Source organism: Miscanthus floridulus, chromosome 5 (assembly GCF_019320115.1).
Source record: "Miscanthus floridulus cultivar M001 chromosome 5, ASM1932011v1, whole genome shotgun sequence".
NCBI classification, from domain to species: Eukaryota; Viridiplantae; Streptophyta; class Magnoliopsida; order Poales; family Poaceae; genus Miscanthus; species Miscanthus floridulus.
In genome coordinates, this window is record NC_089584.1 from 66,715,240 (window position 1) to 66,787,328 (window position 72,089).

At 41.1% G+C, this 72,089-nt stretch overlaps 1 non-coding gene across 1 annotated transcript; it reads left to right on the plus strand.

Moving 5' to 3' along the window:
• The first annotated feature begins 35,638 nt into the window (after positions 1 to 35,638).
• LOC136455650 (small nucleolar RNA R71) lies at positions 35,639 to 35,747 on the plus strand. The gene has a single exon (XR_010759134.1). It is a non-coding gene; the product is annotated as a small nucleolar RNA R71 (small nucleolar RNA).
• Positions 35,748 to 72,089: the final 36,342 nt, after the last annotated feature.

Below are 72,089 nucleotides of genomic sequence, written 5' to 3' on the forward strand. Positions count from 1 at the left end.
GCATGAGCTCGATGAAGAGTGTTGAGCTCCATGGTAAGGTTCTTGATGTTGGTGGGATTGCTTGAAGATCCTTCATCTCCTAAGGTCCTAGAACTTCCTTCACCAAGCTCATGGTTTCACGGTGCCAACTGGTGATGAGGGACTCCGTGAGGTCCGGTGGACTTGCATGTGGTTATCTTGGTCTTTGCCATAGCCTGTAGAAGTGAGGGTAGGACTATAAGAATAGCTTGAGGATAATGGAGGTTAGCAAGAATGGGATTGACATTACTTACCCAACCATTTTTAAGGGGAATTATTATGCAAAGTGTTCAAACATGATGCATGAATCGATCTTACGAATCCAAGTACAAAAGATTTATACAATCAAAAGTACTAGATTTTTAATACATAGGACAAACCTAATCATATTATCCACCATAAACTTTCAAATAATATAGGATTAAGGCTAGATCAGAGGTAAGAAGAAAGCAATTTGAACTTTAAAATATCAAGTTTAATTTCTTTGATCCAAATCAGTTTGAAGGTTTTCCAAAGTAACCAACAATGATCTTAGATAGGACCTTCTCTGATACCAGCTGTGGCAGAACCTCTTAAGAAATCGGGCCCATGTGCATCTATCGTTGTCTCAACAGACCTTTGATAGCGTACACGAGTTCCCAACAACTTAACAGGTCTGTCGGGTGTCCTCGGGAAACCTGAATCATCCACGAATCTTTTTCGAACAGGATCCCAATCATAGACATTGCAGATTATAATAGTTTATTCAAATATATACATCAGAGTAAAAGGTAGCGGAAGTCTTACGATAACATAGTTTACAAACCAGTTGTTTCAAACTTACAATACCATAAGTGTCATACAATCATAGTAGCAGGATAATATTACATTAACATTATTTATCATACAAACTAGTGCCTTGTCCAAAGGCCATTCATCATTCCTCATCGTCATTGACTTCAAACACTGACATGCAGCAGGGACCAAAACAAGCCTACGCATGTGACTCACCTGCAAGAAGGGTTAACAAACCCTGAGTACGAAAGTACTCAACAAGACTGACCCGGCATAATAGGGGGTGAAAGACTTTAAAGATGCAGGTGTTCGAACAAGGTAAGGATGTAGCAAGATTCAAAAGTTCTTTACCAAAAGCTTACTATTCTTCACCCTATTTTCAAGTTTTACCCCTAAGTCCTTTTAGTTCATTTTCTCAAACTAAGTGTACCTTTCACATATTCCAATCCTTCTCATTCCATTCTTTTCTCATGTTTTAGTAATTCACCAGTCCTACATTGCTTCTGTAATGAAACAAGTCTCCATATCCGCGGAGCACCAGCAATTCGAATTGATTCAAGTCCCAGCTAGGGATTCCTTATCACACGACATATGTAGAACTTAATCTTGCATATATCAACCTCGCTACCGGATCCTCCTATACTAAGCCGTCTCCACACCACCGGAGAGCATAGCACACCTCAAATCCGGCCACATTCTAGCCATGAGGGTACACGCTACTCCTACCATCTCTCCACTCCCAGTGCATGGGCATTCGTCTTAGTATCGGATTAGCCAAAGTAGGCTTGCTGGAGTATGTGACCAGTACTACAAAGTGTCTCGTTCAGAAGATCCACAATGAGTGGCCTTTAAGCGACATAGTCGGCAACATTACCCAACATTCAAGATAAGTCACCCGACTAGTCTCTAGTTCATTCTATCTTCTTTCTTTCTTTGGCCAGTATGCCATCTTTGATTATATCGAAACTTTTACTTTGAAAGCCAATCATAAGCATACTAAGCATTCTACGCCTTTGTAAATGAAATCATCTTCAAGGATGGTAAACAATTAGCAAGGTAGGCAATGCATCAAGTAGGTAACATTTGAATAAATCAACTTAATGCAATAAGTAACATAGGTGATAAACTTTTCAAAGTAAACAAGGTAATGGTTTAATGCATAAACCGGGGCTTGCCTTCGTTCATGATCTCGGGTTCTGGATCAGTACCACAGATATCAAATCCTAAGGCAACCGAGGATTCTTCCACAACTTGCTCAACTAGAATCGGTTCACTCTCGGATTATACACGAAACAATAGCATATGTTTCAACATGATGATAATGTAAACATGACGCTTTCATGGTGCATGAAATGTAATAACACCTTGAATACAACTTTCCTTCACGGTACAGTTGCAAGCCAACAAAACCAACTTGCAATTCTACCATCAAGGACCACACAAGTGACTTGACCAAAAAGATCTTGAAACCCTACTGGTCACAAAACATGACCAAAACAAGATCAAACTCTAATCTAACACTTAGGGTTTGCTTTTATTCATTTTTGAATTAATTTGGAAATAAGCCCAAAAATGAACTTGTTCCAAATGATGTCAAAATTTTATGTAAGCTTCCCCATGACAAATTAGTGTACCAAAATAAATTGCATAATTTTTGGAGTTATACAGTGGCCTACAAAAATTATGGAAATTGCATTTATCAATTAATTGACTGAATTTTTAAACACTAAACATTTATTCAAATTTCAAGCTTCATATTTTTAAACCATAATAGAACATGTACAGAAGCTACACATAAATTTTTAGAATTTTTAGAGCTCAAATTATTTTCCTATAAATTTCCAAAGTTATAGCACTATTCAAAATCTAGAAAATATCAAAACTCACTATTCTCTCCCTTCTCTCACTGACAGCCTGGGCCCGTTCGTCAGTGACACAAATAGAGGATACGGTGGCGCTGCCATCACTTGTTGGCCAAAACGTGCCGACGGCGAGTCTCCGGCGAGACGGATAGCACCAACATGATCTATAACGTCCCGCAAACCTAACCCGATCCTCAGAACAGTTTCAGATACATTGGAGGAAGCTCTATGTCAGTGATGGCGGCCACGGTGGCGTGGGCACAGCGGTGCACGGTTCAACGTTGGCTATAGCGTGGTAGAGAGTAAGACGGAGAGAGCATCACGCTCAGGAGCTCACCGCAAACACGATGGTGTGCTTGGTGAAGGCAGAGACGGGCTGGAGCGTCCTGGCCATGGCGAGGTCGGTGGTGGTGGTGCTTCGGCCGGCTCTGAGGAAGAAGGCGTCGTGCGGTGGCATTGGCCTGCTAGAGGCGAGGTGAGCAGGCCTAGAAGGAGCGGCAGGGCGAGGCGGAGAGGTTGGCAAATGCAATCGGCATGAGGTGCTACGACGAGGATGAATTTTGTGAGCGCAGCAAGGACACCGGCGGCGAACCGATGGGAGGAAAAGAAGGACGATGGCAGCGGTGCTCCTATTTATAGAAGGAGAAGGGCGCGTCCAGCTTCGCCAGCTCCCGAACGAAGTCGCCACGGAGACAAGGACGTGTCCTCGCACAAAGAAGCGGTGAAAAACGATCGGCGACAAGCAGCTGCGTGGCGCCGACGGCAAGCAAGAGGTGGCGTTTGGCTTCATTTGGATTTTTGAATTATTTATAGAATTGCCACTGAGTCCATTTTGCAAATTACTCACAAATTTTCTTAAGAAGTTGAAAATCTCCAAAAATGAAAGTTGTTCAAAATCAAAAGTTCTACAACTTTGCTTAAATGAACATTTTCAAATTCTGCCTCCATTTTGAAATTTGAATTTGGGGTGCATTTGAGCATTTGAATCATTTCAAAATTACTCCAAATTTTATATGTAAACTTTAAAAACTTTGAATACCAAAGTTGATCCTTATAAAATAAGCTTCAACTTTGCTTTTTGTCACACCCCCAAATTCCAAATGGATTTTGAATTAGACAAAAGGGGCAAAAAGGACTTTTATGGTTTGAATTTGAATTCAAAGTTGATTTGTATACCTTTTTACTTAACTTTGATTTTTGACCAGTAACATGGCCCATTAGGGTTATTTGAGTCAATTAACACATGGTCTCACATGATCACATGAAATTTGGCCCTTGTGGTCATGATCTTTATTTAGAGTTTTGAATCACATCACATAAAATAACAACTTATGAAATAAAGCTTATTTAGTAAATGCATTCAAAATTTTCTACTTTATGAATGCTTTGCAATGCATATGATGACATGTCAAGTTTTAGTGCTAGTCAAAACACTAAAGGTGTTACAGACTTGTACCACTGCTGCCTCAACATCACAGGTGTCATGGCAGCACCTTATCTTTAAGAAACCTATTAGGCATTGCAAGTAGAAATGCTAGTGCTTTACTTTACTCATTTGCTAGTATATGTGATGCATGCTATTGCCTGAGCCTTGATTAAAAACCCCTTCACCCTGATTACCCAGCTTCGCACTCACACTTATATATTGCCTACCTGCTTGCTTGCATTTACTTTACATCATAATTACATATATGCCTTGTTATGTGATGTGATGGTTGGTTGGTGATGTGATTGGGGGATTGGGGTCTACAGTGAGGCTTCCCTGTGAGGTAGATGGTAGGTTGGTGTGATGGGAGCATTGAATCCCATGTGGGTGGTGGTGATTGAGGAGTTCTAGAGATATTTCTTGCCTTGACCTATTTCTTTAGTGATATCGGCTGGAGTGAGAGGATTTACGCTAGAGGGGTGCACTTGGTGCATGGAGTGCCCCGGATGTGGCTCTGGTGGATATGATGTGATAGGCGTGTGGTGGTGGCTACCCATGAGAGGTGGGCCACATGGTATTGGTGGAAGGTGCTTGCTCTAGCCAATTAAGGACCATCGTGGGTTGAGGCCTAGGACATGGGACTATGTTAAACATGCACGCCACATGCGTTGAATGGGTGGAGCCTATTCTATTAAGTTAGTGCGGACTAAGCTAGTTCTGTGGGAGGTGAGGTGCACGAGGGTATCCCCAAGGAGCATGGTGAAAAGGATGCTAATGGGTTTTCTAGCTACCCTAATCATGATCCCAAGTGTATACGTCGTGTCGTATGCTACTCCACTTGGGGGTAGACTGGTGAGGAATGTGCTAGTTCTTGAGCAGTGTTTGCCTAGACCATGGCCATGCTCGATGATGGTGATCCTATTGGGTACAGGTGTACACACTCTGCAGAGTTAAAACTATATGTATAGCCACGATCTCGGTCATGATCATTCCTGTGAACTATTTCACCCTACTAGTCTTCTCTTGTGCTCTACTTTTCTCCCCCTAAAGCTAAGGTATAGCTTGAGGACGGTTAGACAAGGGGGGCGCGGAGGCTGCCTCGTCGACTAGACTGAGAGTATGATGGTGATGTGAGGGATGATGAGTGGTGAGATGTGTGATGAGTGGATGGTGAGAATGAGTATATGGGTTGGGGTTTTGAGGAGATACACTATATATTTTTTTGATGCTTCTGCATGCGCTAAGGATACAAACTATAGCCAAACTATTTGGATCGCCAAATCCCTTTATTTTCTATTTTCCACTAAAGCTCATTGGTGCCAACCATGGCCTACACACATCTAGTGGTGTGTAGTTTTCTTGACTTGTAGTGGTATTGAGATTAGTAGTTGGTTTGCGGTCTACTTTCAAGGATGCCTGTGGATTGGAGATTTGCCAAGCTTCGCTACTATGAGTAGAGCCTCAGTGTTTTGTTTGATCATAGCCTAGAGAGCTTGTAATTAGTTAGTTTTATTCCTATTTTTGTACTCTATTGTTGTATGACTTTGTAATCAGCTGAAAAGTGGACGCCCGTAATAGCTGAGGTATCCTAGGACTATCACAAAGGGGCAAGAGAGCCGGTATTTCAAGTTTTGAAATCCTGGTTTGTTTCAGTCTCTCTCTCAAAAAATTTCATATGCCAAAAAATAGTGTGGGCTATGCTAAAAAAAGGAAAGAAAAGAAAAATGTCCATGCCAAAAGGCATGAGAGAAAAAATGCATGCCAAAGAGCATGAAGAAAAGAAAAAGAAAAAGAAAAAGAAAGAAATAAATAAAGATAGCCCATACTTTCAAATAAAAAGGCATTCATTCAAAAAGATAGAGATTCATGATTCAAAGAGTACCAAAAATATTTAGAATTAGGACTTTATGAAAAATTCCACACACTTGCATGTCTTGATCAAAGTGTATGACTTGCATCTCCTTGAGTCTCGTTTTTGACTTAGCAAAATATGTGATGCAAGTATGCCCCCCTTTTCATACCTACCCAAAAATCCACTCAAAAGTCTTTAGTGGTAGGATATGAAAAAGAAGGTAAAATACCAAATGCCTTTGGTGAGGTTTCATACACATTGAGCAGTCAAGAGAATCATTTGAGGAACTTACATTTATTTTACAAAACTCATAAAACCTTCGGATAGATGGTTAATCAAGGAATGAATGATTGGTGATTCTGTTATAACCATTCTATCTTGCAACCTCCCAAGAACTTGGAAAAACTATACGCCCCACAGGGATCAAGGCAAAGGGTGGATAAAAATTCCAACTTATTTGAATTGCGGAAGAATATTTTGTTATAGACATGGTACTTGTGAATTGTATCGGCATAGAAGCCACTCCTGATCAACAACCAAGTACTAAGCTATTTGCTCGGGATGAGCAAAGGTTAAGCTTGGGGGATTTGTTGGCGGTCACTAACGACAATATTCAACCGCCAATTATTATCTAAAAGAGGAGAAATAAACAAACTTTTGACACATATGCCTTTACCATTGATCTAGTTCCACTTGTATTGGAGAAAACATGTTTTGTATGACACACATTCAAATACAAGTGGAAAATAAACAAAACAAAGCAAAAGGCGCAAAGCAGAAAGCGTAATGAAGAAATGTGGAAAGGAAATACATGGAGAAGCCCAGCCACACAATGAATCTGGACAGAGCACTGATGTGGGAAGGGCCTAGGCCCACCAAGGAACTGACCACACAAAGGTAGTCATGAGCCGGCCCCACCTAGGTGCGGGCGCACTAGGGGTGCGGCCACACCCCTGCTGCTTCCACCTAGGCCCGGCTTCTACCGATGCATGCACGATGACATGGTGGTGGTTCATGGATGTTTCCTATTTTATTGATGCCAAACCGACCACACTCCACTATAAATTGAGGGCTAGCACTCATTCTCAGCACACCAACATTTGGAGCCTCTACCTCGCTACTCATCTCTTGTACTCTTTTAGTTTTAGTAGTAGTATTGTGAGCAAGGCAAGAGCTACTTGGAGAGCTTGTCTCCTTGAAAGGAAAGCAATACTTGGCATGAGTATAAAGAGTTCTTCCATAGTCATGCTCTCATACTTACAATATAGCAATGCATATGAACTAGACTATAGTTCTTGTGTTATAATCGTGATATATGAACTAGTACATAGTTTGTATGCTATGATCTTGACACATACAACTTTATGCTTAATCATTCATATGGTTTATATGAGTAGAATTAGAGCTAAGTTGAGGTGGCGGCTCATCATGCCTTCGGGTGTGCCCAAGTTCTTTACCTGTCGATCTATAGGGTCAGGGACTCGAGGGAACTTGGGTAGTTTCTGTGTATGCAAGCATGGTGCTTGGGTATGGAGAAATAGGTGAATACATTTTCTACTCCACGGTTGAGGGGTAGGCAGTAGGTGGTGATAGCCCTATCCATCCCTTATAATCCTCCACGTTTGGGTAGGGTGTAGGAGTCTAAATTGTCACACAAGGTTGCTGGCAGACCAGTACTCGGTGGCCTCTCGCCCTATCTTACACTTAGTCCTAGCTCTAATCATATAACTTCTATGATCATTAACTATTCTTTGCAAGGCTATATTAGAACAGTCATCTCCATGTAAGAATATTCTTTTACTCTTTGTTTTCCTTTTATCCATGAGGTTGGCCCAGATGTGTGTCCACTATCCTTGATATACCGTTTTTACCCCTGTCATGTACTATGGTTCACTATGCAAGTATGTAATCATGTTTATATATATGCTAGACTCTTATGCCTTGCCCTCCTTAAGGAAAATATAAATAATGATACCCTGAATACTTCAGGGTGAAATGCTACAAAGATAGATCCGTATGCTTACAGATATTCTTTGTAATCATTAAGAACTATCATAGTTGGTGTTTCTTGGTGGTGTTGCTATGATTAACTCAATCTTAGTAATGGTGTTACAAAATACCAACAAACATTTTTGGCACCATTACCGGTGATGGACTTAAAACCTCCTCATTTGGTGATTGCGCTAAGAAATGCCAACAGCTCACGACCCTTCGGTCGGGAGAACCTCTTGCTTTGTATGTGCCCTGGCCTCGAACTCTATATAAGGACAACCAGGGCACCCTTTCTAGATATTCTGAATCCTCTACCATTTCATTCATTCACCATAGTAGTAGGGCTCCTAGAGCTTTCCTTTGGGTAGCCCATTGCCTAGCTTAGGTTCTTCTACCTCTTTGACCATTCTTGCACCCCCATTGTAAGAACTTCAGAGCATTCAAGCAAGGAACACACACTCGATCATCTCTAAGACTGGACGTAGGGCTCCAGCCTAAACCAGTATAACTTCTTATGTCTTTTGGATGCTACCATCGTCTTCCTAGAGCAATGTGGCAATCGTATAGGTTTACTAGTCTGGTTTATAAAACACTGACAAATAGTGATGATGAGCTGCCTTCTTATAATAAAATCGTGCAAGAAAATTTTAACTTTGCTAAAGTTTGCACTAGTCAACAAAAGAAGCTTAAAATGTTGAAAGAAAAATTAGATAGCTCACAACAAGCTTATAAAACCTTGCTTGAATAATATGAAACCTTTGCTAATCTTAATGTGGAGCTATCTAATGAAATTGAGCTACTTGAGGCTAGTGCAAACAAAAATGAATGCACAATCAATGATGAGCAACTTGTAATGAAAATGAAAAATTAAAGGAAAAGTTAGCTAGCTCACAAGATGCTTGTAAAAGTTTTCTTGTTAAAATGGAAACCATGTGCAAACATTATTATGAGCTAACTAATAAAGTTGCTAATCTTCATGCCATCGGTACAGCCCTACCGAGGAACCTAAAAAGAAAAGTTCAATCATTGATATGCCTAAAAAGGATGTCACTATTTCTTTCAATGATCTATGTTTAGACTCACCCTCTTGCGACCAAGTTTGTTTTGAGAGAGTTGTTGTAGAAACATGTACACAAAAGGTTGCATTGGAGAACGAGCAACTCAAGCAAGAAGTGGCTCGCCTCACCAAGGACTTGACTTAAGTGAAAGGCAAGATGGAGCAAGTCCAACTTCATCAAGATAACACCATCAAGGGAGTGAAGAAGCTTGATGAAGGACAAACCATGGTTTTCTATGTGTGCCAGAAGGAAGGCCACAAGTCCTATGAGTGCAAGGTAAAGAATGGGGGAGGGGTTGAGAAGAAAGAGAAAAACAAAAAACAAAAAACAAACAAGCAAGCTCTCCAACACCTACACCAATAAGGTGGACAGAAGGCCTCCACATCCTACCTTTTGAAGAAGAACAAGAATGACAAGGTGGTGGCCATCAAGGTGAACAAGCAAGCCAACAAAGGGACCAAACACATTTGGGTGCCAAAGGAGATCATTTCGAACATGAAGAGCACCAAGAAGGTTTGGGTCCCAAAGGGAAGTGAGAAGTCCGATGGACTTCGGGGAATTTAGAGACTTGGCAAAGTTTGGGTGCATTTCATGGGGTGCATCATGATGGACAAAGTAATTGCCAAGTGGTTTAGTGTAAATCATGGACCCAAATTCCCCTTCCCATGTTAGGTAACTAGATTTAATTTCTTGCAATTTCATTTAGCATCTAGTTCCTTTTCATGCATAGGTTTGCATTTGCATGTTTAATCTTTTGTCATGCATTCACTAGGTAAATCATATGGTAGGGTTGCTCGATATCACTCTTACCCTTGGAGCAAACTTACATGGTTTGAATTGTTTAGGAGCACGGCACATAGCTTTCTCTACTAGTGTGTATCTAATATGTGCCAAAGTCCAAATTGTAGATAACCTTCCCCGAATGCCATCTTTCAAAGTGACATTATGATTTTACAATCAATGTGCATGCCTCCTACAAGTATTCCATGCTTGCACGCACAAATTTAGAGGGAGGTTACTCTACAAGTTGGATGCTTTGAGACTAACACTATTTCAAGCTTATCATGTGTGTAGTAGTCTCATTGCAAGGAAAATGGAGTCCCCAGAGATAAGCATCGTGCTTCAAACATCCACCACTCATTTTAAGTGGTGTCAATCAAATTGGGTTCTACATGTGGTATTCCTAAACTGATATCATTATGTTTATTTCAATTTGGTATTTATATGTTTTATCCATGCATTATATAGATTAAACTCCCTTGTGCATTAGTTTGCCAATTATGCATATGCTTCACCCTCCACCATATGTATGCATACATTTAGGGGGAGCTTAGTCTATGTAATGTGAGAGTCAAGTCTTGTGATCCATTTCACTCCACATACAAAGGATCACAAAATTTGACCCTCCCCTGTGCTACTAATGCCTTCCTTTCTGGGTGTTTGATTCCAAAGGGGAAGAGTTTGTAGGACCAAAAGCATGCCAAATTCATTAATCAAAGGGGAGATCCCTATTTGAAATTGGTCCAAGAAAACGAGTATAGTAGATTATGGAGTTAGGGGGAGGCTTAAGTCCATAATGCTACTTGGGGGACTTTTGCAAGGGCAACATAAGCATTCCTTGTATTTACATGTGGTATCTTTTAGCATCATTGTTGACGGTATCCATCATAAACCATCAACATAACTTGTATAAATGCATGAAAATGATCACCAACATAGGTTTAGGGATTTAAACTGACAAATTCCACGAGTTTTGGTGAATCTATGTTTTCAGCAGGGTATATTCAGTAATCTATCAAGGTGGAACCAATTGGCAAAATTAAACGCAATTATCCACGACGAAAATAGCACTAGAAGGTTCTAGAGAACACAAGAAGGCATCCCCCCAAAGTAGACCTCGGGAGGATGATAGGTGGAGCCGGCCAGCCCCACCTACAATCCGACTGGCCCCCTGGCCCCACAAGATAGCCCCAGCTTCAAACGACGATTCTCCACTACCTCCTAAATTGCATCTACGCCGTTCTTTCAAGTCAGTATGATCCGAGGGTCCAGAATTAGTGCCCTAGTCTATATATATCAGCCCCTACACCCTCGCTAAGGCATCTGTCTTCAATTCAATCATCAGATTCGAAATTAGGGTTCCAAAAAGAAAAGAATAGAGCTCCAATTCATCAAGTTCTAATATAGGTTAGCTAGCAAGATTCAAGTAGAGTTGGGCTATTGCTCAGGATTTTGGATTCGTCGTCTAGAGGCTGGTAAAGCCATTGTATCTCTCTATTTTGACTTTGTGCTATTTCAATACTATGTTTCTATTTATTATGATCCTAGTTTGCTTTAGTAGTATGCTTGATATAGTCATGATTGGTCATGATTGATAATGAATTTATGCATATGTTCGCAAAGCTCTTAGCTCAGTACTCAAGTGAGTTAAGTGGTCAACATTATGTAAGCGTGGTGCATAAATATTGCTTACCTACGGATGCACTCTACACTCCAAGCCATGTGGTAGATCATGAGTGTGACATTCTTGTTGAGTCCTTTGTAGTCCACTCCCTGTTTGTAGAACAAGTACAACCCGATTGCGAAGGGAATCAAGCTCTGTTCTTGATCTTCCTTAGTAATGTTCCTTATGCATTGATACAGAGTTAGTTATGCCATAGATAAAAGTATATATATTAAAGTGTACAAAAGACTTAGTAAATAAGAAATGACTTAGGAATCTTTACTCTTAATTAATCTCCTGCCTAGCCATAATACATTTATGAGTATCTATTTCTATCTCTAGATTATTATCAATTCCTTGCACTTATCATTTATTTATTATCTGGCTTACCCCTGTTAAAGTATATGTGCAGTTAATGATCTTATCATAAGTATACATATTTGTCAATATTTCTAGCCACCCCATCGCTCCACCCTGTGGAAAAATATAAATAACAATACCTGGTATACTCCCGGGTGAAATGCTACAATGCTATATTATCTGTGCACTTGTGGATTACTTCAATCCATATTCTTTCCTAAATATATAAGTGTCATTAATAATTACCAACAATGCATTTCTAGCATCATTGCTAGGGATGATAACTTAGTAAAGAGTGATGCTAAGAAATGCCAACAAGCATTTCTAGCGCCGTTGTCAGGGAGGGGCACCGGCTAAAAGAGAATTGATCCCACGGCGCGCATCAACGCTAGGATCCACGAGCTTTGTCTCACCTGATCCCTAAAAACAACTAAACTGCCTTGGCAATGCAATGACGCCTTGGTTAAACAAAACTCCATCTCGACTAAAGAACATGCACACATGCCCGCTAACAAACACCCCCAGACAGTTCTGCCTAAACCGCCAGGGGGCTCGAGGGCTACACCCGCGAGTGCGCTCGTGTGCACCCGTCGACAAAATGAAAACCTCCCCCGCTGACAACACGGAAACCCCCCTAGACGGTTCTGCCTAAACCACCCGGGGGCTCGGGGATACACCCATGGGTGTGCTCGCGCGCACCCGCCGTCAACACAAAAATCCCCCGGATGATTCTGCCTGAATCGCCCGGGGGCTTAGGGGCTCCTGTCGGGTTCAAAAACCTAGGGTCCCTCGGAGACCGGCTTGCACACCAAGGCTTGGCCCAAGCAGACAGCACGCAACTCATGGGTCGGCCCAAGAATCTAAAACAATAGGCCAGAAGGGCGGTCCAAGTCACCGACCGGAAGGTCTAGCCGAGGAAGAGCAGCGCCCGCTTGTCGACTTCGGCCCACCTCTCCAATTGGAGCACTCACTTCAGACTCCAGCCACCTCCAGATAGCCTCTCCGATCAGAAGGCCTGGCCCAAGCACTACTTCCGACTCTGACCCCACATCTTCGACCGGGTTCATAGAAGCCCTGCTCACTGTTCTTCTCCGACTGGCACAATCAGAGCCGACTGGAACCAACCGACCGAGGACGCCCGCTTGGAAAGGACTAGGGAACGAATGAAGAAAGCAAGGCAGGGCGCACAAGTCAAACAACGATACCAAGACCATACCCTATCTGCAGAAACCATACACTGCAGCTTCCCTGACACAAATAGTGTTGTAGGCGCCGACATTTTCCTCTATAGTATTGTCGGCGCCGATTAAACTCCCATACGGTAAGGCCCCCCACATGCCCCTAGGCATCAATAGTGTTGTGGGCCCGGGATTTATCGTACCAAGCGAACATGGTAAAACTCCTCGCATGCCTCTAGGCATCAACAGTATTTGCAGTGTTGTGGGCACCTACCATTATCTTGTACCCACCGGCATGGGCAACAAAGTTTAGTAGCATACGTACCGTCACCCTCTCACTTGAAAAGCCATCCCCTTTATATATAAAAGGGGATGCACTCCCTCCAACATAGCTTAGTCCTTTTAGATTCATTAGATTGACCAAGTTCACTAGTCCACAACCATAGAACCACCAGGTTCGAACCTCAAGTGCACGCTTGAACACTTAGCTCGTAGCGAAGCTCCTGTTGCCCTCGGCCCTTCTGGCTAGAGTCCGACTCCTTCTCGTTTGTTACCCCACTATAGACTTCGAGCACCTTGGCTCAGGAATAAAGTCACCGACCGACTCGAACTAGACGTCGAGCACATTGAATGAACTAGTATAAACCCTGTGTCATTGAGTGTTAGGCCACCTCCGATCACAACGTACGGCAAAACTACAAATATTTGCGTGTTGGTCACTTTCTGCACCGACAATTTCTAAAAAGTTTGCTTTTAATGATAAGGTCCTAGAAAATATAAATACTAAAATGGATAGTTTTTCTTCTGCCATAAAAGACCAACTTAGCTATAACAAAAAGATAGAATCACAATTAGCCCAGTTGGCCGCTGCTCTGCCTTTTGCCACTAACCTTGAAAAGGTCAATGCCATAACTACAAGAGGTGTCAAGTCTGCTCATGATCTGCCAAATCCGACAAGGATGAGTAATACACTAGCAGCAATACGAGAGGAAGAAAAAGAAGAAGCCAAAGAATCTGGACCACAAGAATAGGAGATGATGCAAGATTTCCATGACACCAACCTCCTATCGTTTCCATGCAAAAATTGAAAGGCTAAAATGGATGAGCAGTTTGGTAAGTTTGTAGAGGTAATTCAAAAGTTATATATCAATATCCCTCTGCTAGATGCCATATAGGTACATACATATGCAAAGTACCTTAGAGACATTTTAAACAACAAAAGACCACTGCCCACCACTGAAGTAATCAAGTTAATGGAGCAGTGCAGTGCAGCCATCCTGAACACAGCACTAGTAAGAAAGAAGGATCCAGGATGTCCCACAATTGATTGTTCAATCAGAAACCAGAATTTTGAAAATGCACTATGCAACCTTGGCGCTAGCGTAAGTGTCATGCCCAAGAAGGTTTTTGACAAGCTCAACTATTCAACACTCAGGCCAACATCAATATGCCTGCAACTTGCCGACCAATCTATCTGTTAACCTACAAGAATCACCGAGAATATTTCGGTAAAAATAAGAATCTTCTTTGTTCTAGTAGATTTTGTAGTGCTTGACATGTAGGAAGACAAGAAGACAGCCCTGATTCTTGGGAGACCCTTCTTGAGCACTATAAATGCAAACATTGATGTTGGAGCTAGAGAAATCAAATTCCATATTAATGGGAAGGAAGAGCAATGCGCCTTCAAGCCAAGAACAGAACAATGCTCTAAATTGGAATGGCAAGAAAAGCAAGAACAACCGTCAAAGGTCTCTATCTCTGAGACTGACTGATGCATCCGAAGAATGATAAAGACTAGAGAAGTCTGGTTCGATGGACTTAAACTTCTGAACCCTCGCTAGGAGGTAAAATAGATAGTTATCCATATCTACTTTTACTTTGCATAAATTTACTTTAACCTTAGCATATTTATTTTTTGGCATTTGTATTGCATTAGAAAATAAAATAATTTTTTCATCATGGCATTATAAAATTCAAAGCCTCATGTAAATAATTTTTATAGAGTGTAAAAACCCATAAGAAAGGCTTATTGTGGAGCCATAAAATTTTGAAAATACCATCCTTTCATCTACTTATAATTCATAGTATCATAAAATGTATTTGTGCATTGCATATATATACATGTGTATACGGTAGAAATACAGGCAACCAGGACCCACAGGAAACATGAAGGGCCCTCTCAACCACCACCCATCACCTCCATCACCATCTCCACTCTCCATCGGCCATTTCTGAGTACATCTGCACCAAAGGAGCACCGAGCTTGCTTAATGTAACATCCTAGATGTTTAGAAGCAACTAAAACTTGATCATGAGCATCATCATGCATAAGCACCAAGCATTATGTCATTAATGCATCCCATGATTCATCTATAGCATGTTCATTTTGCATTTGAGGTATTTTGTATGATACATGAAATGACATCAATAATAGTATTTAATGTCCTTTGTGAATTTTTGTAGGAGAATTTGCTTAAACAAACAAAATTTTATTAAAATAAAACTTGTAGTACAAAGTGGGTGCTTTCATGTAGAATCAAAATATAATGGTGTTTCTAAGTCAAACAAGTTGAAATTGGACTCCTAAGATTGAATTTGATGTTTTCCCTTCCTTAGCATTCTGTGGCTAAGTCATGGAAATCATTGTAAAGTTCAATTTTGGTAGATTTATTAGATGAATTTTCATAAATAAAGTTTGGCTAACCTTTTCTCCTTTGATTGGTGTAATGCTTGAGCTATGTTAATGTGTAATTAGATGTGATGTTAGGTTAGTGTTTAACCCAAAAATATTTTCAAACCCTAACTCAAAGATCAGAGTTCTAGTTTCAAAGTACCCTTGTTCTTGAGCCTAGATTTCTCTAACCAATTAGAATCAGGGCTTGATCCTTAAAGCAAAGATGAAGACCTCACTTGGATGAGCAACTTTTATTAATGAAGTTTTTTCAAGTTACTATTTGGAATAAGAAGCAAATGGATGACGAAGATGCTTTGTTAGTCGGGAACAGCAGCACCAAGCAGCTGCTACATAGCAGCTTCACCATCGGTGGCCACCCGCCATCCTCCAAGCTATTCGTGTGCATTTGGGCATGCAGCTACTTTAGTGGCGCTCGCAAGCAAGAGCTGGCAATGCCTGGAGACGCCCCTCATCATTAAAACATGAAGCCTTTGGTCGCTCACCCCTTTTCCCTCCTTTGCTCTACCACCGAGTAGCTCCAGTCTGTCGGTGAAATTCATCACCGCCACTCTACCCATCCAATAGTCCATGCCCATAGACTCGCCTCGTAGTTGTACACCCACGGAGACAACCCACGCCATCCATCTTCGTCAGAGTTGGTTAGAGCACCACTGTCTTCCTTAGAATCATCTGAGGCACCGACATGATTGCGTCACCATGGCCAGGCCGCTCCAAAGCACCTCCCTCCTATCTGTTTTGTGTTTTAGCTCTGTCATGTTGTCAACGCGAAAAATCGACGTCAGGGACACAATGATCAATGCCGAGGAGAGACCACATGGAGCGGATCCTGAGCTCTCTCCGAGCTTCAGAAGGGCACCACCGGACTGGATGGTCGTGACCTCGGGGGCGTGCCATTCAATTTGACGTGCAATTAACAAGGGAGCAAGATTGATCAGTAATTTAAGGTGGAACATGCCGGTCATTTATCTAGACAGTTCCAAGTGTGTGGCCAAGTGGCCAATAAGACAAGGCTATCGACTAGAGAGTCGATATCCAACATGTTCATGATGTATGATAAGTAAAACATGCATATCGCCAATCATCAGTTACTCAATTACATAGATCTAATCTATCGATTATCATGAAAGCAAGCAAAAGGTGTAAAAGATAGGCATGATAGCATATGATTTGATTCAGAAATATACTAGCTTTTAACCAGGACAAAAATAAGTAAAAAGCATGTAAATAGCCAATATATATTCTCAAAAAGACAGGCTATTGGCTAAATAGCCGATTCCAGCGAAAGAAGGGTCATAGCATGCAACCACTCAACCATTAGACGTGTATAAACCTGTAAGTTTATCATATCCTATCAACTATCTTTAATAGTGGGGGTCAGACCAAACCAATGCAGCCATAATAAAGACAACAAATTAAACCTTCAAAGCATATAGATCTGTAAATGCTTAATGAGATCGCGGGGACATGCTATGATCGTGAAAGCACACACAATCGGCTAAATGGCCGATGCAGACATAGCATGCAACCAAAGACTATGCTTGGCCATAAGAAAGGCTTACTACTTGATGATTTCCAATCTAAGACGCTAATAGTGGGGGTTAGACCTAACTGATGTAGCCATAATAGCACTTCTAGACCAGATCTCATCAACTAGCAAGCCTTACCTAGGGCTAAACATGCCTTGACCACATGCTATCTTTGATCAAGATTGAAATAGAATGGCTAGAATAACATGAACTATCGTCAAAGCAAGATGTAAACAATGTAGTGCGATACGATGATGATTCACAAAGATACAAAGCCGATCTATCTCAATCTTAACAAGGCAGGAGATTCATATCAAAATTCATACGACATCAGACTTTACCGAGGGCAGCCATGTGGATTTTGATAAGAACCAAGGATAACTATCAGTAATTGCAAGAGATCAGACTTAACCGACGGCAACCTTACAATTAACTGATGATAACTAACTTTTACCAAGCTTGTAAGAGATCAGACTGAACCGAGGGCAGCCTTACAAACACAATATAAGTCATGATGGATACTCATAGAAAAACCAAAGATTGGACCTAACCGAGGGCAGCCCTGTCCTAAAGGGTGGCATAAGCCAAAAAGTAAAGGTACTGGTTGGTGTTGATCATTGGAGATGTCTATTACAATAGCTGTTGTTCAATATTTATACCTAAGGCTAAACTATGAGTCTTGGCTCAATAAGACCGGTTATGAAAACTTGGAAAAAAAACAAAACTTCCTAATTTAAGACAACTTGGACTCCAACCTTTCCTTTCTATGGAGCCCAACGTGCCTTCTTGTGTCATGTCTCGCTGCCTCTACCAGTAGGGCTCATTCCCTTGATGTCATCATTTTGCTAGTTGATCTAGCAATCTATTTGGCTGATTCACCTAGAGGACTCGGCCTTCCTTGATAATTTCTTTTCTTTAGGGTCTTCCTATCTTGAACTAAATTTTTGTGTCAACACATGCCCCCCAATTTTGGGATAAAAGTGATTTTATTCCAAAATTATCATCTGTGCTATCTTGAGGCCATCGATGTGTCTTCAATAGGGACCGAGAACTTTATCCAAGGGCTCACTGGCTCTATTTCTCTTTATGGTCTTGGTCGTTTGCATGTTTCACAGGTATGCCACTTGTTTGTTGGCATCCTACGTCCCAAAGTTCCTCGGGAGTACTATTGCTTGATGGGCGTTTGGATTCAGCTTCTCTAGTCGACTATAAATATTCATCTTATCTTGACGAGAATGACCCAACAATCCAGCCATGTTCCTCTCGCTTCCACTCCTTCGAGCACTCTTGGCTTTGTTAGATTCTCCTTGGACCAACGCTTCATCATGAAAACCCCTGGTGGCAAGAAGAATTCTTGTGTTTAGGGTGATTGTATCACCCATTTTAGTGCCTTGTCAAGCAAGGGAATCAGCCACCATGGTTAGAGGAATTCTTGTGATATCACCTGAGTCTTCTCACCATTGGTATGAGGTTGTTCCAACATTTGCAAGGGCTCGAATGTGTGGACAACTTCCCCTTGTTTGTTTTACCTATTCAAGAAGCCTGCGAAGTTGACCAGTGCATTCTTGATGAATAGGTCTATTTCCTTCTCCCCCTGATGCTACTTCCATCCTTTAGCCGATGCGACCCACTTTTTTGGCTTTGTGGGGTTTAGACTCCCTTCAATCCAATGAAGTCTTCTTAGGATAGCTAATCCATTTCGGGTGTAATCATTTTTGTAACAACCCTCCAGGATCCGAGGTATCATAATCATGGAAAGCAATAAATTTGAATCTATTATGTCTCCTAAATTTTCACAAATTGTCCCCTGGATCTCTAGAGTGACGATTCCTTTCCATAACCGATTTCGATTACGCAGCCTCAAGGAGGTTTATCGTCACGTCTTCTGGGTTATAAATATGGGCCATGGCCATGGACGAGAAACTAGTCTACCACATCTCAATTTTCTTACATCTCGAGCGCAAACTACTCCTCACATCTACAGATCCAAAATTGTCATCTTTTCTATAGAGATAGAGAAAGGCAAGCAACCAGCTGATGAGATTCCTAATGAGTTCATGCCGCCATACCAGTGTTCTTCTCTCCAAGAGTAAGGATGAACATGGTTTTGTGATCCTTGAGCGAATTAGTCTAACCTTTCATATCTGCAGGGCCAACTCGAATGGTGGCCTCCTTCCTTGCCTGATCATCGATCCTAGCGGCGTGTAGGTGGTGGCTCCAGTAAACTCCTCCACAGGATCCACTAATTCCCATGGGAATTACATCCGCCGACTTCTTCAAGAGAGAGATGAGGCCCAAGGCTTGGTATTCCAATGCGGCTCACAATCTTGGGCGCATGGATTTCCATCTGAATGCTCTACAGGATGCGCTCACCATCTCAGAGAACAGTCTCCAACTGGCTACCGATTACGCAACAGGATTCATCAATTCTGTGGGTGCTATACCAGTGGCCCATCTACACAACATCCTGAATCACATCAGGGAGATTGCTCTTCATGGTGTTCATCATGGTGCTGCTATTGCCCTAGCCGCGGTGCAAGTTCACTCTAGATGCGAGCTTCGACTTCTTCCAAATGGTTTTCCAGTGATCGACCGTCCTAAAGATCATGAGAGCTTCATTGAGGATTTCTCCAATGCTGCTAACACCATAGCTTTCTCTTCCCTGGTCACAGACATTGTGAATAAAGTGTTTCTCGACCCTTAAATTGTATAAAGAAACTCACGAAAAAACCTTTTATGTTTAAAGTGATTTTTCCTCATCTGTTTCCCTATGCAAGGTGGATCTCCCTTTTTATTTTTATTTTTTGCACTATAGGCGATGCATACTGCACCAACTTTTGCCTCCTTAGGCTAAATTTTGGTTATTCATTTTTTGTTTTGAAGGAGATATTTTCTTATATTGGCTGTAAAAGCTCGATTGAAAATTCAATTGGCTAATTCAAGCATCGACCCAAATACTAGGATAATACTTTTTGAAGTGCTTTCCATTGAGCGCTCTGTTGAATTCTTCACCTTCTAGTGTTTCATAGAAGTAAGCATTGCCAGACACGCATTGAGTAATACGATAAGGCCCTTCCTAGTTAGGCTACCACTTGCCATATGCGCCGTCTTTGGTCCCAATTGGCAAGATCAGCTTCCAAAACTAATTTGTCTTTGTGGAACTGCTTGGCTTTGACTTTATTGTCATAATACTTGGCGATCCTTAGATTGTTAGCTTCAATGTTTTCCAAAGCGCGAAGCCGATGACAATTTAGATCTTCTAGATTGTCCATCACCAAAACTTTGTAATCACCGACTATTAGATTTTCTTGAGATTCAATACGCCATGATCCAGTTCTGATCTCCCAAGGAAGAATGATTGCATGTCCATAAACTAATTCATAAGGACAACACTTAGTTGATCCATGGCATGCCATCCGATAGGCCCATAATGATTCATTCAATGTTAAGTGCCACTTCATTGGCCGATCGATTATCTTCTTCTTGATCAATTTAATCAATGTCTGATTGGATGCCTCTGCTTGTCCATTGGCCTAGGGGTAGTAGGGAGAAGAGTTTAATAATTTGAATCATGTGCCTCTTGGTCGGTAGTGATAGTCTAAGGGATCCCAAACCGATAGATGATATGCTCCTAGACAAAGTCAATCATGTTTTGGGACATCACCGTTTTCAGTGGGATTGTTTCAACCCACTTGGTGAAATAATCCATCGCCACCACCATGAACTTATGGCCAATATAACATGGGGTTCATGAGGCTCAAAAGGCTGACACTGGTTAAACTGTGATTAGCTTTTAATGAGTCATCTTTTAGCAATTCGGTGGCAACAAGTTTATTCATAAGCCCATATAAACACATGATCAGGTAAACATGAATAATGAATAGCATAAACAATAATCATTAGTGAGCATCTTTATCATCAGTATCATCAGTGTTCATCATCTATTCCATAAATGTTCCAAGGCCGCTCGTCACCATGAGCATGGCTGATATACCAGTTTTACACTCTACAGAGGTTGTACACTTTCACTGTGAGTCATGATTTACCCTTTCACCCGAGGTAGCTAATCTCTTGACCCACTTCTAAGGAAGGTTAGTAGGGTTCACTACGAATCCTTTCAAAGGTTTGTCTAACAAGTTAGGCCATTAGATTCACTCAGCAAACAGATGTAGAGCCCCCCTTCCCGATGGCACAATGACATGTAGCCTATACATAAGGGGACAGAGGCAGCACTATACCTAATTCGGCAAGTCATTCTTATGCCAATAAAGGTAACCACTAACAAGCTAGAAAAGGTCCTCATACTGAGCTAAAGACAGAGCCATATAGCCCTCATAGTTGTACTATAAGTCTCGGATAATCACTTACAAATAAGTCCTTAGGGAGAAAAATCTAGAGCACCATAAAATAGCCCAATGCTCTAGCCCCCTTGTTCCATGTTGCTAAAAACAACTTTTAGTGTTTATTGCATATTACATTAGTCAAGTTACAAGATCATGGTTGTAGTTGAGCACTAGCATCATACTACCCAATGCAATACCCCATAGGTAACAAGGCACAAGGTAACAAAGTACTAGGAAATCCTTAGTGGTAGTCAAGGTAGACACATGCAGAATGAATTAAATGATTAAGGGTGTATAGGAAAACAAGGAAGATCCCATGCTATACTTGCCTTAAACTTAGATCCTTCTTCTAGTCCAAACCTTCAATGGAACTCCTTCTTGATCAACACGTAAAGCTCACCGACTGGACATGATCATAAAGCACCACACAAGCATGCATGCAATCATACACGAAGCAAACAATAGATCTAAATTAGTATAGTACACCAAATATAAAATCAAGACGAAAAGTTTGTAAAGTGAATCTACATCTCGCTACGAACACATAGACGCGAAAATCACTCTAATCGGAGCTACGGTTGAAAAGATACAACTACCGAAAAATCTACTTATAAAAGAAAAAATAAAACTATTAGCTTCATGTGTTTTAACTATATAAAAACATATATAAGATATTTTATAGATAATATAAATTAAGTAAAATTTAGATCTAAATTATAAAACTAAAGTAAAACATATCATATTTTATTTATAAAATCCAGTTGCATAATTATTATTTAAATTAAAGTTTAAACCATTAAATTTTAGAAATAGGGACATGATAAACATTGTTACTAACACGTAGATCTTGTTGTAATGAATCTAGCACAACTTGAACAGGTCAATTCGGAGCTAAAACGCAGAAGATATGGAATAAACAAGATTTTCTTTATTAAAATAATAGATTAAATCTAACCTTGAATTTTAAAAGTTGGAAACTTATCTAACAGTAGTATGAACATGTAGATTATGAAATTACGAACCTAATGCAATTTGAACAGGTCAATTCAAAGTTAAAATGGAGAAGTTATGGCTAAAAAAATTAGTGCCAAATCTATAAATAAGTGAAAACGTATTTTGGATCTAAACCGAAGAAACTACGCTTTCCAAAGAAGAAAATAGATTCTGAAAAAGTGCTATGGACTATGGGTTTGAAAACAAAAAACTAGAGGGGCTCTTTAGAAAGTATGACAGGCGAAGAGGTAACATGAAATCTCGACCGTCAGATCATGATTGAACGGCGCTGATTAGATCACGGGGAAAAAAGAGATAGCCGGCCGGTGGCTACAGTGCCTAGTGTGGTGGGGCGCCAGTGACGGTGATGAGCACCTCACCGGTGAACTTGGAAACGGCCCTAGAGGCCTCGGTTCACCACGAGCAAAACATAGGGAGAAAGCGGAGGAGGTGGCGAACGCACCTAGGGGGATTTTGGCGGTGCGGAGCAAGAGGAGACAGCACTGTGCTTGGCTGGGCGATGGTGGACGGCGGCACGAGCTCACTAGGGCAAAGGCAGTGGTAGTGGCTTGCTCTAGGGTTTAGATTGGGAGGCACGGACACAAGGCATCCGCTGCGCAAGGCAATGGCGCGAGGTGGCGTGGGACTCCCGGGCGGTGGTGGTGAGTCCGGGCGGGATACATGCTGGAGAAGAGGGACGAAGCTGACAGGTGGGTTCGAGGTGGCAGCGGGGCAAGCAGAGAAAGGAGAGGCACAGGTGCGCTTGCAAGCGGGCAAAACGGAGTTGGGCCAGCACTGTTGCTGGGCTATGGGACAGCGCTACTGGGCCACGTGGAGAAGCGGGGAGCGGGAAGCGAGGAGTGTGAAGTGGCCTGCTCGACGACTGGGCTGCGGCCTGGCTGGCTAGAGCTTCGGCCGGGGTGGCCCATAAGTAGGAAAGGAGGGAGAGCAGGAATAAGTCGGCCTGCGGGAAGAAAAAGAGAAGCAAGCCTTCGGGCCTAATAAGAGAAAGATAGAATTTTCCTTTTCTATTTTATTTTCAAAACCAATTCAAATGTAAACCAAATCAAATTTGAATAGGATTTCAAATACACTCTTAAATTCAAACATAAATGAGAAATTTTGATAAGTTTTCAAAAATAAATTTTACAACTTTTTAAATTCTTTTATTTTCTAATTCTCTTTTCTTTTACTTCGAAGCCAACTTCAAAAACATTTTGGCATATTTTCAATTTGAATCAAATCCACACAATACAAAGAAACAAATGCATCGGCATGTATGCACATCCATGTTGCTAGCTTATGATGAATTGTAATTTAATGAAAAAAAAATTATTTTCCTATATTTCATGTGCACAAAAATTCACAAATAATTCATTTTAATCCTGTTTTCAAAAGAGGCAAATTTTGGGGTGTTACACAACCATGGTTGTTCATGATCTCACAAGACATAGTCAGTAGTGAACCATTAATTGATGATGTCTATTAGCATGAGAATATACGCCATGATGTAGTTGCATCTCATTGTCTTGTCCTTGTTGATGACGTGCAAGATGGTGTCTTCGAAGGTGATGAAAGCAGACATCAGATTGGCTGATATGAGGCGAGTTGCACCCTACTTCTCATCATCATCTTAGCTTGTCTTAGGAAGGTTTAATGATAAGATGTCTTCGACATTGCTTGTGGTCTGTTGCTTTGATCATCCACTTCCTAAGAGTGAGTGCTTTTATTTTAGATCCATTTTATGGCACTCATCTCCTTCTTTGTTCCATAGTCAAAGTGGTGGTTTGGCAGGTTCATACCAATCCATAGATAGACACAGTGTAGTTTCATTCTTTCCTACAAAATATTAATGGACACATACCCGAAGGAATACAACAAATTTAAAGTACGGGTTGTTGTCCATAATTTGTGTGATTTTCATCTATGCTAAAGAAAAGGCGGTTTTTGAATTACTTTAGCATAGATTTTGTTTATCATGTTCTTATAACAATTTTCATGTGTTTGCTGCATTCTAGCATGGTTCAAGGAAAGGATAACTTGCAGCAAGAGATAACTGAAATAACCATGATACTCACAGTTGTCCCTTCGATGAAGAATGAGTTGTGTCTTCTTTTGCGCAAAGTTGTTTAAGTTCATCGCATGCCTTGATTCATCTCTTATGTGAATTCATCTATTTCTTGATCATGCTTACCATGACTCAAATGGAATTTGTGAGTAGTGCAGCATTTGTTTCCGTCACTTGAGATGTGATTTGAATTCTTGTGAAGTTGACCTTTTATCCAATCTACACATAGTTAGAATAATATATATGTATACAAACTTGTGAGATGGCAGGGTTCAAACATTGATGGATCTTGAATCTTCAGGCACCCTAGGGTTCTTCAATTTTTTTTCTTTTCTTGTGGAAGCTGGCCAGAAGGTCGAAACAACGTCTGTTGTGCTATCTTATCCACAATTCAATAGAACCAGGGTAATCCTACTAAAGCTAGCGGTATGTTTTTAGAAATCTTTACACCAATTGTTTCCCAACAACAGCGCCAAAAATGCGTGTTGGTATTTATAAGTGCAAATAGAATATAAAGGATTCTCCAAGCGCACAGAATATCATTGTAGCATTTTACCAGGAGTATTCTAGGTATCGTTATTTATATTTTACCACAGAGAAACAATGGAGTAAAGATTATTGAATATCAAAGGAGTATCTATCAGTCAACATACCATCATAACTAGAGCAAGGGGTAAAGGTAATGATAGGAATTAAGCATAATGAAACTCAGGGGATAGATCACTAAGATACTGTAAACTAGTTAACTTAGGAGAACAACGGGTGAGGTAGATTCCTATGATATTCTTATTATAGGATGAAAGTATATATATATACCCGACTATAGCTAAGGCTCACTCTACTCTTGTGCACTGTAGGATGCCGCTAGATGGTAGAGCACTGCAAAAAGATAACTTTATTGACGCGACTACGGTCCTACAATTTAAGAACCTGCTCACATGAGGTGGACTACAGAGGATAGATGGGATTGTCACCTCCCGCTACAACCACATGGCTAGAGAACAGGGTGTACTCACAGACAAAGCATCGTATAAGCACCATGCTAACACGAGACTCGGCTACTTAGCCCAATCGATAAACTAGCAGGCTAAGCGCCCTATGAACTAGCACACAAAAGTAAAGATAACCTCAACTAAGCAAGATACATATTAAAAGTAACCATAGATAGGTACATAGGAATATGATGAATTGATAATAAGTCTTACAAGATGTATATGTGAAGATACAAGGCTTTGTTCAGCCTCCAAGACTAGATCCGAAACTTGAGCATGAGCCCAACTCGACCCTTACTCCTGAGCTACTAATCTACTACATTGGAGAGTTCTAGATCTATTCCTCCTCGTGTGTGTTGATCTAAATGAGATCTGAATTGGGTTTTCCAAGATGGCTCTAGGAGGGGGTAGGGGTTGCTATATATATGGGGTAGCATCAATTCTAGACCCTTGGATCAAACCAACTTAAATTAACGGTGGAGAACCAACGTAGTGAGGAGGGGCTGACTGGTTGGACCAGTAGGCTGGCTAACCTATAGGTGGGGCTAGCTGGCCTATAGGTGGGGCTGGCTGGCCCCCTGTTAGCCTTTTCGCTCGATCTTCGGTGGAGAGTCTTCTAGGGTCTTCTAGAGTCTTCAAGAGTTGTTTTTCTCACGGATAAACATGACTAAATCTAACGATTGGATCCACCTTGTTGGTTTTCTGAATAAATCCTCCTACAAACACAGATTCACCAAAACTTGTGGAATTTATTAGTTAAAATCCCTAGACCTATGTTTGATGATGGAATTAAGTACATATGCAGGATATGTTGACGGTTTATGATTGATATTAACGACCGTCAAAAAAGCTCCCCCACACTTAACCATTGCTAGTCCATGAGCAAAGTTAAACTTGAACAATGGATTAGAAGTTGCTACAATGCTTTCACTCCTCAAAAGTACATAGGTGTTCAATCAAAACTTCTCCTTGGGATTAGAATAAACTGATCTGACTTTCAAACTTACCCATATTATCTTCAACCATGGGGCTTCTTAGCCTTCACCTGGGTCTTGAGCAATTGAAAGATAGAATGATCAAGTCAAACACTATGTCTCAAGTTCTTCATTCCACCATTATTCTAGAGTTTTTGTAAGTTTTCAAAATAAAACTCAGAGATTCCATTGTATGACACTCACAAGTCTCTCAATATATATGGTATTTGTGGATCCTCACCAAAGGTAGTAATGATGTTATGCCCTTTTTCTCTTCCTATAACTAAGGCTTATGTGGAGTTCATAGGTAGGGAGAAAGCTAGAGCATACTAGCAATGCATGTATTGTAAAGTCAAACAATAGACCCAAAGAGAAACGAGTCATACAATCAAATCAAGATGTGCCTATGTGTTGATATATGGTGGATATATATGGTTTCTATACTAATTCTACTTTGCTCCTTGAAAACAAATCTCTCATTTGAATCTTGGAAATATTTCTACAAGAGAACTGGGGCTATCTTTATTCATCTTTCTTCTTTTTTTCAGGCGGGCATCTAAGTACCCATTGTTTTCAATATCTCGAACACTTTTGTGTGTATTTTTTCTCAACTTTTTATCTTTTCTTCTCCTTTTTTGCTGAATAACTTTTTCATAGCCCATGCCTCTTTTATGCAACATAACTTTTGAGAGATAGCAACAAGAACTTGGAGCATTTATTTGGTGAAAAACCTATAAAACATATTTTTGATGTTTCCTCCCAGTGTAGGAGCAAAACATTTTTGGGTGGATCTAAATGGAAAGCATGTTTTTGTGCCTACTCCTAGTGTAGGAGTAGTGCATATTTGGATGGTGTGTATGTGATCATGATTTTAAGAGCATGACAAATCTCTCATAAGTGTCAACAAAGCTTGACAAAACTCAATGCAAAACAAGCAGCATATAAGTGGAAGTTTGTCCTAGCCTAAATAACAAGTATGGATCTGGTGGGATTTAAGCTTTGTCATACAAGAACTCATCATGTAACATTTTTGTATTTTCTAAAAGTAAATCTCGAGAATTTTAGTGTCACTTGGAACAACATAAACAATAGCTTAGACCTTCTCATATCATATCCATCAATTACCTAGACTTAGATTAAGCATATCCTACCCATGAGTTTCAAGTTTAGAGTAAATCCTTATATCAAAATAATTTTATCCAAAACTCAGGAAAATTCAAGACTAGAAACTAGGTACTTGAAAAGAATTACAATAGAGCAACTATTCATCATTTCCATTTTAAGAGATTATCTTTAGAGTCTTTTTTTATTTATTTAGCTCTTAAAAGAAATTAAAGCAAACTAGACACACTCTTCTTATTTTGTTTTCATTTTTAGTTCATGGATTATAACTATATATATTTCTATAAAGATAACTTTTTATTTTGTTTTTAGTTATTCATCTCTTTTTTCTAAAACAAACTAAGAATAATAGAAGGGAAAGAAATACTTATCTACATATATGGGGGATGCCTTCTCCCCCAAGCTCATCGTTGTTGTGGTTGCTCAACGAGGTGGCCGGAAGTGGAGGTGCTGGAATAGAGCCTTTCAATTTTAATTTTTGTTGTTGTTATTGTTGCTGGAGGCTAGCCATATCGTGTCCCATGCTTACCTACCATTGTGCATGATTATGTAACATACCTTGTATGGCAGCATTTGTCTCTTCAATGGTTGCAAGTCTGTTGTCGAAGCGGTGGAAGGCCTCCTGAGAGTCATGATACCCTCAGCTAGAGAAAGACATGTGTCCTCCGTGATGCCCACTTGAGGTTGCTCATAATCTTGCCCTTGGTAGTTGTGGAAGTTCCCTGATCAAGTACCTCGGTTTGCCCTTGAAGATGAGGATTCTTGAGGTGGCGCCACCAATAGTGGCACTTCCACTAGTGGTGCCACCTTATTTTGCCAAACCCGTCTTAGTTTTGAGTTTGATTTAGGTTTGACAGGTTCATCCTTTCTTGACTTGTTCCTCTTCCTTGTTTAGTGTTTTGAAGTCAACCATTAGTAGTAGAAACTGGCGGTATCTTGTGTGCATCGTTATTGCCAGTTTAGAACTTTCACATGTAGAATTGGGGGGTCGACTCCCCCACACTTTGCTCAAAGTGTATTCTGCTCATAGAGACAAGGTAGAGATCAAGTGCATGGGCTCTGTTGGTGGGAAAACACCAACAGAACCAAAACTTTATTTATTCTTCTCTAGCCTTAGGCACATGGCTAGAGAATAGGGTGTACTCACAGGTAGAGCATCATATAATCACCATGCTAACACGAGCCTTGGCTACTTAGCCCAATCGATAAACTAGCAGGCTAAGCGCTCTATGAACCCACACACAAAAGTAAAGATAACCACAACTAAGCAAGATATATATTAAAAGTAATCATAGCCATGTAGATAGGAATATGATGAATTGATAATAAGTCTTACAAGATGTGGAGGTGAAGATACAAGGCTTTATCGGGCCTCCAAGACTAGATCCAGAACTTGAGCATGAGCCCAACTCGACCCTTACTCCTGAGCTACTAATCTACTACATTGGAGAGTTCTAGACCTATTCCTCTTGGTGTGTGTTGATCTAAATGAGAGATATGAATTAGGTTTTCCAAGATGGCTCTAGGGGAGGGGGTAGGGGTTGCTATATATAGGGGGTTGCATGAATTCTAGACTCTCGGATCAAACTGACTTAAATCAATGGTGTAGATGTGATCCCTAAGGTGGTGGAGAACCGATGTAGCAAGAAGGGGCTGACTAGTGGGACCAGTAGGCTGGCTAGCCTATAGGTGGGACCGCTCGGACCCTCCTGTCAGTCTCTTGGCTCGATCTTCGGTGGAAAGTCTTCTAGGGTCTTCTAGAGTCTTCTGGTGTTATTTTTATCATGGATAAACATGATTAAATATGACGATTGGGTCCACCTTGCTAGTTTTCTGAATAAATCCTCCTGCAAACACAGATTCACCAAAACTTGTGGAATTTATTAGTTTAAACCCCTAGACCTATGTCTGGTGATGGAATTAAGTACATATGCAGGATATGTTGACGGTTTATGATTGATGTTACCGACCATCAACAGTGGTTGCGAGTGTTTGTTTTGTAGTCCAATAGGATGCAAACATAACTTGGATGAAGACGATGTGATGATTCGATGATCAACACTTCAAGCAAGACCCTAGATGCACAAGAGAAGACCTAAGAAATCAAGCAAGTCCAAGGCACGAAGATAGAACCAAGCTGGATGCAAGGATCGCAAAGAAACGAATGAAGAAGGGGCTCGGCAGAGAGGACCAAACGCAGCCATGAAGGCACTAGACATGTCTGATCATTGCCCATGCAACTGTAGTGATAGACACAATGATTGGACGTTGAGCGAAACAGTGACGAGATGCATAGGTGACACTATTCACCGGCACAATAGTTTCTTAGCGATGATCGGATGCGACAGCAGGTGGATGACCGGATGCGCCAGCAGCAGCGTCCGATCACATCTAAAAAGGTTCTAGAGTGGTGCCAGCGCGACCGGACGTGTACGATCGGGTGAGACCGGACTCGGCCTAGAGTCCGATCAACGCGTGCTCCGATGGTCAACGGGACCAAACACGTCTGATCAGGACGTGATCAGCATTCAGTCACAAGCAGAAAGTTGGGTCTTAGGTCCAACAGCTAGTTATCTCATGTGGGGCTATAAATATGCCTCCAACCGGCCAAAACAAGTAGTGAGAGCTAAGGAAACATACCAAGGTTGTTGATACACCATGTAGTAATCTCCACTTGCATAGTGCTTAGCGAAATATTAGGTGACTAGTGTAGGTGCTTTGCGAAGTGCTTAGGTTGATTATACCACCGCTTATGCGCTTGCTCTATGTTTAGGCCTAGTGTTTAGTGAGGTATTGTAACATCCCAGATGTTAAAATGCCATTAAAAGTTTGATCATGAGCATCATGAAGCATAATCATCAAGTATTGTGGCATTAATGCAACTCATATTTCAATTATAGCATGTCCATGTTGCATTGTGGTGTTTCATATGTTGCATGAAATGTTAATAGCAATAACAATTAAGGTTCTTTGTGATTTTATATATGTGAATTTGCTTAAACAATTACAATTTGATAAATATAAACTTTGTTGTTTAAAGTATGCTCTTTAACATGGAAGCAAGGTTGGGAAATGTTTTCAAATCAAACATGTTCAATTTGGAGCCCAAAGATTGGATTTAAGGCTGATTTTTCAACTTAGCCAATTAAGCCTAAGGCCCTATTCGCTTTGCTAAAAAGCCATGGCTGAAAGTATTGTTCACTGATTTGTTGTGAGAGAAAAACACTGTTCGTTTACTGAAATAGTATGGCTAATAAGACAAGTGAACAGGGCCTAAGTTCCTAAGATTCATTGTTAAGTTCAAACTTTGGTGAATTATTATATGAATTTTCATAAATAAAAGTTGTGCAACTTTGGGTCTATTAATTGGTGTGAAGTTTGAACTTTGTTCATGTGCTAATGTTTGTGTTGATTGATCACTAATTAGCTCCTAATTAAATGCTCAAATATGCTTAACCAAAACAAGATTCCAAAACCCTAATTGAAACCAGTTTTTTAGTTTTGATGTACCCTAGTTCCCTACCATAGATCTCTTTAACCACTTAGAATTAAGAGGTGGTTCTTAAAGCAATGTTGGAGATCTTAGCAAGGGAGAAACTTCTATTTTTGGAGATCATCAAGTTTTTGTTTGGAATATGGAGAAAATGGACGATGAAGATGCTCTATCAGTCGGTGAACAGTGACACCAGGAGCTGTCTGCTCGGATGCTCGACGTCGGTGGCCGTCGCCGCCTTAGCACCGCTCCACAGTGTGTGGGCACATAGCTGCTTCGTGGTGGTAGCAGCAAGCAGCTGCTATCGCGCGTGGATGCCTCATCCTCACCTTTAACTAGGCCGAGCCACCTGCGCTCCCTCTTTTCCCCGTCCTGCTCGCCACCGACAAGCTCTTCCAACCAGCGCAATTCATCACTGACGTTGTGTCTCTGCCAAATTGCTCATGGCTCTAGCTTCGCCTTGCTCTCATGCACCTCCTTGCCCCTCTCACGCTGCTCCTCACTACCAAAATCACCCGCAGCGACCGTTCTCGCCATGGTGGCTCACCCCGTTGTGGCTAGCCCTTTCTAGAGCACCTCCCTACTTGCAATACATATATTGTAAAGTCAAACCTCAGATCCAAAGAGAGTTGACTCATACAATCAAATCAAGATGTGCATGTGTGTGGATGTATGGTGGATATATTTGGTTGATAACCTAATTCTACTTTGCTCCTTGAAAACATATCTCTCTTTTGAAATTTGAAAATAATTTTGCAACAAAACATGGGCTATCTTATTCATCTTTTCTCTTTTTTTGGGCAGGCATCTGAGTACCCATTATTTTGATAATTCAGACACTTGTCCATTTTTTCATCTTTCTTTTTTATGAATAACTTTTGCATAGCCCCACGTCTCTTTTCTCCAATAAAACTTTTGAGAGATAGCAACAAGAACTTGGAGCATTTATTTCATGGATATCCTATCAAGAATATTTTTGGTGCTTACTCCCAGTGTAGGAGAAAAACATTTTTAGGTGGATCTAGATGGAATGGCATATTGTTACTCCTACCCCCAGTGTAGGAGTAGTGCATATTTGGGTGATGTGTATGTGATCTTGATTTTAAGAGCATGACAAACCTCTCATAAGGGTCAACAAAGCTTGACTATACTCAATGCAAAACAAGCAGCATATTTTTGGAAGTTTTCCTAATCTAAATATCATATATGGCTATGGTAGAAATTCAAGCTTTGTCATACAGGAGCTCATCACGTAGGATTTTTATGTTTTTCAAAAAGATAAATCTCTAGAACTTTAGTGTCACTTGGAATAAGATAAACAGCAACTCAGACCTTCTCATATCATATCCATCAATTACCTAGACCTAGATAAAGCATATGCTACCCACGAGTTTCAAGTTTAGAGTAAATTCTTATATCAAAACAGTCGTATCCAAAACTTGGGAAAATTCAAGGTTGAAAACTAGGTACTTGAAAAGAATTATAATAGAGCAACTATTCATCATTTTCATTGCAAGAGATTATTCTCAGAGTCCTTTTATTTAGCTCTTAAAAATCAAAATTAAAGAAAACTTAACACACCTTTTATTTTGTTTTCAAATTTTAAGATCACACCTTAATATATATAACTAGCTAAGATAAATTTTTAGTTTGTTATGCATCTTTTTATTTCTTTAGCAAATATGAAGCAAACTTAAAAATAGTAAAACCAAAAGAGAAAGAAATACTTAGCTAGATACATGGGGGGTGCTCCTCCCCCAAGCTAGATGTTGTCATGGTCTTTCTTAGAGTGAGTTTACCAGCAGAAGTCTTTCTCATCCATCCAGAAGTTGTGTTCCTCGTGTAGCGAGTGTAGCGACAGTTTGGGAAAATGTACTTCAGATGGATGGCTTTACTCTTGATCATCCTACAAAATACTACAACAAGAACACCAAAACTCGTGGCACAGATTTAGATAAGGGGTTAGCAGTCAGCCATTCAGACACTTGTTGTCCTTGGGGATTTAGACAGATTTCCTAATTGGCAAAGTTCTAGCATGATGTCTATTTAATATATTTTTGGATTTTATTATTTATGTAATGCAGAAAGAAAATATGCATGCATGATATATATTATTATTATTTTATTTTTTATGCCACCACAGTGAATACTCCCTTGGGCTTTTACACATCGAGAAAAATTTTCACATGGAGATTAGGCTTTATGACGCAATGATGTAATGCAGTCATGAAACTTTTTACCTTCCTTTTCTAAATGCAATGCTAATGTAGAAAAATGAATATGCTAAAGTGAAAAGTAATTCAAGCAAAACTAAAAAGTAAATATGGATAACTACCGATGTTACCTCATGGCTAGGGTTTTGATTTTTAAGTCCTCCAGACAGGACTTGGCAGGAGAAAAGTTCTTCAATCTTCGGGTGCATCATCTGATCTCAAGAATGGAGACCCAGATGGTTGCACATCTTATGATGGTGTCTCTGATGGTGATGTCACCTTCTCTTTCCATACCTGCTTGGTCTATGAGCTTGACTTAGGCGGAGTAGGTTCATCTTTCACAAATCCTTTAGGCGCTTCATCTTTTTCCATTCATTCTTTGGAGGTTGATTCTTTCAGCGTTAGGATGATCGACGTCTCCTCCTAGAGCAGGTCTTCTTGGGCTATTCATAAGTGGTATAACTATTGAAATAATAGCGTACCTTTTCTCTAGGGAATTGGAAGTGGACTTGTCTAGATCCAACATAGATGATTGTGTTGATTGTGTTGAGGAACCGTCTTCCCAATATAATAGGTGTATCATCTTCTTCTTCACCCATGTCTAGAACCATGAAGTCAGTAGGGGCAAACTGATCGTGTATTCTTACCAAGACATCTTTCGCTATTCCTTCCAAAAATCAGATTGATTGGTCTGCCATCTGCAATTGCATATATGTAGGGAACAAAGGTTCATCACTGAATAAGTATTCACACGTTACCTTGGACATTATATTGACACCCAACCCAATGTCGCAGAAGGTCTTGTGAAAAATTCTTTGTCCAATGGTACACTTGATCATGGGTACACCTAGGTCATCCTTCTTAGCAAGGAATGGTGAAGCTAGGAGGTGGTTGTACTCTAATCAAAGTGTGTTGATCATGTTAACTAATTCTTCTTAAGGCTGCCTGGCCTTGTTCTTCCTCCTTCTCCTCTTGTTCTTCTTCTTAGTCACTGTTGTCTCTTTGGGCAGGTATGACATCTACAGATGTCTAGAAGATTGTAGGATGTGGTTCTTGAAAGAAAACTTCTCCTTCCTATCCTTGATTGTAAAGCATATCTTGGCACTGTCTGCATAGATAATGGCTTTTGTTGTGCTTAGGAAAGGTTAGCCCAAAATAATGGGTGCCCTTACATCTCTACCTGTTTCTAGAACCACAAAGTCTACGGGAACATATGATTGTCCCACTCAAACAATGGCATCTTTAAGAACTACCTTGGGGTAATTGAGTGACTGATCTGCAAGCTGCAAATGCATATTTGTATACAACAAAGTATCTCTATTAATTTGATCATAAATTACCTTAGGCATGATGTTGACACTTGCTCCGAAGTCACAGACAGCTTCTTAAAAAATGTGCAGTCCAATGGCGATGGGGATGACAGGTCTCTCTGGATCGCTCTTCTTTTTAGGCAAGGTATAGTCTATCCACCTTCCTGTCGATGGTTGTATATAGTAATATGCTACATTGTGAATATTGACAAGATTTGTAGTTTCTAGATTTTTCTGTTGCCCTAGAATCTTACATTTGTCAGACAGAGGAACAGCAGCTGCTAGCTGAGCTATTTATGATTCTATCATTTTATTAAAGCTACGCTAGTTCTTAATGGCAGAAGCAAAGCTATCCATTCTATTATTTATGTTCTCTAGAATTTTATCCTTGGTAGCTACCTTTCTAGATAATCCCTCCATAAGTTTGGATTGGCTAGCAATTAATTCTTACAAAGGTAGTTGATTGAAATTATGAAAATTATTACCTTGATAGTTACCTTGGTAGTTCGGTCTCTGTTGCTAGTTCCATCCTTGATTATGTTGAGGATGGAAGTAGTTGTTGTTATTGACAAAGTTCACATCCTCTTGGGTTTCAGGGCAGTTGTTCCCTGAATGCCCAGTATTTCCACACTCTTCACATGTCATGCGAGAATCATGAATGTGCATGACTTCTTGATTCTCATTAGCTCGATTTTCAAGCTTCTTCATCAATAAGTCCATCTTGGCAGATACCATGTCTACCTCCTTGAGTTGATACATACCTCCACCTCTCTTGTGGGTCTAAAGATGTTCTTCATTCCAACCTTGGTTGGAGGCCATCTTCTCCACAAGAGTTGTAGCTAGTATGGTGAGTGATAGGAATGCACCTCCAGCAGCAGCATCCATAGTCTCACGGAAACTGCTGGTCAACCCATGGTAGAAAGTCTAGATGAGTAGCCAATTCTCCATCCCATGATGAGGACATTCCGCAATATAATCTTGAAAGCGTTCCCATGCCTCAGGGACAGATTCATCATGTTGTTGCTGAAAGCTTGAAATTCTCCCATGCATAGCATTGGTCTTGGATGTGGGAAAGAACTTTGCTAGGAAGGTAGTGGAGCACTTATACCATATAGTATTTCTATCTTTGTTAGCGTAGAACCATTGCTTTGCCTTCCCCAAGAGTAAGAATGGGAAAAAGCGAAGTAATATGGCTTCTTGGGTCACTCCTTTGATGGTGAAAGTGCTACAAATCTCTAGAAAGTGTTGGAGATGTGGACTCGCATCTTCATGTGCCTTTCCACAAAATTGGGTTGCTTGCACCATGTTGATGAGGGTTGTGTTTACACCAAAATTTGGGAAGAAGAACGCAAAAACTCAAAGCTTCTAGAATTGTGTCATTAAGGAATCGATTAGATGTGAATCGATATCAGCTAATTTAGATGTGATGTCAGAATCGGCTATTTTATGGATGACGACAGCAGACGGTGTTAATGGGCTATACTTGAGTGGCACTAGGAGGATGTGTCAGACTCTACAAATAAGGAAAATTGGGGTCTAGGTTATTATTAAGTTAGGAAGTTTTCTTTTATTCCTAGAATTGTAATGAGTCATATTTGAGTAGGATTCATGTTTAGGTTATGGGTATAAATATTAGACACTGGTTATTGTAGAAAAAGAACACTCAGTCAATATAATCTTTTTGGCTTTCACCATCGCATTAGGAGTAGGAGTACTATAGATCTCAGTGAGTTCTTCAGCAAATAGGGTTGCATCGACTGATCGACCTCCAACTTGCTTGTGAGTACCGTCATGACTTGTATTGTTCTTGTAAAGTTGCATCAGTTGATTGATCTTTTAAGAGCCATAATACAAGTTAGTTATCGATCTATATCGTAGTTTGTAAGGCTGCATCATTTGATTGATCTCTTACAAATCATAATACAGATCCAAGTTATCGATCTTGTGTTAAATAACTTATCATTTAATAGAATATCACCAGTTGTCGAATCTGCTAAGATTAGTAAGGTTTTCCTTACTGTTTTTGGTTGATTCACCAGTTATTGATCTTGCTATAATTAATGTTTTATTAATTATAACAAAATCACCCAATTGAGATAGAGATAGATCAGCATCATATCTTCTTAATTGGTCATCCTTTGATCCGGTCACGCTTCAAATCTTATCATTGATGGCTTAATTCCGCTAGATCGGCTATTTTATCTCTATTCTAGTCAAACATAGTATGCATCTAAAGACATGTTTTAATCTTGAATAAACTCACTAGTTAATGAGATCCAATCTAATGACACTACCATAGCTCCATCAATCCGATCGAACCTCACTGGTAAGACTTTAGATTAGAAATTATCGATTAGTGGTCTTGTTCATGATCAAGATATGTACTTTCTTTGTCATTGATGGAAAGGGTTCATACAGTTTACTCCTTGGTCATGATTGGATTCATGCCAATTATTGTGTACCATCGACTATGCATCAATGCTTGATTCAGTGGCATGGAGACAATGATGAGTTAGTTCATGTTGATGATTCTATGAGTATAGCAACAGCTGATCCAATGTATTGGGAACTAGAAGATCTTGAGTGTTTTTCTAGTAAGCGATGGGAAGGAGGCTTCATTAGAATCAATGATGAAGGCCAACGGTCGATCCGAGTAGTCGGCTCTGAAAGTTTGTTTTAATGGATAATCCAATAGATGGTACAGATGGTAAACTCGGACATGGCTTTACGTCGGTCAATGAGTTAGAAGAAATAGATATTGGTCCTGGAGATAGGCCTAGGCCAACGTATGTAAGTGCTAAATTGGATACTGAGTATAAGCAAGAATTGATAGATTTGTTAAAGAAATTTAAAGATTGTTTTGCTTGGGAATATTATGAAATAACTAGTTTAGATCGGTCAATTATTGAACAATGGTTGCCAATCAAACCTAGATATCGGCCATTTAAACAAGCTCCAAGGAGATTTAATCCAAATGTTCTTGATGATATTAAGGAGACTAAAAGACTACTAGAAGCAAAATTTATCTGACCTTGTCGGTATGCAGAGTGCATATCGAGTGTAGTTCCTGTGTATAAGAAAAATGGGAAGTTGATATTCTATATTGATTTCAGAGATTTGAATAAGGCTACACCGATGGATGGTTATCTGATGCCAATAGCCAATATGTTGGTAGATGCAGCAGCTGGGCATATGGTAATTAGTTTTATGGATGGTAATGTAGGTTATAATCAAATTTTTATGGCTGAAGAAGACATAGCAAAAACAGCATTTAGATGCCCCAGTGCAATCGATTTATTTGAATGGATTGTAATGACTTTTGGATTGAAGAATGCTGATGCAACTTATTAGAGGGCGATAAATTATATTTTTCATAAGTTGATCGGTAAGATTGTTGAAATCTATATCAATGATGTGGTGGTAAAATCCAAAGGGTACAAAGAACATCTGGCTGATCTACGGGAGACTTTGGAGTGCACAAGAAAATATGGTTTAAAGATGAATCCTAATAAGTATGCCTTTGGAGTGTCAGCTGGACAATTTTTTAGTTTTATGGTCCACAAGAGAGGAATTGAGATTGGTCAGAAAAGTATGAAAGCAATTGATAAGGCAGTACCTCCAACTAATAAAATAGAATTACAATCTCTACTCGGTAAGATTAATTTCATCAGAAGGTTTAATTCAAATATGTTAGAAAGGATTCTGCCATTTTCTCCTTTATTAAAGTTGAAAAATAATCAAGAATTTAAATGGGTGGCGTACAATAAAAAGCGTTTGAGGAGATAAAAGAGTATATAAAATCTCCACCTATGCTGGTCCTCCTCAGCAAGGTAAGCCTTTTAAGTTGTATGTGTCAGCCAATAGCCAAATGATTGGATCGGCCTTGATGCAAGAGTTTGAAGGAAAGGAACAGGTTGTTTTCTATTTAAGTAGAAGACTTTTGGATCCAGAAACAAGATATTCTCCTATTGAAAAGTTATGCTTATGCTTATGCTTATATTTCTCCTACACTAAGTTACAACATTATTTATTGTCGGCTGAGTGTACAGCTATGTCTAAAGCTGACGTGATTAAACACATGTTGTCAATGTTGATATTAAATGGGAGAATGGGAAAGTGGATTCGTACATAATCAGAATTTGATTTGAGGTATGAATCGGCTAAAGTAGTCAAAGGGCAACTGATGGCCGATTTTATTACTCAACATCATAAACCAAGCATCGGCTATGTGGAACCTATGCCTTGGACATTATTCTTTGATGGATCATCGTGCAAGCAAGGTGGTGGTATTGGTATTGTTATTATTTCACCTCAGGGGGGGCAAATTTTGAGTTTGCCTTTCAAACCAAACCAATAGCCACCAATAATCAAGCAAAATATGAAGCTATTCTTAAGGGACTTCAACTTCTTTAGGAAGTAAAGGCCGAGTCAATTGAAATATTTGGAGATTCACAGTTGGTTATTAATTAGTTGATCGGCCTATATGAATGTAAAGATGATATTCTGAGGGGTTACCATGATGAATGTCGAAAGTTACTTGAGGGGTTTCCTCTCACTTCTCTTTAGCATATTCCAAGAGCATAGAATCAAGAGCCCAATTGGTTAGCTCAAAATGCGTTAGGCTATCAAGTGTTCTAAGAAATTTAAGTAGTGAGACCTGGGCTAATGATTAGAGAGTTGAAATAGTCGATTACCTAAAGAATCCATCATAGAAGGTTACTAGAAAATTGAGATATAAATTGACTAAGTATGTTTTGTTGGATGATCAGTTGTATTACAAAATAGTCGATGGAGTTTTTCTTAAGTGTTTAAGTCAAGAAGAAGCAAGAGTATTGATGGGAGAAGTACATGAAGGAATACGCGAAGCTTATCAATCAGCTTATAAAATGAAATGGGTCATTCGCAGGTCTAGATATTTTTGGCCAACAATATTAGAAGATTGTTTTGAATATTACAAGAGGTGTTAGGATTGTCAATGTTTCTGTAATGTTCAAAAATTGCCTACATTAGCTATGAACCCAATAATTAAGCCATGGCCATTCCGAGGCTGGGGAATTGATTTGATTGGCCAGATGTTTCCACCTTCAAGTAGAGGGCACAAGTTTGTATTTGTAGCAATAGATTCTTTTACTAAGTGGGTTTAGGTGATTCCTTTGAAAACAGTAACTTCAAAGAATATGGTTGATTTTGTCAGAGAGCATATTGTTTATTGTTTTGTGATTCCTCAAACCATTACTACTGATCAAGGGATAATGTTCACATCAGAGGAATTCAGAGATTTTGCTACCAGTATGGAAATTAGATTGCTAAATTCTTCTCCTTATTATGCTCAAGCTAATGGCCAGGCAGAGGCATCCAATCAAATTTTGATTAAGTTGATTAAGAAGAAAATTGAAGAGCAACCAAGGAAGTGGCACTTGACACTTAATGAAGCATTGTGGGCATATAGGATGGCTTGCCATGGATCGATTAAATCATCACCTTATGAGTTAGTATATGGGCATAATGCAGTTCTTCCTTGGGATTCAGACTGGATCAAGATGTGTTACATTGCAAAATGATTTGATAGTCGAAGTCTATAAAAACCTTATGATGGATGATTTGGAGGACTTAAGTTGTCATTGGCTGCGAGTTGTTGAAAATATTGAGGCCAATAAATTAAGGGTTGCAAGGCATTATAATAAAAAGGTCAAGAACAAACAGTTTTACGAAGGAGAGTTAGTTTGGAAAGTAAGATTGTTGATTGGGTCTAAAGACAGTAGGTTTGGCAAATGGTCGCCTAATTGGGAAGGTCCTTATCGGATTCAACGATGTGCACCTAGCAATGCTTATATTTTGGAAATGCTAGAATGGGAAGAGGAGTTTGATAGAGCAATCAATGGAAATTTCCTAAAGAAGTATTATTCTAGCGTGTGGATTAATACTTGATAGCCGATTTGTTTAGTCATCGGCTCTAATAGCCGATACTAGGAGGGTATCGCCTTTAGTTTAAAAAGGAAAATTAAACCGAAGGGGCAAAAGCTGATATGATATGTATCGCCTATAGAGCAAAAATACACACAAAGACAATCATGGTTCATATTACAGTAGTTTCAGAGATGAATTCATAAGGAAAAGGCAAAAACTATATTCATTCATCGTTTGCTCCTAATACAAACTAATCGAACACCTTGTTCATAACATCTTGGGCTGGTGTGATATCTATAATGGCTGCCATGGCATCATTGATGTCCTCAATAAGCTCCTCATGCATGTCGAGATCATCGGCCATTGGGAAGCCTGGCTCCATGGTGAGGAGGTTCTGCCTGGCCTGGACTTGCGCCGCGGCCAGAGCCATCGTTGTGCCATGATGAACGCCATGGAGGGCAATCTCTTGGGCGTGCACCAAGATGTCATGCAGATGGTTGATGAGCAGAGGGCCCCAGGCATTGACGGTCGATGTAGCTGCATTCGCTGCCAGTTGGAGGTTTCCCAATTGTACCGTTAGGGCTAGCAATCAAACATGCAAGAAGATTGTCAAGAAAGGGGTAGTGAAGATAAAAGTGAGGGTTTTCCTAGAACTAAGCTTACCCACCACCATGGCATCAGACTCGACCAACCTCACCCGAGCGATGTTGGTTTCCTCCACTGCGGCGAGGAGGGCGGCCTGGGAGGCCTCGAGATGGGTCTCAAGCTGACCGTTTTTCCAAGTTACCTCAGAATAACGATCCTTGGTAGCCCTCCACTCTTGGAGGAAGTGTCAAGCGTTGTCACCGGTATATGAGTCGGAGGAGTTCGATGACGAGTCCGGCGTGGGGTGGTAGCAGACTCAGCATTGGAGGGCTCGCCGGCCGTAGGAGGAGGAGGCAGGAGCATGTTATTCAAGACAAATCTATGGACAAGTTAGAGGATGATTCGTTGCCATAAGCAGAGGGCATTTGGTATTACCTCATGCGGTGGAGGCGCTGGTTCATTGGCATCTCCTCCTCTAGGATCTCCTTCGTTGCACACTTGTCGTGGTTATCTTCGCTGGCCATGGGTGCTGGTTTAGATCTTGAGAGGAGGAGAAGAGGAAACTACTATAGGGTTCTTGAAGGTAGAAGGACATGAGAGAATGAGAACAGTTGTGGGTGTAGATGTGTTTGAGGCCAAAGCCCTTAACTGGTATTTATTGCCACAAAGGCAAGACGGAGGATATCTTGGGACGTATGAAAGCAACCCCAATTGATGGAAGGGGAAGCGCCACTTCACTAATACCGAGGGGAATGCGGTGTTTATGACTGAGAAGGAATTCGAAGGGTTTTGTGATAAAATCCATTTTTAGATTCAGTTAAGTTAGACTAAAGTCAGAAATTGGAAATCGGCCAATTCAAATCAGCTCTTCTAGCCGAACCAAAAAGGTATAGTTATCATCAGGTTTATGGGCTACAGATACTGAAATGTAAATTACAAGTTAAGAGCATCTTGAATTGCTCGTAGTGCTTTCAGCCGAATAGCATCAACTTCTTCAATTTGTTATTTATCTTCTTTGGCTGATCCGGGAATGCTCTCAAGACTGCTGCGAATAGATTTGCCTTCTTTAACCTTGGTCAGCATTTCTTGCTTCTTCTGTTTGATAGCATTGGGGATCTAAGTCAAGTTGGACTCATGACATTCGATGGTGGCTTCCACACTTTCTAGTTCTTTTTCAAGCTCAGCACACCTAACTCTGAGCTGATTTAGTTCTAGTTCAATTTTGGAAGAAGAATTCTTCAAATTATCAATCAGTTGTGCTAATTCTTTGGCTTCATGTTTGTTAGAATTCTTTTTGGCCGTCAAAGCTTTAGGGTCAATCAGATTTCTTTGAGCCTTTTTCACCTTAGGAGCTTGGTCTTTGATATTGGATATACGTATCAAGACCTCAGTAAGATTTGGGGTCAAATTATCCTTGATGGCCAAGAAGATTCTTCTCATTGGGTCTACATCCTGGACCAAATCGGCTATATTTTCATCGAGCATTGGCAACATGTCTTTTAGCCGATTTTTGGTCTCATCGGATAGTCTCTTGGGAAGAAATGGCTGATGAGCTAATCTCACTTTCATCTATGAATTCTTCAAATTTGAAGGAGTAGCTCAGAGCTGGAGAATTAAGTGCCTACATGTGAACAAAAGGAACCTTATTAGAAATGGCAAATGGGTTGACAATGAGATAAATGGTGCGGGGAACACAGTACCTTTTCTAGAAGAGACTCTGGCTGAGGAGAAGGAACAGTCAATGATGTGCCAACATCTTTTTCAATATTTGGTTGAATTGGCTCTGGACTTTGGCTCTGGACTTTTGATGCTAGTGTCTGTAGGCATCAAGAAGTTTTTTGATTTATATTTGTTATAGAAGGACAAGAATGAGCATATGAATTTCTTATCATCGACTATTTGCTGAGTTGGAGAATCAATAGTTTGGGTATCAGCATCAATAGGATCATCTTCAACTATTGGATTGTTAGACTTTTGCTCTTGTGCAGATGTTTTCTCAGGTGGTGTCTGATAAAGGAGAATGATCAGAGAAGAGTGAGGATTACATAAGATTAAAAGGCTTAGGCAACTTAAAATTCTAAATCTAAACTATGGCCTCTTTTTCTAACCTTAGCAAAACCTATGCAAAAGACAAAGTATCTAAGTATGCAACTATGGTTTTGCTAATGTGTTGCTATCTCTACCGCAAAAGAAGTAATGCAATCAATGTAAATACGGAAGCTAAAGAGCAAGATAGAGATATGCAAACTCCAGTCAATGACTTCGGTATTTTTACCGAGGTATCGAGAAGCGCGCAAGCTTCCCCCTAGTCCTCGTTGGAGCCCCTCGCAAGGAATCCCTCACAAGGTCCAAGCTCCTGGTCGGGTAACTCCGTGGATAGCCTTGGGCCTTCCCCACACGCAAGTGGGTCTCTGACGTGCCTTTCGGCAAGCCTCTCCCAGATGCTCCCTGCCGTCTTCACTATCAAGCTTCCGGCCAAAACGCCATGGGCCTTGTTCCCTCTAGTACACGGTGGCGGCCACACCACAAACATGGTTGGTGTGATCTCGCAAGACTACAAGCCCCTCCAATGTACAACAATGGTGCGCGCAAGCACCGAGTGGTAAGAGGTATGCAAACCTCACTAAACACTAGGCCTAAACCTAGAGCAAGCGCATAAGCGGTGGTCTAATCAACCTAAGCACTTCGCAAAGCACCTACGCTAATCACCTAATAAAACACTAAGCACTATGCAAGTGGAGATCACTAAAATGGTGTATCAACACCCTTGGTATGTTTCCTCAGCTCCACACAACCCAAATGGTCGGTTGGGGGTTGTATTTATAAGCCCCACTGAGAAAGTAGCCGTTGGGGACGAAATCCCGCTTTTTTGCTACTGATCGGACACTGGAGTCGTCCTGATCGGACGCATCCGGTCGTCCTGACTGTTGGAGCCGCGAACAACTGATCGGACGCTGCCAGCATCCAGTCACTAGCCACCGGACACGTCCGGTCGCAAGTTCACCGCTCTAGAACCTCTCTGTACTCGATTGGACGCTGCTGTTCTGCATCTGGTCGGTTTGCCACCAATGTCCGGTCTAGCGTCCGGTCACGCCTGTTGCCGAGCCTCTTGATCGGAGCGTCTGGTCACTTTCTTCCAGCATCTGGTCACTTCTATGAGCTCATTTCTTCACGATCTTGCATGCGGCTTGGTTCCTATCTTCAAGCTTAGACTTTGCTTGATATCTTGGGTGTTCTCTTGTGCTCCTAAGATCTTGCTTGAAGTGTTGATCATCGGATCATCACGTCGTCTTTGTCCAAGTCACATCTTGCATCCTATTGAACTACAAAACAATCACTTGCAAATTCATTAGTCCAATTTGGTTGTGTTGGTCATCAAACACCAAAATCCAAAGTAAATGGGCCTAGGGTCCATTTTCCTTACAATCTCTCCCTTTTTGGTGATTGATGACAACATGACCAAAGCAAGCAAGTAATAAAAAAATGAATTTAAAACCTATCTACTTGCTAGGATGTAATGGAAGGGGCAAGGTTATATGAAGCTAAAAGATACTACTTGTAAGACTACATAAAAACTTATCTTGCCCTTGCAAATGTCCCTATGTGGTATTATGGATTTAAGCCTTGCTTTCTACAAATTCTCCCCATTACATAGGCTAATCCATAATCCACTATCCTCCCTTTCTCGAACCATTATTACAAATTAATGCTTGCTTTTGGTCCTCTAAATTCTCCCCTTTAGAATCAAACACCAAAAAGGAAGATATTAGTAGCACAAGGGAGGGTCAAACTTTGTGATCCTTTATGTGTAGAGTGGAATAGGTCACAAAATTTGACTCTCACATTATATAGATTAAGCTCCCCCTAAATATATGCATACATATGGTAGAAGGCAAAGCATATGCATAATTGGCAAATTATTGCACAAGGAAATTTAGTCTATATAATGCATGGAGAAAGCATATAAATATCAAAATGAAATCAACATGATGATATCGGTTTAGAAATACCACATGTGAAAACCAATTTGATTTCTACCACTTGCAATAGGTGGTGGATATTTGAAGTATGATGCTTATCTCTGGGGACTCCATTTTCCTTGCAATGAGACTACTACACACATGATAAGCTCGAAAAGGTGTTAGTCTCAAAGTATCCAACTTGTAGAGTAACCTCCCCCTAAATTTGTGCACACAAGTGTGGAATACTTGTAGGAAACGTGCACATTGATTTTAGAAAAATAAATACCACTTGAAAGATGACATCATATGAATGTCAGAGTCATTTTCGAAGGTGATATCGGGGAGAGATTATCTACAATTCGTACTTTGGCACATATTAGATGAACAATTGTAAGACAAGCTATGTGCCATGCTCCTAAATAATTTTAAACCATGTAGGACTGCTCCAAGGAATAAGAATGAAACCGAGCAAGCCTACCATATGAAATACCTAGTGTATGCATGACAAAATATATAAGAATGCAAATGCAAACCTAGGCATGAAGAGTAACTAGATGCTAAAAGATACCAATTGTAGGAAAAATTCAAATCTAATACCAATTGAAATAAATTGAATCTAGTTACCTAACATGGGAAGGGGAATTTGGGTCCATAGTATTCACTAACCCACTTAGCAATGTCTTTATCCATCATGATGCACCCCATGAAATGCATCCACACTTTGCCAAGTCTCCAAATTCCCAAAGTCCATAGGACTTCTCACTTCTCTTTCGGGATCCAAACCTTCTTGGTGCTCTTCATGTTGGAAATAATTTCCTTTGGCACCCAAAAGTGTTTGGCCCCATTGTTGGCTTGCTTGTTCACCTTGATGGCCACCACCTTATCATTTTTCTTCTTCTTCAAGAGATAAGGTGTGGAGGCATTCTTGTCCACCTTGTTGGTGTAGGTGTTGGAGAGCATGCTTGTTTGCTTCTTCTCTTTCTTCTTTGCTCCTCCCCCATTCTTCACCTTGCACTCATAGGACTTGTGACCTTCCTTGTGGCACACGTAGCAAACCACGGTTTGTCCTTCATCAAGCTTCTCCACTCCCTTGATGGTGTTATCTTGATGAAGTTGGGCTTGCTTCGTCTTGCCTTTCACTTGAGTCAAGCCCTTGGTGAGGCGAGCTACTTCTTGCTTGAGTTGCTCATTCTCCTTTGCAACCTCTTGTGTGCATGTATCTACAACAACTTTCTCAACACAAACTTGGTTGTACAAAGGTGAGTCTAAACATAAATCATTACAAGAAGTAGAGGCATCCTTTTTAGACATATTAGAACTTTCCCTTTTAGATGCCTTAGTGGGAGTTGTACTAAAGGCTTCAAGATTAGCAACTTTATTAGTTAGCTCATCACAATGTTTGCACATGGTTTCCATTTTAGCAAGCAAACTTTTATATGCATCTTGTGAGCTAGCTAACTTTTCTTTTAATTTTTCATTTTTCTTTACAAGTTGCTCATCATTGATTGTGCATGCATTTGTTGTTGCACTAGCCTCAAGTTGCTCAATTCTAGTAGATAGTTGAACATTAAGATTAGCAAAATTCTCATATTGTTCAAGCATAGTTTTGTATGCTTCTTGTGAACTATCTAGCTTTTCTTTTATTTTCCCGAGCTTCTTTTGTTGACTAGTGCAAACTTTAGCATAATTAAGGTTTTGTTGCATAATTTCTTCATAAGAAGGCATATCATCATCACTATCACTCTCACTAGAGGATGAGCTTTCATTACCTCGTGCTATAAGGCACACACGAGAAGAGCTTGATGATGAGTGCTTGCGCCCTCGCCTCTTGTGACGGTGTTCTTCTTCACTTGAAGAATCATCCCATGTCCTTATTGATGTGAGGGCTTGTTTCTTGCATGCCTTCTCCTTTTTCTTGGGTGTGGGCTTATTTGGACAAGCTACCACAAAGTGCCCCAACTCGCCGCATCCGTAGCATTCTCTCTTTCTTTGCTCATTTCTTTGATTTGTGAAAATGAGATCTAGGATTTGGATGGACACACCCTTGACATTGAGCTTTTGGGTCATCTTCTCCACCTTGTTGATTAGTTTGATTGATTCTTCATCAAGGTCGGAGGTGGAGGAGGAAGATTGATCATCATCACTTGAGTCTTCATCATCATCATCATCCTCATCTTCTTCTTCATCTTCACTTGAGGAGCTTGAGCTTGAGCTTGTCTCAACTTGCTTGCCCTTCATCTTCTTTTTCTCGCCACATGCGAGAGCTTTACCTTTGCTTGAAGAGGCTTCTTCTTGACCCATCTTGCATGACATTTCAAATGCCACTATCTTGCCAATGACTATGGTCGGGGTCATGGTGCTCAAGTTCTCCATATTGTGAAGGATGGTGATGATGCTTGCATATTTCTTTTGTGGTAGCACAGAGATGATCTTCTTTATGATGTTCGCATCATCTAGCTTTGTTAGTCCTATTGAATGGAGCTCATTTACAATTAGATTCAAACGAGAATACATATCACGAACAAGCTCATCATCATTCATTGTAAAGGAATCATAATTTTGTTTAGCTAGACAATGTTTTTGCTCACGAACATTAGATGTGCCGTCATGGAGCTCTTGAAGTTTTAACCAAATTTCATGTGCCGTATTTAAAGTGAACACTTGGTTAAACACATCCATACTAAAAGATTCAAACAAGCAATTTTTAGCTCTAGCATTAAAGTGCATTTCTTTTTCATCACTCTTTGTGGGTTTTGGGGGATTCTTAATGGGTTTCATCCCATCACGAGTGACTCTCCAAACACCTAAATCAACCGCCTCAAGGTAGCAAGCCATTCTAGCTTTATAATAGGGGAAGTTAGTGCCATCAAAGTGTGGAGGCCTAGAGGTATCCATCCTAACCACTCTAAATAGCGTCGTCTCAACGGCGGTTAAGCCAAAGGTCCAAATTGAGCCAACCGGCTTTGATACCAATTGAAGGGGACCGTGACGCCTAAGAGGGGGGGTGAATTAGGCAACTTAAAATTCTAACTCTAAACTATGGCCTGTTTTTCTAACCTTAGCAAAACCTATGCAAAAGACAAAGTATCTAAGTGTGCAACTACGGTTTTGCTAATGTGTTGCTATCTCTACCGCAAAAGGAGTAATGCAATCAATGTAAATGCGGAAGCTAAAGAGCAAGGTAGAGATATGCAAACTCCTGTCGATGACTTCGGTATTTTTACAGAGGTATCGAGAAGCGCGCAAGCTTCCCCTAGTCCTCATTGGAGCCCCTCGCAAGGAATCCCTCGCAAGGGCCAAGCTCCCGGTCAGGTAACTCCATGGATAGCCTTGGGCCTCACGCAAGTGGGTCTCTGACGTGCCTTCCGGTAAGCCTCTCCTGGATGCTCCCCACCGTCTTCACTATCAAGCTTTCGACCAAAACGTCACGGGCCTTGTTCCCTCCGGTACACAGTGGCGGCCACACCACAAACGCGGTTGGTGTGATCTCGAAAGACTACAAGCCCCTCCAATGTACAACAATGGTGCGCGCAAGCACCGAGTGGTAAGAGGTATGCAAATCTCACTAAACACTAGGCCTAAACCTAGAGCAAGCGCATAAGCGGTGGTCTAATCAACCTAAGCACTTCGCAAAGCACCTACGCTAATCACCTAATAAAACACTAAGCACTATGCAAGTGGTGATCACTAAAATGGTGTATCAACACCCTTGGTATGTTTCCTCAGCTTCACACAACCCAAATGGCCGGTTGGGGGTTGTATTTATAAGCCCCACTAAGAAAGTAGTCGTTGGGGACAAAATCCCGCTTTTCTGCTACTGACCGGACGCTAGAGTCATCCTAATTGGACGCATCTGGTCGTCCTGACTGTTGGAGCCACGAACAACTGATTAGATGCTGCCAGCGTCCGGTCGTAAGTTCGCCACTTTGGAACCTCTCTGTACTCGATCGAACGCTGCTATTCTATGTCCAGTCGGTTTGCCACCAGCGTCCAGTCCAGCGTCCGGTCATGCCTGTTGCCGAGCCTCTTGATCGGAGCTTCTGGTCACTTTCTTCCAGCGTTCGGTCGCTTCTATGAGCTCGTTTCTTCGCAATCTTACGTGCGGCTTAGTTCCTATCTTCATGCTTGGACTTTGCTTGATATCTTGGGTCTTCTCTTGTGCTTCTAAGATCTTGCTTGAAGTGTTGATCATCGGATCATCATGTCGCCTTTGTCCAAGTCACATCTTGCATCCTATTGAACTACAAAACAATCACTTGCAAATTCATTAGTCCAATTTGGTTGTGTTGGTCATCAAACACCAAAATCCAAAGTAAATGGGCCTAGGGTCCATTTTCCTTACAGTAGCCAAAATGGATCTGAATCTAAGGAAGGTTACTTATACAGTAGTTTGGTGGAATAGAGGATTTGCTAGGGTTAATGCTTTGGCAGTGGTGGCTTTGATTGTTGAAGTTTGCTCGAGAAAGAAGGGGAAAGTAAGCAAGCCGAGCGAGCAGGAAACGATACTGTTGGGGTATTATATAGAATTTGGCCCAAGAGATCAGGAGCCATGCGTTTATTTTAGAATGAGCGGTTGCAACACGGTGAACAGATGAATAGGAATTTAGGAATAAAATTATTTTAACCCAGAATTGGGGGGCATGTGTTTACACCAAAATTTGGGAAGAAGAACACAAAAACTCAAAGCTTCAAGGATTGTGTCATCAAGGAATCGATTAGATGTGAATCGGTATCAGCTGATTTAGATGTGATGTCAGAATCGGCAATTTTATGGATGACGTCAGCAGATGTGTTAATGGGCTATACTTGAGTGGCGCTAGGAGGATGTGCCGGACTCTATAACTAAGGAAAATTGGGGTCTAGGTTATTATTAAGTTAGAAAGTTTTCTTTTATTCCAAGAATTGTAATGAGTCGTATTTGAGTAGGATTCATGTTTAGGTTCTGGGTATAAATATTAGACCCTAGTTATTGTAAAAAAAGAACACTCAATCAATACAATCTTTCTAGCTTTTGCTGTCGTATTAGGAGTAGGAGTACTATAGATCTTGGTGAGTTCTTCAGCAAATAGGGCTACATCGACTGATCGACCTCCAACTTGCTTGGGAGTACCGTCATGACTTGTATTATGCTCATAAAGCTGCATGAGCTGATTGATCTTTTATTAGCCATAATATAAGTTAGTTATCGATCTGTATCATAGTTTGTAAGGTTGCATCAGCTGATTGATCTCTTATGAATCATAATATAGATCAAAGTTATCGATCTTGTGTTAAATAACTTGTTTTTTAATACAATGTCATCAGTTATCGAATCTGCTAAGATTAGTAAGATTTTCCTTGCTGTTTTTGGTTGATTCACCAGTTATCGATCTTGCTATAATTAATATTTTATTAATTATAACAAAATCACCTGATTGAGATAGAGATGGTCATCCTTTGATTCGGTCATGCTTCAAATCTTATAATTGATGGCTTAATTCCGCTAGATCGGCTGTTTTATCTCTATTCCAGTCAAACATAGTATGCATCCAAAGACATGTTTCAATCTTGAATAAACTCACTAGTTAATGAGATCTAATTTAATGACACTACCATAGCTGCATTGATCCGGTTGAACCTCACTGGTAAGACTTTATATTAGAAATTATTGATTAGTGGTCATGTTTATGATCAAGATATGTACTATGTTTGTTTGCTATGACTGCATCGGCTATTTTAGCCAATTTGCCTATACTCTCACGCATATAGCTTGTTTTCATGAATCTGTCAACATATAGATGGTTTTATAGATTCTTTGGCATTAGTTTATTATCATTATCATAGCTGCATCGATCCGATTGAACCTCACTATTGATGATAATAGATTAGACTCAAAACTGTTTGTAGAATCATTTATATTAGACAGTTAATTTGTTCGCATGTTATACTCTTTTCATCAAACTTATCGGCTCGATGCTTTATATCAATCATGTTCCATTTAGCTGATGATGCTTTCTGATGTTCCAAGAGCATCGATTATTTTGATTCGTATCATTATCATTTAATATTAGCCGATAATCCTTGATTTAAAGATCTTCGTTTCATGGATACGCTGGATATCGACTATTTAGTCGATAGCCCCATTGAATCAGTTATCTAGCTAAATATTTGGAACTATTTGGTGCAACACTGACATGTTCCACCTTAAATTACTGATAAGATTTTCTCTCCTTATCAATTGCAGGTCAAATTAACTAGCACATCGTTGGTTTTTAGAATCGACTGGTTCTGTGTTAAAGCCAAGTAGATCTCTAGTCTCATTCCACTCAGATCTTCTAGCTTGTTGTGTGTTGATCACATCGCCACATTTTTGTGTCAACAGGCTGGCTTGAGCTCGAATCCATTGTCTCCAACATTGACTGTTGGTCCAGTACGGATGTTGGCTGTAATTGGAGCAAATAATTCGCCATGGCTTCAAATTCTAGTGTTAAGCTTGGCCTTATATGGTTGTCTTCCGACTTTAAAGCTGGAACTTTCTTGAGTCTAGCCCTAGTCCTCCTGATTAATGCTTCTGGATCTTCAACGTAGTTTGTCAGAAGGTCAAAACCGGTCATACATTACCCTCTATAAGATACACAAGTAGACAAAATAAGGGTTTACCTATTTGAGCAGAGGTCAATGGTTTTTCTCGATCACATCAATAAGTATAAGTTTATCAATACTTCCTTTTCCTAGCTACCTTCCCCGACAATGGCACCAGAAATGCTTGTTGACATTTCTTAGCGTCGCTACTAAGAACAGAGTTTTAAATCTAGTCCCCAGCAATGGCACCAGAAATGTTTGTTGGTATTTATTAACTTGTCACTTGTTTAGTAGCCACTTATTATAAACATATATCTCCTAGCATTACTTTACTAGGTTGGCATCCCTAGTGATGATGCCAGAGATGCATGTTGGTACTACATAGCATTACTACTAGAATAATGCTAAGTGGTTCTTTATTAATTTATGTGGCTAGGAAGATTAGATAAATATATGAATGAAAAGGATCTGCAAGAGCATAGATAATTATACCATTATAGCACTTCACCCGGGAGTATTCCAGGTATCGTTATTTATATTTTTACCACAGGGAAGGTCTAGCATGGACATGTATTAATAACTTATACTATTGATGAAGAAGTAAACCATAACCAATATTCTACTCATAACAGGGGTAAGTCATAGAATAAGATATATATATGATAAGCATTGATCATCATTAATGATAAATCACTTAGAGTACTCCTTTCTATGACATTAGCATGGTCACGTAGAATATTAGAGGAATAATTCCTAAGTCATTCTTAATTACAAGTCAAAGCATACATTGATTAGTGCAATTACACCTAGTAGTCAAGGCTAAGGTTATCTTTATATCTACACATAAGGGATATTACTAAGGAAGATTAAGAAAAGAGCTTGTTCTTCCTTCATAACCAGACCCTACTTGCACCTATATTTGGAGAGTGGACTACAAAGGACTCAACGGGAGTGTCACATCCGCGATCTACCATATGACCTAGAATATAGGGTGTATCTGCAGGTAAACAACGTATAAGCACCACGCTTACACAATGTCGACCACCCACCCCGTGTACTTTTGAGTGAGCGCTATACGAACTTATGCATAAACATAATGATAAACTATCTATACTAAGTATATAATCAAAGTAGACGTTAAACATTATAACAAAGAACATGAATAAGATGAATACTAATATTGGCATAACAATTATAACTAGCATATAAAAAATAATGGAGGTACAAAAGAGAGGGGGTACAAAGATTATACCAAACCGCGCTCTTGACAAGATCGGGAATCCAAGCGAAGACTGCTTGCCTCCCACTAGACCTAGCCTCACTAGCTATGCCCTAAAATATGGTGGAGCTCTAAGGATGATTAGGGTTTCTGTCTTCTCAAATGACTTGATGACTGGGGTTATGATTATGCCTGGATGGTGGCAGAGGCTGGTATATATAGCCTAGAGCATCTAACGTGATCCCTTGGATCAAACAGACTTAAAGGACGGCATAGATGCAACCTAGGAGGCGGTGGAGAATCGACATTTGAAGGAGGGGCTGACATGTGGGCCCAGGGGGTCGGGCGGCCTATAAGTGGGGCCGGCCAGCCCCACTTGACAACCTCTACCCTTCTGCTTCGACATGGAATCTTCTTGAGTCTTCTAGAGTCTTCTGGTGTCCATTTCGCCGCGGATTAGCACGATTAAATCTGACATGTAGGTCCACCTTGACGGTTTTCTGGATAAACCCTACAGAAAATATAGATTCACCAAAACTTGAGGAATTTGTTAGTTTAAACCCCTAGACCTTTGTTGGTGATTATATTTATGCCCTTATGTATGTTATATTGACGGTTTATAATGGTTGTTAACTACCGTCGATAGTTCTGCCATAGGTTTGCACACCTCTTATCACTTGGTGCTTGTTCGCACCATTGTTGTACATCAGAGGGGCTTGTAGTCTTGTGAGATCACACCAACCACGTTTGTGGTGTGGTCGCCACCGTGTACCGAAGGGAACAAGACCTGCGACGGTTTGGCCGGAAGCTTGATAGTGAAGACGGCGGTGAGCAGTTCGGGAGAGGCTTGCCGAATGGCACATCGGAGACCCACTTGCACGTGGAGAAGGCCCGGAGCTATCCACGGAGTTACCTGACTAGGAGCTTGGCCCTTGCGAGGGATTCCTTGCGAGGGCCTCCAATAAGGACTAGGGAGAAGCTTGAGAGCTTCGCGATACCTTGGTAAAAATACCGAAATCATCGACAGGAGTTTGCATCTCTATCGCCCTTCACCTTCCACATTTACATTATGTACCTTGGTTGAGTGCTTACTTTCCTAGCTTAGTTTGATAGACTAGTTGATAGGATTGGAACCTAGGTTGCATAGCTCTTTTGCAGTAGAGATAGTAACACACCTTGTAAAACCTTAGTTGCACATTTAGATAGATTACTTTCTTGCATAGGTTTTGACTAGGTGGAATTAGAGGCCTTAGTTAGAAGTATATTTTTAAGTTGCCTAATTCACCCCCCCCCCCCCACCCCCCTCTTAGGCATCACGTCCCTTACATCTATCATAAACATTGTTATAGTATACTCTACATGGGCTTTCTGATGATAGATCATGACAATAGTTGATCCTTATAAAATATAGGACTATTTATATTTTTTTTAAATATCTTGTTATCTCTAGGGTAAAAGAAAGGTGTACCAAGGGAGTCTATAAACCTCTAGCAACTCTGGTAATTTGGCGATCTGTTTTCCATTGAGACTTTGTGCTGACGTTTGTGCAATCTTTGGAACTTCCAAAGATTTATTCGGAACTTCTGGACATCCCTAGAAGTTCCAAACAAATCTCCAAAAGTTCAAGTCTGAAGTAATCCACTGCATTAGATTGCAAAACAAATTTTAGGTTTTTAGGTTTATTCACCCCTCCCCCTCTCTAGGTTGTGCAGGTCCTTTCACTTCTGCAGTGTACCTCTCTCTCCGGCCCCTTCCTACCTTGTCAGATCTAGTCCCACCACAGTTGACATCACCTCATTCTCTCCACCATCGTCCCCTCCCTCCCCTGCACCTCAGCCGAGCACACACGACGCACCCCATAATGGTTGAGCACACGCGGTGTGAGGAGGCGACCCATGTCACACCAACCGCAATCTCACCGTGAGAGGCAGCAAGCCAGGCTGAGAAGGTGGTTTGCGGCACATAGGCAGTGAGCTCGACATGAGGCGGTGAAAGTGTAAGCAGGATGATGTGGTGACGATGCAATCGAGACAAGTAGGTGGCACACCATAGAATCTCGATGTGAGGAGGCTACGGCTAGGGCAAGTAGGCAGTAATGGGTATTGGCCTCTTGGGCATGGGCTGGGCCACTGAGGTGAGCCCCTCTTCCTCTGGTCTCTCAATCTCCCTCACGCTCTACCTCTCGCAGATCTTCACCACAGCAAGTTGGATTCAATGAGGGGAGGAGCCATTTCTTCTACCAACCTAGGTAGGTCTTGGATCTAGAGAGGGACGGATCTGGAGGTGCTTCCCGAGATGAGTCGGCCCGACATGGCCCTTTCTCTCCATCTTGCTCTCCTCTCAACCTCGCTCTCACTCTATCTTTCTCTATCCTCATAGGTGTGACAGTATGGACATAGTCAGAGTGACAGTGTGACATAGGAGGGCATGATAGTACCTGAATTGACACCACGGCGACGCCCTGGCGATCTAGATCATGGCTCTGAGTGGTCTCGTTGGACACCTTGAACCGACTTTTTTTGTTTTTTTGGGGATATAATAGAGGCAGATATGTAGCACTGCTTCTAAATAAAGAGAGAATTCCTTATTTGATACTGGGAAAATGAGTCGTTCCTTTCTTGTCCCTGAAATTTTCTTCATTCCCTATTTGACACTCACTTCAACTTTCATCCCTAATTTGACACTACCGTCTAATCCGTTAGCTAACGGTGTTAACTGGCTGTTAAAAAGACGTTTTTGCCCTAGAAAAAAAACGGCGAAGCAAATTTGAGAGGAAAAAAATCTGCGCCCGCCTCTGATGCATGCGCCCAGCTGCAAAAAAAAAGGCGCAGGTTTTTTTCCTCTCAAATTTGCTTCGCCGCTTTTTTTCTAAAGGCAAAAACGTCTTTTTAACAGCCAGTTAACACCGTTAGCTAACGGATTTGACGGTAGTGTCAAATTAGGGATGAAAGTTGAAGTGAGTGTCAAATAGGGAACGAAGAAAATTTCAGGGCTAAGAAAAAAACGACTCATTTTCCCAGTGTCAAATAAGGAATTCTCTCCTAAATATAACTGGATTAACGAAGGCATTGATTGAGCCGGATTAGTTGGTACTGTAGCAGTGCTAGCTAATAGCTGGCGTTCCTGTTTAGCGTTGGATCAATCTCAACTTAGACATGCCTTTAGATTTGGTTGGGTGAACACATGACATACAGGACATGTGAGAGATGAAGATCTAGGGAGAAGCAGATGGCACAAGCACACAGGCGATGAGGGCGGACCACCTGTCAAATTCCTATTAGTACTCATGCAGATTCCCGCGCCTGCGGGGCTATACATGGGTGCATGAAAGATAGATTGTTCTCCAATTTAATTTATTCATTCATTGAGGTTCAAAGGTGCGTGGGCCATCTGTGGCTTTCCAAAGCATGTGATGCGGCTGATCGGAGATGCATGCTTGGAGAGCACAAAAGATGAAAAGAAATACTACTATTTCATACTCGTAAGTGATATCTAAAAGGACATCATATTATTGGCATATTTATCCTCATTCATAAATTAAAAAAAGCATGTAACACCTGAAGAAAAGAAAGGCTACCACCGCGCGGCCTCATATTTATAATGCAAATGAATACTTCTTCCATTCCAAATTATAAGATGTTTTAGTGTTTTAGATACATATCATTTACTATGCACTTGGATATACACTGTGTCTATATTAAAAAAAAAGCAAAATATCTAACAAATTAAAATGGAGGGAGTATTGAGCTAGTTGTGCGAGTACTGTCTTCAAATTGAAGGACAAGAAGATTAACTAATGATTCTTTAAGGTTGATTTTTACAGACTTGTCTTACGGAATGTCCAATGATCTAACTTAGAGTTAGCTGAATAAATTTTGTACTTGTTGAATGGTGCAAAAAGCAAGAGACTAGTGTGAAGTCAAGAGTTAGTCTCATAGGTTTCATATTGCTCCTCTCTCTCTCTCTCTCTCTCCCAACATGATGTACCTACTCTTCTCTCTCATCTCCTCCATTTTTTAGATAATGGAAAATTCCGACTTCAGTCCTCTTCAAAAAGAGGTATCAGTCCAAATTTAAACAAATACATCCATGTTAAACTTCTATAATAATTCCACATTATTGTAAGTGGAATGATGCGAAGAACTCTATGACGCATGAAGCTGCAATATTGGGAGTCGCAAAACGTAGCCAGTATCCCTTTGAATTAAACCTACAAAATCGTTTTTGGGTGACATTCCTACTATTGTCTCTCATGTCCTCCATATTTGTTTGTCACCTCAGAGTTAGAGCTAGTGCTCGCTTATATTGTTGGAGACAACCTTAGTCGCGGAAGACCGATTTAAACATTGAATAATAGAGATATGATGGCTGAGGTGAAAAATATGAAGAACAACCTCAGCCTTTCGACAAATATAAACGATTTTAGATTGTGAATGGCCCGTATATATTCGAACGGTGGGGCTGATGACGACCGTACCATGCATGGTCCGTTTGACGGTGAACGGGAGCTGTTAGCAATTAGTAAGATGGAAACTAAAGCGAGATGCCCCGGCCCGATGGAGCGGAGCGCTCTCGCCGGCTTTATGGATGGACTGCCCAGTATCGGAATGGGATGCCCACTTGCAAGATCAGCCGAATCCACACACACACACACACATCGATCAGGAGGCTCCACCCTGCTGATGATGAATAATGGACCAACGGCCAGATGAGGTTGGTGTTGGCGGTGCGGTTAGTCCTCACACTTTGGCTTCGCGTGTATGTAGTTGATGAGCCTATGCGTGCGTGGGCATGGAATTTTCTCTGTGGTGGGTCCTGTTGACCTCTCCTTATCTCTTGGGTTTTTTCATCCTCCTGCTCCTCCATTATTGCCGCAACATATATTGTTCCTTGATGTTGATCCCTAGGAAGATGGAGATGTCTAGTGAGAGTGATGCAAAGAGCTTGCTTGCTTGCTCAGAATATATGGGAATGAATTGCATTGGAGAAAAACGATTCAGTTCCCACATGGGCAGAGAAACATATTCCCAACGAGATAGATCATGAGGAGAATGACTGCGTATATACGTATGGTATATATATCATGTGTAGCTTTAAACACATTGCCGCATACGAGCGATTACTTTACATATATAGGCTGCTTACCGTTTCCAACATAGTATATATACTCCATAGTTGACACCTCCACATGGAACTCTGTGCTAATTGCTTGGTAACTGTCTAGTCTGACAAAAATGTTACCCGCATGCACAAAGGAACGTCTCTAAAGAAAACAGAGTGCTTTGTGAATTGTGACAGATTCTTTTTCCAATTCTCTTCTCACAGCGCATCTATTTCTTTCCATGTCTCCATCTATCCCATTTTTCTTTCCACCTTTCCAGGTTAACCTTAGAAACAGTGAACATTTATCCATGATGTACAGCTTGAAAGTTCTGTTGGAGAAGAATCTTCTGTTCTTGTTTATATGTTTGCTATATATATATATATATATATATATATATATATATATATATATATATATATATATATATATATATATATATATATATATATATATATAGTTATCAAGTGGCTTTATCCTTTCCATGCACAAAACAAGCGTCTTAAATAGTATTATCCTAGCTCCATGCGGCCTCTAGCTTTCCCGACCAATCTTCACTTTGGTTCCTGGCTTGCAGAATTTGTACAAACTTTTCCTCAATCATCAATCTTTTTGTCTCCTAAAAATATCTCTTGACATAGTTTCTTATTTTTTTTGGAGTAGCTGCTTTCGGGACTCTAGGCTTTATAGATCTTCATCCCTGATACTGTAATAGACTAATTTTTAATCGCTCGAACGTCTAGACGGACGCCCACGCCTGTACTCCGTTTCGCGCACTTCACGTGGGGCCTGCACCGCCTGAGCGAGAAGAGGGGGAGGGGGCGGCGCCTTTGGTTTGGAAGGACCCGACCGCGGCATCGTATGGATGCCCAGCCGACGCCGGGTGGATGACATACCGAGACGGGGCAGCAGAAGGTGAGGAGGAAGATGTAACACCTAATCTACTTTTGAAACATCCATATACAACACTTGCAACATACGCATGAAGGTAGATGAAACACTTGAAACATGCGTCTGAAACACTTGCAAAACGCACCTGAAAAACACTTGAAACCATTGTAAACATATGCAACATCCAGATAAAACACTAGCAAATATACATGTGAAACATATGCACCATTCAGATAAACACATTTAGAACGTATGACTAAAAAACAGATGAAACATTGAGAACAGAAGCTTGCAACATACGTGTACAACCATTGTAAAATATGCAACATCTTGATCTACTTGCAACATCCGTGTGAAACACTTGCAACATACCTATGAAACATCTAAAACACTTGAAACATACTCTTGCAGCATGTGCTTTCAAGCGCAATATCTACTTGCCGCTTGGACGAAATGGAGGCTCGTCGACGCGCACCTCGACGACGGCGTGGAGCTCGATGCCGTGGAGTGGCAGGGGGATGCCAGCAGGCAGGCAGCTACGTGGCCCCGGCGAGCAGCTGCGCATCTCCTGCGATAGGGCGGGCGGATGCGGTCCCCTGCGGCAAGGCACCCCTGTGGTGGAGGCGGCCGCGCTGCCCGCGGCGAGCGCATGTGCTGCCTAAGGCTCCGTTCGTTTCTCACGGAATCGCTCCCTGGAACCGTTTCTGCCCGGATTGTTTGCCATATTTACATAAGCTATCAGCAGCTGGAACGATTCCCGAGCCAATCCTTACCTAAACGAATAGGCCCTAAGGGGACCGCGGCGAGGCGACCCTGTGGTTGAGGCAGTAGCGCCTCCAGCTGAGAGTGCATGCGCTGCCTACAATGAGCGATCCTGCGCTGGAGAAGGTGAGCACTGGGCGGGCGGCGCGGTGGAGTCGGACGTAGAGGTTAGATATCATGGTGGATAAGGACTTCTAAACGAGCAAATAGGAGCGGTCAACGGGTGCATCCGGGCAGACGGACTCCCTATTCTAATCATTATTGATTTTAAATTGCGGGTTGTCTGGTTTGCATGGGAAAGCAGCTTGGAGAAAACGTTCGGACCAAAAAATCTGCATGTTGTCGTTGGTGAAGATCAAGCACCCAGGTTGCGTGATTTTGGTGGTTGAATGACAACATATACAATAATAGAACTTACATTGTTTGTTATATACAAAGTGTTGTCTCATGGAGATGGAGGTGATAAACTTTGGTCATCACAGGCAGCGCGCCAAGCACTGTATGTTTTTAATTTCCTTGGTCCCAAAGGCATCTTTGGACTGTTTTATTGCGATTTTGAAACTAAACTGTCCTGCCAACCTTAACCAAAGTTGTCAATGGTTCATTAGGCTACAACAATTGCTTAAGCACTAGGGTCGTTTGATCAAAGGATTGAAAGTTTGAAGGACCTAAACATACATATTGGTTTGTCAACCGGGTGAGACTTTCAAGAACTCGGGCTTAATTGAGGTTTTTTTTGGTTAACTCTGGGCTTCATTTGAGAATCTTAATAAATTTGTTTAACTTTCGACGTACGTGATCACCATATGGTTAATCTACCATATATAAGTTACAGTTTTGCTTTTGTAGCTTTGTCATGTTATTATGAAAGTTTTGCAGAACCTTTGATGGAACATAATGCATTTTATAATATAAAAAAGGCATAATGAAAAGAAATAATAAAAATGCAATAAATAGATCATATTTAGAAACTTTCCTTTGCAAACTTCTTTCACTAGATGATAAGATAATTGGATGGGAAGTTGGTCACTATCTAACAATATACAATAGTGTACATTTGCGAAATTTGAGAAAGTATTATCTCAAGGAAATGTTGATGCCATAATTCAATATTATAAACTTTTGATCATAAGTATATGAATAGGGTAATACTAGTGTAGTCTTCCTAACAAAAAGGAGATAGACGAAAATAATGAACCGTTATATTGTACGTGACAATCTTTGGGAAAAAAAAACTCAGCACATTTAAAACGCAACTGTACGGAACAAAGTGCTTGCTCTTGTGTCACTTCTGCTGGAATGGATTACCACCCTATGGAGAGCTTAACGCATATGATAGTATGAGACTACGAGTCAAATAGTATGAGATCTCTGAAATAAGAAAGTACTAAAGAATGGGAAAAAAGGTTTTGTTTTTTTTAAGAAAAAAAGGTTATTGCCAACGTGTACTATATGCATTATGCATATGGATTAAAATTTGATGATACGTGTCCATTCATTGGTGAATTAGAAAATAGTATCAAAGAAAAGAAATACCATGACACAATCACATAGTTCAACTGGTGGCTTAATCACAATCGATGTGGAAGTTCAGAATTTTCACAATAGTCATATATATAATCTCCCGGACCCAAGCACATAAGAAACTTCTGAGCAAGTTAGTGTTGCTTATACAAAGAAAAAGGAAGCAATCATGGATGATATAAGCAGGTTTTGAATATACCACCAGTACAGAATTCCAGATCACTGTCGGTTCAAAAATCCGCTCACTGCGGGGTTTTTTAACCGACACAACCATACCAGCAGTGATGAGGGGGTCATCAATGCTGGTTCTAAAACCAGCAGTGATGTGGTTTCAAAAAACCAAAAAAGGACTAAAAAATTAGGAATTTTTTTAATAGTAGAAAAGACCCCACTAGTATATATGGGCATGCAGCCCGGGCCCGTGAGCCCAACACGAGGCCCGGCATTTTGGCCCGGCCCAAGCACGGCCCGGCCCAGTGGCCAGTGAGTCCTAGCTGGCACGGCCCTAAGGAGTAAGCCGTGCCTGGGCCGCATCCCAGGCACATGGGCCGGCACGGCACAGCCCGCTCCCCAACAGTAGGCATGTTGTCGGCCCGCCTCCCCTCCCCGCTGCACCCCTCCCGCTCCATATAAAATGCAGGCGCCGCGGCAGCCGCCCTCACTCCCCAAACCCTAACTCAGAAATCCCCTCCCCCGCCGCGTCGCTCTCTCTCACTCTCGCTCCATCGCTTGCACTCTCGCTCTCGCTCGTCTCCGACCGTCCTGTCCACCATCGTCCCCGGCTCCGGTGACCTCGCCGCCGCTCCCCCACCTCACCATGAGTTCCCTGATCCCCTCCCTTTTCCCTCTCTCTCCTCTGTCCTCTCGGTGACCATGTGAGTTTGTGTCCCCGTCACTCCCTCCGCCGGCACTCACCGTCCTTGCTAATACGTTCCCTGTCTCGTTGCCTCTGTGTGGCCCTCGTCTTCTCCGACATCGAGCTCCGGTTGCGCTGGTAAGAGCTAACCCTAACCTTAACCCTTTCATCCTTCTAAGTTCTGACCTTCTCCTTTTGCAAGTCGGTTGCTGATGCCTCGTCCTCTAGCTGCGGCATAGAGAGGGTAAGGCGGCCGCGCGCACCGTTGAGGAACGGGGCTGGTGAGCTGTCGTCCGCGGCCGAGAGCCCGATGGCGGATGACGATACCGTCTATCCTATCACTGGCAATGAGGACCTGATCGCGGTAGGGCTGTCCCCCGAGCACGACGATGACGTTCGTGACGCTGCTGCTGCGTTGTTCGGTGTCGACGTCGGTAACGGCCCTGCTCTGATCGATCTAGATGGCGGTGATGCAGGGGCGGCGGCGATGGCGATAGGGATGGCGGTGGCCTCCAACACCAATAGCACAGACGGTAACAGTACTCCAACCTCTTCTTCTGTGGGTAAGCGCAAGTCTGCTGTCTACGCTGATTTTGAGGAGTTCTATGAGGAGGTGAATGGTAACAAGATTCAAACTACTGCTATCTGTAGAATGTGTAAGGCTATTTTGAGTGCTAGATCTGCTGCTGGTACTGGTCATTTGATTAGGCACCAAAAATCTTGTAGGAAAAAGGTTGATCATGCTGCTAGGGTTCAGTCTAGGTTTGCTTTTAATCCTGATGGTTCTGTGCATAACTAGAACTATAATCCTATTGTGGCTCGATCTGAGTTGTGCCAGTTGATTGCTAGGCTTGACCTTCCATTAGGTATAGGTGAGAAAGAGGCCTTCGAGGACTATATTGTTTATGCTCATAACCCTAGGTTTGTTAAGTCTTCTATAAGGACCACCACTAGAGTCTTGGTAAGCTGTTTAATGAACGCTATGATGCTAAAGAATTCTATGTTGTCTGCTGCTTCATCTATTGCTTTGACTTCAGACATTTGGTCTGGTAATGCTAAGGAGGACTATATTAGTGTTGTTGCTCACTATGTGAATGTTGATTGGGAGTTACAGAAAAAGGTTATTGGTCTTAGGTTGATTGAAGTGAAACATTCTAGTGAAAATATTGCTGAAAGAGTTGTTGTTGTGGTTGCGGAGTTTGGTCTGATTGATAAGATTTTTGCTATCACTTTAGATAATGCTTCTTCTAATGCTAAGTTTATGGAAACTTTGACACACATGTTTGCTGGTTATTTGGATTCTGATCCTTCACCTGAGCCTTTAGATCCTAATAAACGTAAGTATACTCTTATGCATCAACGCTGTGCTTGTCATATAATTAATCTGATTGTTAAATTTGGACTAAAGAGATTGAAACCTTACCTAGAAGATTTTAGAACTACAATTAATTTCTTGAATTCCTCTAATCAAAGAATTGCTATGTTCAAGAACTACTGTAATGCTAAGGGTGTTAGACCTAGAAAGTTTGGCTTAGATATGGATGTTAGATGGAATGCTACTTATCTTATGCTGAAACACTTGGCTCCATATAGTGCAGTTTTTTCTGTGTTCATTAATTCAAATTATGGATCTACATTGTTGTCTCCAAATCACTGGTATGTTGCTGAGAAGATATTGGAGTTCTTGGAACTCTTTTATGACTGCACTGTTGTTTTATCTTGGTGTTTATTATCCAACCAGTCCACTTGTACTACACCATATTTTGGAGATGGCATCTCATTTGCATGTTGCTGAAAGAGACCAGAATCTTAGACAAATTGTGTATCCTATGAAGCTTAAATTCCTTAAATACTGGTAGGACATACCTCTAGTTATACTCATATGCATTCATTCTTGATCCTAGAGCTAAGATGAGAGGTTTCCATAGGGTTCTCCAATTACTTGCTAAAAGCACTAGTACTCAGTATAATTCATACTATGCTATGTGAAAACTAAATTATATAAATTGTTTAACAAATATGAGAGGAAGTTTGGTGCAGCTAGGTCTCAAAGGGTTACACAGCCTTCAAACCATACAGGTAAGAGAAAACAGGCTTGGAGAAGAATCTTTGGAGGAGCAGGTGTTGCTGGTCCTTCCCCTGCCACCACTTCATCTTCTTCTACCTCTGCTGCTTCTGAACTCTCAACCTATTTAGACAGTGACAATGTCACTTCTTATGAGTATGATTTTGACATACTTCTTTGGTGACGTGATCACAAACTAACCTATCCAATCCTATCTATAATGGCAAAAGATATTATGTCAGTTCCTGTGTCTACTTATTCTTCATAATCTTGTTTCAGCTTTTCAGAAAGGATCATTGAAGAACGGAGCCGGCGCTTGTTACCTAAAACTATTGAGATGCTGACCTACTTGAAAGACTAGGAGTTAGGAGAAAAGAGAGGAACAACATGCAGTTGTTGATAACAAAGAGCTTGAAGAAGCATTCAAGAATTTGTATCTTGATGAAGATGAAGGTGGAGCTGCTATTGCTGGTGATTGAGAGTGAGACTGAGAGTGGACTCGATGAAGATGAAGATGGAGCTGCTGTTGCTGGTGACTGAGAGTGGACTTGAATAGTTGATGAAGATGAAGATGAAGATGAAGATGAAGGTGGAGCTGTTGCTGCTGTGCTTTTGTGTGAGTTGAGAGTGGACTTGTCACTCACTCACTTGTGTAATATTTGTATTTGAACAATGGTCTGTAATAAATTAATACAATCTTTAGAGCTGGTTGCACTCTTTTTTTCTTTCTAGGGTTTCTCACAAGGGTAAGTTTTACCTAGAAAGGTTTTTAATGAGGTAGCATTGCAGAAACAGCTCATTCTGTTATCTAAGTTTCTGTTATCGATGTCGTTCTATCGCTCTTATGAGTTGATACTTGTTATCTATATCGAATTGTTGATGTTGTTCTGTCCTTCTTGTAAGTTCATAAGTATGGAAATGAAACTGTGAGTTCAAAAGTTACTGTGATCTTTTCTTACTTGGTTGCCAAAGTGTGAAAATGTTTGAGCCTTTGAGGAGATGTGTTCTTTGAGGTGTTTGATGTGAACCAGGCTGTGGGCTGGCACGGCCCGCAAATTCTGGCGTGCCTGAACGGGCTGGCTCAGTACGAAAAAGGCCCATAAGGCCATGCCTGGGCCGAAGATCAGCCCGCGTGCCTGTTAGGCACTAGCCTGTAGGGCACGACGTGCCTACTCGGCCTGAACCCCATCGAGGTGTGCCGGCCTATTACTAGGTCGGGTCGGGCTGGGCTGGACTAGCCCATTGCCCATCTATACCCAGTAGACAGCCACCGGTGCTTAACCCCCAACACCTGTAAGATGCTCGTGTCCATTTAGATACTCGTCCTCCCCATTTTATGTCACTTTGGTTTTGAAATTAATATTTGTGATCCTAAACCAATTCAAATGAAAAAGTTATCAACTAAAAAGTTTTATAACTTTTTAAGTTTGGTGTTGGTCATTTCTCCATTCGAGGTCATTTGAAGAATTTGAATTTTTAAATGTGAAAAAATTCAACCATGACTTTCCTTGATAGATGATTTCAAATGAAAAAGTTGTCAACTACAAAGTTGCACAACCTTTTGAGATCTACAATTTCTGTTTTGGACGTTTCTCTATTCGAGATCGTTTGAAAAATTCAAATTTTAAATTTGAGAAAGCAGACGTAATTTTCGTTAGATAGATGATTTCAAATGTAAAAGTTGTCAACTACAAAGTTACATAACTTTTTGAGATCTACAACTTTTGTTTTGATCACTTCTCACTTGTGACTATGGAACATATGGCTTTAGTTGGTATTAGCTTCTCTGAAATCTTGTGAATCAAATAGAGGGACGTCATAACGACTTCAAATAAAAAAACTTGTGAACTATAAAATTGCATAACTTTTCGATATCTATAACTTTTTTTGGTCGCTTCTCCATCCAAGATCCTTAACTACCACTACACACTCACTTGTGACTATAAAGCATATGGACTCCTTTGGTATTAACTCTATAAAATCTTGTTGTGTATATTTGAACATTCAAATGATCTCAAATCAAAAAGTGTGAACTACAAAGTTATAGATCTCATCGAGTACTACAACTTTGGTATAAAGTTCGTCTTTATCGGACATCATATGAGAGAGTTATAAAGTTTTTTGTGTAGCATATCACTGTCGGTTTAAGCTACAAACCGGCAGTGATGACCCAATATCACTGTCGGTTCTTGTCTAAAATTGGTAGTGATGACTCGAATATCAATGTCGGTTGGTCTTATCACTGTCAGTTTTAGCCACAAATCAGTAGCGATGGGCTGGCAATAAAAATCAGTTCTGTCGTAGTGTACTGTTCACAACTGTTCAAAGAAACAAAGATCAAATCGCTTAAGAAGGAACCATCACAAATTCACAAGTATGAGTAGATGTTACCACTGCTTTGACGTCAATCTGACATAGGCAAAGCGGGAGGAGAAGAATGTCCACAATTTTGAACAAAAAAGCGCAGGGATTTGTTGTGACTGAGGACTGTAAGAAAAATGGACTCTTGGCCCATTTACTTTGGATTTTGGTGTTTGATAACTAACACAACCAAATTGGACTAATGAATTTACAAGTGTTAGTTTTGCAGTTCAATAGAGTGCAAGACGTAACTTGGATGAAAGCGACGTGATGATCCTGATGATCAACACCTCAAGCAAGACCTTAGAAGCACAAGAGAAGACCCAAGAGATCAAGCAAAGTCCAAGCATGAAGATTGGAACCAAGCCGTATGCAAGATCACGAAGAAATGAGCTCACTGTGGTGACCGGATGCTGGACCGGACGCTGGACAAGCGACCGGACACTAGGCAAGTGGCTCGGTAGACAGGCGACCGGACGCTGGACCGGACGCTAGCGGCAACCGACCGAACGTAGGACAGCAGCGTCCGATCAAGTACAGTAAGGTTCCAGAGCGGCAAATCTACGACCGTACGCGTCCGGTGGCAGGCGACCGGACGCTGGCCAGCGTCCGATCAGCACATTGCCGGCTCAACGGTCGGGACGACCGGACGCGTCCGGTCAGGACGATTCAGCGTCCGGTCAGTAGCAGAATTGCGGGAGTTCGACCCCAACGGCTACTTTCTCAGTGGGGCTTATAAATACAACCCCCAACCGGCCATTTGAGCGTGGTGGAGCTGAGGAAACATACCAAGGGTGTTGATACACCATTTTAGTGATCTCCACTTGCATAGAGCTTAGTGATTCATTAGGTGATTAGCGTAGGTGCTTTGCGAAGTGCTTAGGTTGATTAGACCACCGCTCATGCGCTTGCTCTAGGTTTAGGCCTAGTGTTTAGTGAGGTTTGCATACCTCTTACCACTCGGTGCTTGCGAGCACCATTGTTGTACATCGGAGGGGCTTGAAGTCTTGTGAGATCACACCAACCGCGTTTGTGGTGTGGCCGCCACCGTGTACCGGAGGGAACAAGGCCCGGGCGTTTTGGCCGGAAGCTTGATAGTGAAGACGGCGGGGAGCATCCGGGAGAGGCTTGCCGGAAGGCACAGTCGGAGACCCACTTGCGCGTGGGGAAGGCCCGAGGCTATCCACGGAGTTACCCGACCGGGAGCTTGGCCCTTGCTGAGGGATTCCTTGCGAGGGGCTCCAACGAGGACTAGGGGGAAGCTTGCGCGCTTCTCGATACCTCGGTAAAAATACCGGAGTCATCGACGGGAGTTTGCATATCTCTACCTTGCTCTTTAGCTTCCGCATTTACATTGATTACTTTACTACGTTTGCGGTAGAGATAGCAACACACTAGCAAAACCATAGTTGCACATCTAGATAGTTTATCTATTGCATAGGTTTTGCTAGGGTTAGAAAAAGAGGCCATAGTTTAGAGTTAGAATTTTTAAGTTGCCTAATTCACCCCCCCCTCTTAGGCGTCACGGTCCCTTCAATTGGTATCAGAGCCGGTTGGCTCATTTTGGACCTTTGGCTTAACCGCCGTTGAGCCGACGCTATTTAGAGTGGTTGGGATGGATACCGCTAGGCCTCCGCACTTTGACGGCACTAACTTCCCATACTATAAAGCTAGAATGGCTTGCCACCTTGAGGCGGTTGATTTGGGTGTATGGAGAGTCACTCGTGACGGGATGAAACCCATCAAGAATCCCGAAAAACCCACAAAGAGTGATGAAAAAGAAATGCACTTCAATGCTAGAGCTAAAAATTGCTTGTTTGAATCACTTAGTATGGATGTTTTTAACCAAGTATTCACTTTAAATACGGCACATGAAATTTGGTTAAAACTCCAAGAGCTCCATGATGGCACAAGCAATGTCCGTGAGCAAAAACATTGTCTAGCAAAGCAAAACTATGATTCCTTTACTATGAATGATGATGAGCTTGTTCGTGATATGTATTCTCGTTTGAATCTAATTATCAATGAGCTCCATTCTATAGGATTATTAAAGCTAGATGATGCGGACATCGTGAGGAAGATCATCTCCGTGCTACCACAAAAGAAATATGCAAGCATCATCACCATCCTTCACAACATGGAGGACTTGAGCAACATGACCCCGGGCATAGCCATTGGCAAGTTAGTGGCATTTGAAATGTCACGTAAGATGGGTCAAGAAGAAGCTTCTTCATCAAGCAAAGGCAAAGCTCTCGCTTGTAGCGAGAAAAAGAAGATGAAGGGCAAGCAAGTTGAGACAAGCTCAAGCTCAAGTTCCTCAAGTGAAGATGAAGAAGAAGATGAGGACGATGATGATGATGATGAAGATTCAAGTGATGATCAATCTTCCTCCTCCACCTCCGATCTTGATGAAGAATCAATCAAAGTGATCAACAAGGTGGAGAAGATGATCCAAAGGCTCAATGTCAAGGGTGTGCCCATCCAAATTCAAGATTTCATTTTCACAAATCAAAGAAATGAGCAAAGAAAGAGAGGATGCTATGGATGCGGCGAGTTGGGGCACTTTGTGGAAGTTTGTCCAAACAAGCCCACACCCAAGACAAAGAAGAAGGCATGCAAGAACCAAGCCCTCACATCAATAAGATCATGGGATGATTCTTCAAGTGAAGAAGAACCCCATCACAAGAGGCGAGGCCGCAAGCACTCATCATCAAGCTCTTCTCGTGTGTGCCTTATGGCACGAGGTAACGAAAGCTCTTCCTCTAGTGAGAGTGATAGTGATGATGATATGCCTTCTTATCATGAACTTGTGCAAGAAAATCTTAATTATGCTAAAGCTTGCACTAGTCAACAAAAGAAGCTCAAAAGTTTAAAAGAAAAGCTAGATAGTTCACAAAAAGCATACAAAACCTTGCTTGAACAATATGAGAACTTTGCTAATCTCAATGTTGAACTATCTACTAAAATTGAGAAACTTGAGACTAGTGCAACAACAAATGCATGCACAATCAATGATGAGCAACTCTTAAAGAAAAATGAAAAATTAAAAGAAAAGTTAGCTAGCTCACAAGAAGCATATAATAGTTTGCTTGCTAAAATGGAAACCATGTGCAAACATTGTGATGAGCTAACTAATAAAGTTGCTAATCTTGAAGCCGTTAGCACAACCCCCACCAAGGCATCTAAAAAGAAAAGTTCTATCTTTAACATGTCTAAAAAGGATGCCTCTACTTCTTGTAATGATTTATGTTTAGACTCACCTTTGTGCAACCAAGTTTGTGTTGAGAAAGTTGTTGTAGATACATGCACACAAGAGGTTGCAAAGGAGAATGAGCAACTCAAGCAAGAAGTAGCTCGCCTCACCAAGGACTTGACTCAAGTGAAAGGCAAGGCGAAGCAAACCCAACTTCATCAAGATAACACCGTCAAGGGAGTGAAGAAGCTTGATGAAGGACAAACCGTGGTTTGTTACGTGTGCCACAAGGAAGGTCACAAGTCCTATGAGTGCAAGGTGAAGAATGGGGGAGGAGCAAAGAAGAAGGAGAAAAAGCAAACAAGCAAGCTCTCCAACACCTACACCAACAAGGTGGACAAGAAGGCCTCCACACCTTATCTCTTGAAGAAGAAGAAAAATGACAAGGTGGTGGCCATCAAGGTGAACAAGCAAGCCAACTAATGGGGTCAAACGCTTTTGGGTGCCAAAGGAAATCATTTCAAACATGAAGAGCACCAAGAAGGTTTGGATCCCGAAAGGGAAGTGAGAAGTCCGTCGGAACATTCGGGGAATTTGGAGACTTGGCAAAGTTTGGGTGCATTTCATGGGGTGCATCATGATGGACAAAATCATTGCCAAGTGGGTTAGTGAATACTATGGACCCAAATTCCCCTTCCCATGTTAGGTAACTAGATGTTATTACTTTTAATTGGTACATCTTTCAATTGGTATTTCTTACAAATTGATATCTTAAGCATCTAGTTACTCTTCATGCCTAGGTTTGCATTTGCATGCTTATATCTTTTGTCATGCATACACTAGGTATATCTTATGGTAGGCTTGCTCGGTCTCTTTTTTAACCCTTGGAGCAAACCTACATGGTTCAAAATTGTTTAGGAGCACGGCACATAGCTTGTCTTACTATTGTTCATCTAATATGTGCCAAAGTCCAAATTGTAGATAATCTCTCCCGAATATCTATTTTGAAAATGATTCTCACATTCATGAGATGTCATCTTTCAAGTGGTATTTTTTATTCTAAAATCAATGTGCATGATTTCTACAAAGTATTCTACATTTGTGTGCACATATTTAGGGGGAGTAATTCTACAACTTGGATGCTTTGAGACTAACACTTTTTCAAATGGTATCAATTTTTCAAACCTATCACATGTGTAGTAGTCTCATTGTAAGGAAATTGGAGTCCCCGGAGTTAAGCATCATTCTTCAATTGGCATCATCATGTTGATTTCATTTCATATTTATATGCTTTCTCCATGCATTATATAGATTAAACTCTCTTGTGCAATAAATTGCTAATTATGCATATGCTTTGCTTTCTACCATATGTATGCATACATTTAGGGGGAGCTTAGTCTATATAATGTGAGAGTCAAATTTTGTGATCCATTTCACTCTATACACAAAGGATCACGAAATTTGACCCTCCCTTGTGCTACTAATGTCTTCCTTTTCGGTGTTTGATGCCAAAGGGGGAGAATTTGAAGGACCAAAGGCAAGCATCAAGTTGATGTCTACAAGTGGTAATGGTCCGAGAAAGGGAAGGAAAGTGGATTATGGATTAGTCTAAGTAATGGTAAAATTTGTAGGAATCCATAATGCCACATGGGGATTTTTGCAAGGGCAAGATAACCTTTCATTTAGTTTTAATTGGTATTTTACAATTGATTTCAATTGGTATCCCTTAATATCATATATGATTTCAATTGGTATCTTTAAGTATCAAATAAACTTGCCCTTTGCATTGCATCCTAGCAAGTAGGTAGTTTTTTAACTTCCAAATTCTTATTATTTGCTTGCTTTGGTCGTGTTGGCATCAATCACCAAAAAGGGGAGAGATTGTAAGGAAAATGGACCCTTGGCCCATTTACTTTGGATTTTGGTGTTTGATGACTAACAAACCAAATTGGACTAATGAATTTGCAAGTGTTTGTTTTGTAGTTCAATAGGGTGCAAGACGTAACTTGGACGAAAGTGCACGTGATGATCCGATGATCAACACCTCAAGCAAGACCTTAGGAAGCACAAGAGAAGACCCAAGAGATCAAGCAAAGTCCAAGCATGAAGATTGGAACCAAGCCGTATGCAAGATCGCGAAGAAATGAGCTCACTGTGGTGACTGGATGCTGGACCGGACGCTGGACAAGCGACCGGGACGCTAGGCAAGTGGCTCGGCAGACAGGCGACCGGACGCTGGACCAGACGCAGGACAGCAGCATCCGATCAAGTACAGTAAGGTTCCAGAGCGGCAAATCTACGATCCGGACGCGATCCGATGGCAGGCGACCGGACGCTGGCCAGCGTCCGATCAGCACATTGTCGGCTCAACGGTCGGGACGACCGGACGCGTCCGGTCAGGACGATTCAG